Below are 72,089 nucleotides of genomic sequence, written 5' to 3' on the forward strand. Positions count from 1 at the left end.
CCTCAATATCCAACAGAAGTGTAAAAAAACTTTTGAGAAGAGAATGGTGACAAGTAATAAAGCATTTGTCAAAAGAATGAACCACTTCAAAGTATATCGAGAATGGAGAATACCCATCAATTTTGTAGAAAAATAAGGAGTCTTACGTCAATACGCTACCACCGAAAGATTATGCCAGGTAAACTCTATAGGCGATATTTTTTATAGAAAAATCTAAAATAAGAATGCGTAACTTATGTCAAGAGTAGTCAATAATGTCAAATATTCTGAAATATATTCCAAGCTGGTTGTTAGTTCATTTGATAGTTATAGATTACTTCACAAAATAGGTAGAGTGAACCTCTTACCAAGTGTTAAATTATTTTAGATGGCCAATTTCATTTAGAATAACATCGTAATGCTATGATTTTGGACAATGGACGCCACTTTGAAGGAGAATTATTAAAAGTTCTAGACACTCTTTTTTCGTCCTCAAATTTTAGGTTTTTAAATATTCCGAACTTAAAAAATCATTTTAAAAAATCATATACGGGCTCATCGCATCAACCAATCCAGACAAAATACATTCTACCTCACTTGTCTAAAAAACCCGAGGCTGTGACTTTTTTTTCTGAAAATTTAGATTATAGCTTTCAATCACGTCCAAAACCATTTATATAAATGAAAATTAATTCAAATGTGCAGGAAAAGATGGAAGAAGTAAGAAGCAACGAACCAGTTATCTCCGACTTTGACTTGACGGAAAAAGTATTCGGACACCAACTACATGGGACAATGATCGGTATGGGATCTGGTGTCCAGCCCACACACTTTCGAGAGGATCAATGGAGTGGAAAAAATTCTCAACGAGCCACTAATTGGTTGTTGTTGGAGGAGAATGAAAAGCTTAGAGAAGAAATGAGAGAAATGGCGTCGATAGTTGAGGAAATTCAAAGGAGGGATGTGGAAAGGGCACAAATGAAGGTAGAATGGGTGCAAAGAAGACGCAAAGGGAGACAGAAATGGCGTAAAGGGATGCACAATTGGAGTAATATAAACAGTAAATTGCATTCCTAATGAGGCAGTTTCAACCCCTAGCTTGTTAGTACATTATAGTTGTTTTTTGAACATTTATAAACGTTTTGATTTGGCTTATAACAGAGTTTGGTTTAAAATTTTGGAATTATGATGATATTTTATTTATAATTGGTATTGTATATGTTTTGGTTTGGCTGATAACAGGATTTGGTTGCATAAAAAACGGACGGCCTATTTGAGCAATTTTTAGGGAAAATACTGAGAAATACAAGATCATCTCTCGGTTTTTTAGATGAGAGAAATACCGAAAGTTTTTGAATAACTTTCAGTATTTCCCTTATATGAAAACTGAGAGATGATGTTATCTCTCGGTTTTTCACATGAGGGAAATAAACCGAAAGTTATAAGAAAATCTTTCGGTATTGTTCCAACAAAAAATAACGAGAGATTAAATATTATCTCTCAGTTTCTTACTCGATGGAAATACCAAAAGTTTTTTGAAAAACCTTCGGTATTTCCTTCGAGTGAAAAACCGAAAGATTTTTGAAAAACTTTCGGTATTTCCCTCGAGTGAAAAACCGAGAGATTTCATAAATCTCTCGAGAAACACCCAAATAGATTTACCGAAAACCGATATACCGACGAATGTCGAAAGTTTTTCTAAACTTTTGGTATTAGTGTTATACCGACATATATAGGGTCATTACCGAGAGATTGTACTCTCAGTATTGAGCCTTTTTTCACTAGTGAGACATTAATATTAAATCCTCAATATCCAACAGAAGTGTAAAAAAACTTTTGAGAAGAGAATGGTGACAAGTAATAAAGCATTTGTCAAAAGAATGAACCACTTCAAAGTATATCGAGAATGGAGAATACCCATCAATTTTGTAGAAAAATAAGGAGTCTTACGTCAATACGCTACCACCGAAAGATTATGCCAGGTAAACTCTATAGGCGATATTTTTTATAGAAAAATCTAAAATAAGAATGCGTAACTTATGTCAAGAGTAGTCAATAATGTCAAATATTCTGAAATATATTCCAAGCTGGTTGTTAGTTCATTTGATAGTTATAGATTACTTCACAAAATAGGTAGAGTGAACCTCTTACCAAGTGTTAAATTATTTTAGATGGCCAATTTCATTTAGAATAACATCGTAATGCTATGATTTTGGACAATGGACGCCACTTTGAAGGAGAATTATTAAAAGTTCTAGACACTCTTTTTTCGTCCTCAAATTTTAGGTTTTTAAATATTCCGAACTTAAAAAATCATTTTAAAAAATCATATACGGGCTCATCGCATCAACCAATCCAGACAAAATACATTCTACCTCACTTGTCTAAAAAACCCGAGGCTGTGACTTTTTTTTCTGAAAATTTAGATTATAGCTTTCAATCACGTCCAAAACCATTTATATAAATGAAAATTAATTCAAATGTGCAGGAAAAGATGGAAGAAGTAAGAAGCAACGAACCAGTTATCTCCGACTTTGACTTGACGGAAAAAGTATTCGGACACCAACTACATGGGACAATGATCGGTATGGGATCTGGTGTCCAGCCCACACACTTTCGAGAGGATCAATGGAGTGGAAAAAATTCTCAACGAGCCACTAATTGGTTGTTGTTGGAGGAGAATGAAAAGCTTAGAGAAGAAATGAGAGAAATGGCGTCGATAGTTGAGGAAATTCAAAGGAGGGATGTGGAAAGGGCACAAATGAAGGTAGAATGGGTGCAAAGAAGACGCAAAGGGAGACAGAAATGGCGTAAAGGGATGCACAATTGGAGTAATATAAACAGTAAATTGCATTCCTAATGAGGCAGTTTCAACCCCTAGCTTGTTAGTACATTATAGTTGTTTTTTGAACATTTATAAACGTTTTGATTTGGCTTATAACAGAGTTTGGTTTAAAATTTTGGAATTATGATGATATTTTATTTATAATTGGTATTGTATATGTTTTGGTTTGGCTGATAACAGGATTTGGTTGCATAAAAAACGGACGGCCTATTTGAGCAATTTTTAGGGAAAATACTGAGAAATACAAGATCATCTCTCGGTTTTTTAGATGAGAGAAATACCGAAAGTTTTTGAATAACTTTCAGTATTTCCCTTATATGAAAACTGAGAGATGATGTTATCTCTCGGTTTTTCACATGAGGGAAATAAACCGAAAGTTATAAGAAAATCTTTCGGTATTGTTCCAACAAAAAATAACGAGAGATTAAATATTATCTCTCAGTTTCTTACTCGATGGAAATACCAAAAGTTTTTTGAAAAACCTTCGGTATTTCCTTCGAGTGAAAAACCGAAAGATTTTTGAAAAACTTTCGGTATTTCCCTCGAGTGAAAAACCGAGAGATTTCATAAATCTCTCGAGAAACACCCAAATAGATTTACCGAAAACCGATATACCGACGAATGTCGAAAGTTTTTCTAAACTTTTGGTATTAGTGTTATACCGACATATATAGGGTCATTACCGAGAGATTGTACTCTCAGTATTGAGCCTTTTTTCACTAGTGAGACATTAATATTAAATCCTCAATATCCAACAGAAGTGTAAAAAAAACTTTTGAGAAGAGAATGGTGACAAGTAATAAAGCATTTGTCAAAAGAATGAACCACTTCAAAGTATATCGAGAATGGAGAATACCCATCAATTTTGTAGAAAATAAGGAGTCTTACGTCAATACGCTACCACCGAAAGATTATGCCAGGTAAACTCTATAGGCGATATTTTTTATAGAAAAATCTAAAATAAGAATGCGTAACTTATGTCAAGAGTAGTCAATAATGTCAAATATTCTGAAATATATTCCAAGCTGGTTGTTAGTTCATTTGATAGTTATAGATTACTTCACAAAATAGGTAGAGTGAACCTCTTACCAAGTGTTAAATTATTTTAGATGGCCAATTTCATTTAGAATAACATCGTAATGCTATGATTTTGGACAATGGACGCCACTTTGAAGGAGAATTATTAAAAGTTCTAGACACTCTTTTTTCGTCCTCAAATTTTAGGTTTTTAAATATTCCGAACTTAAAAAATCATTTTAAAAAATCATATACGGGCTCATCGCATCAACCAATCCAGACAAAATACATTCTACCTCACTTGTCTAAAAAACCCGAGGCTGTGACTTTTTTTTCTGAAAATTTAGATTATAGCTTTCAATCACGTCCAAAACCATTTATATAAATGAAAATTAATTCAAATGTGCAGGAAAAGATGGAAGAAGTAAGAAGCAACGAACCAGTTATCTCCGACTTTGACTTGACGGAAAAAGTATTCGGACACCAACTACATGGGACAATGATCGGTATGGGATCTGGTGTCCAGCCCACACACTTTCGAGAGGATCAATGGAGTGGAAAAAATTCTCAACGAGCCACTAATTGGTTGTTGTTGGAGGAGAATGAAAAGCTTAGAGAAGAAATGAGAGAAATGGCGTCGATAGTTGAGGAAATTCAAAGGAGGGATGTGGAAAGGGCACAAATGAAGGTAGAATGGGTGCAAAGAAGACGCAAAGGGAGACAGAAATGGCGTAAAGGGATGCACAATTGGAGTAATATAAACAGTAAATTGCATTCCTAATGAGGCAGTTTCAACCCCTAGCTTGTTAGTACATTATAGTTGTTTTTTGAACATTTATAAACGTTTTGATTTGGCTTATAACAGAGTTTGGTTTAAAATTTTGGAATTATGATGATATTTTATTTATAATTGGTATTGTATATGTTTTGGTTTGGCTGATAACAGGATTTGGTTGCATAAAAAACGGACGGCCTATTTGAGCAATTTTTAGGGAAAATACTGAGAAATACAAGATCATCTCTCGGTTTTTTAGATGAGAGAAATACCGAAAGTTTTTGAATAACTTTCAGTATTTCCCTTATATGAAAACTGAGAGATGATGTTATCTCTCGGTTTTTCACATGAGGGAAATAAACCGAAAGTTATAAGAAAATCTTTCGGTATTGTTCCAACAAAAAATAACGAGAGATTAAATATTATCTCTCAGTTTCTTACTCGATGGAAATACCAAAAGTTTTTTGAAAAACCTTCGGTATTTCCTTCGAGTGAAAAACCGAAAGATTTTTGAAAAACTTTCGGTATTTCCCTCGAGTGAAAAACCGAGAGATTTCATAAATCTCTCGAGAAACACCCAAATAGATTTACCGAAAACCGATATACCGACGAATGTCGAAAGTTTTTCTAAACTTTTGGTATTAGTGTTATACCGACATATATAGGGTCATTACCGAGAGATTGTACTCTCAGTATTGAGCCTTTTTTCACTAGTGAGACATTAATATTAAATCCTCAATATCCAACAGAAGTGTAAAAAAACTTTTGAGAAGAGAATGGTGACAAGTAATAAAGCATTTGTCAAAAGAATGAACCACTTCAAAGTATATCGAGAATGGAGAATACCCATCAATTTTGTAGAAAAATAAGGAGTCTTACGTCAATACGCTACCACCGAAAGATTATGCCAGGTAAACTCTATAGGCGATATTTTTTATAGAAAAATCTAAAATAAGAATGCGTAACTTATGTCAAGAGTAGTCAATAATGTCAAATATTCTGAAATATATTCCAAGCTGGTTGTTAGTTCATTTGATAGTTATAGATTACTTCACAAAATAGGTAGAGTGAACCTCTTACCAAGTGTTAAATTATTTTAGATGGCCAATTTCATTTAGAATAACATCGTAATGCTATGATTTTGGACAATGGACGCCACTTTGAAGGAGAATTATTAAAAGTTCTAGACACTCTTTTTTCGTCCTCAAATTTTAGGTTTTTAAATATTCCGAACTTAAAAAATCATTTTAAAAAATCATATACGGGCTCATCGCATCAACCAATCCAGACAAAATACATTCTACCTCACTTGTCTAAAAAACCCGAGGCTGTGACTTTTTTTTCTGAAAATTTAGATTATAGCTTTCAATCACGTCCAAAACCATTTATATAAATGAAAATTAATTCAAATGTGCAGGAAAAGATGGAAGAAGTAAGAAGCAACGAACCAGTTATCTCCGACTTTGACTTGACGGAAAAAGTATTCGGACACCAACTACATGGGACAATGATCGGTATGGGATCTGGTGTCCAGCCCACACACTTTCGAGAGGATCAATGGAGTGGAAAAAATTCTCAACGAGCCACTAATTGGTTGTTGTTGGAGGAGAATGAAAAGCTTAGAGAAGAAATGAGAGAAATGGCGTCGATAGTTGAGGAAATTCAAAGGAGGGATGTGGAAAGGGCACAAATGAAGGTAGAATGGGTGCAAAGAAGACGCAAAGGGAGACAGAAATGGCGTAAAGGGATGCACAATTGGAGTAATATAAACAGTAAATTGCATTCCTAATGAGGCAGTTTCAACCCCTAGCTTGTTAGTACATTATAGTTGTTTTTTGAACATTTATAAACGTTTTGATTTGGCTTATAACAGAGTTTGGTTTAAAATTTTGGAATTATGATGATATTTTATTTATAATTGGTATTGTATATGTTTTGGTTTGGCTGATAACAGGATTTGGTTGCATAAAAAACGGACGGCCTATTTGAGCAATTTTTAGGGAAAATACTGAGAAATACAAGATCATCTCTCGGTTTTTTAGATGAGAGAAATACCGAAAGTTTTTGAATAACTTTCAGTATTTCCCTTATATGAAAACTGAGAGATGATGTTATCTCTCGGTTTTTCACATGAGGGAAATAAACCGAAAGTTATAAGAAAATCTTTCGGTATTGTTCCAACAAAAAATAACGAGAGATTAAATATTATCTCTCAGTTTCTTACTCGATGGAAATACCAAAAGTTTTTTGAAAAACCTTCGGTATTTCCTTCGAGTGAAAAACCGAAAGATTTTTGAAAAACTTTCGGTATTTCCCTCGAGTGAAAAACCGAGAGATTTCATAAATCTCTCGAGAAACACCCAAATAGATTTACCGAAAACCGATATACCGACGAATGTCGAAAGTTTTTCTAAACTTTTGGTATTAGTGTTATACCGACATATATAGGGTCATTACCGAGAGATTGTACTCTCAGTATTGAGCCTTTTTTCACTAGTGAGACATTAATATTAAATCCTCAATATCCAACAGAAGTGTAAAAAAACTTTTGAGAAGAGAATGGTGACAAGTAATAAAGCATTTGTCAAAAGAATGAACCACTTCAAAGTATATCGAGAATGGAGAATACCCATCAATTTTGTAGAAAAATAAGGAGTCTTACGTCAATACGCTACCACCGAAAGATTATGCCAGGTAAACTCTATAGGCGATATTTTTTATAGAAAAATCTAAAATAAGAATGCGTAACTTATGTCAAGAGTAGTCAATAATGTCAAATATTCTGAAATATATTCCAAGCTGGTTGTTAGTTCATTTGATAGTTATAGATTACTTCACAAAATAGGTAGAGTGAACCTCTTACCAAGTGTTAAATTATTTTAGATGGCCAATTTCATTTAGAATAACATCGTAATGCTATGATTTTTGACAATGGACGCCACTTTGAAGGAGAATTATTAAAAGTTCTAGACACTCTTTTTTCGTCCTCAAATTTTAGGTTTTTAAATATTCCGAACTTAAAAAATCATTTTAAAAAATCATATACGGGCTCATCGCATCAACCAATCCAGACAAAATACATTCTACCTCACTTGTCTAAAAAACCCGAGGCTGTGACTTTTTTTTCTGAAAATTTAGATTATAGCTTTCAATCACGTCCAAAACCATTTATCGAAATTACTCCTGACATGTTAAAACACATCTAGCTACGTTATTAGATCAACTTTTACTAGCCTAAGCTCAAGAACGATGATGAATGATCCATGTTTTTTTTAAGATTTTGTTATAGTTTAGGTGTTTCTGTTATAGATTGAATTAAGTGATTTTAATCTGAAACAAAGTTCACAAATCAAATAAGGATCACGATTATATACAATCACATCAAAAATAATCATGCATACACATACACAAAGCTAAGAACTCAAATAATATATATAAATTATGTTTTATTAAGAACTCATTACATAATAAAACAATTGTCACTTACAATTGATTGGAAGCAATTCATGGATCTCTTAGTAAGCTTTTGCAATGCCTATATCAAAGATAAAACAATCTCCTAAGATTTCCTAGAACTCCGAATCTCATTCTTGGAGCTCTAAATCGGATTTCAAAGGCATCTCTCTCTCTCTAAGCTTTTGGCTAGAGTAAGAAAACTCTCCAAAATCTCTCAATTGACCCCTCTCTCCAATTCAACCTCTATCTCCTTAATATTGGTATCTAAGCATATTTCATATTAATACCCATGAAGCCCGTAGGGCTGTGAATAATTCAATTGAATTTTAAATAGAAAATGTGTTAATATATTTTTGAGAGTTTATTTATTAAAGCTGGTTTTTATTTTCAAACTAGCGAATTAGTTTGGTATTAGTCATTTAAACTTAAATTTATGTTTATCTTTCATTATAAAAGGGAGATTTTTGTTTTGAATGCTGAAAAATGTTATGGTTGTTGATTTTACCAAAAAAATCGACTACGTACCACATTTATATTATATGTCATCAATCAAATCAATATCAAATTATTTTTTATTTAAATATTTTTATAATTTTATTATTAAATAATATTTATCAAACATAAAAATATTTATGATATACTTAAAGAAAACCAAAGTATCTCCAAAACATATCTAACTGAGTTAAAAAAACAGTTTTTATCTAAAAGAACACACATCAAAAGAGCTCATGAACAAACAACATATTCCCTTTGCCACTAATAATAATAACTCTGCTATTTGTTATATTACATTAATAATATTAAAGGGATAATTTAAAATTTAATAAACTCTAGGGTTCTGATTTTGAAATTTCACATATTGGGGTCTGATTTAAAAGAGTATGACACTGTACATATTTTTTAAATTTAATCTGAAAGAAGAGTGCATTCGTCCAAATATTATGGCAGCCAGCTAATTAGTTTTTTTTATTTATTTATTTATTAAACGCATTAGTTGGTTTGAATGAAAACGTCCACCGTACATCCTCCCTTATAAATACTACTCATATCATTTTTAAACATAGAAAGAAAATTAAGATTAAATATTTGAAGTTTATTTAATTTATATTGATAACATATTAACATGTCTCTCTATTTTTCAAGGAACAATACTACGACGGTTTTCCTTCTGACTCTTCTGGTGGTCATGGCTGCTGCGCCTGCGTGTGAAGGAAAAACCTTCATGATTCCCATTTCACACTGTAGCCAAGTCTTATGCAGGAATTCTTGCCTGAAAATGATCTCGGGTGCCCAAAATCTGCTGGGGGCGAGCTGCCTGGCTGGTGTTGGCACATGCCAATGTGTCACCAGGGGTTAGAGGGGAAAAGAGAGGAGGCCGGAGAGAGAAGAGCTCACAAAAATGAAGAAAGAAGAAGAGAAGAAGAACTCATAATATCTAATTTAATTTAAACATCTTCTCTAACCTTAGGTTTTAGCTCTCTCTAAATTTAGGTCTTCTCTTTTTTTTACTCTCTCACTCTGCTATTCTCTATCTTCGGTCTGTAATAATTATTAGTCTACTACTACTGCCTACTGAAACTGATGATCTTGAATGTTTGTTGTCCTTATGATCGCTGAACAATATTTATGCTTGCTTTATTGGCTCATCTTCTCTGTAAATATTTGTTTCTTCCCTATATATATTGTGTCATTTTATGTAGGTAAGTAATTAAGAAGCCTGCAGACCACTCATTTGGTGTTGACGAAGTGGAAGTTGAAGACGACTGGACTGGACTGGACTGGACTCCACGAAGTACACAACGCCACATCCAGAAAGAGATAGATTGATAAAGACAATTAGGTTGATGATCTCTTTACAAATTACAGTTTGTAATCTCGTTTGATTATCTGCAGTTTATAGTTCATTTAGAAATTAATAAAACAAAACTTTGGAGTTTTCAAATAATCCGTGAATGTTCATTGCTCATGATTTTGTCATTTCAATTTGATATTTTTCTACTTAGCTTTCAGTTTCTGGATCTTCCATAATGCTTTTCTTCTGGTTACACTTGGAGCTTCATTTGATCTCATCCAGCGCCCAAGAGTAGGCCGCGTCACCGTTGTAGCGGAGGGACGCGCACATACATGAGGCAGAGAATTCACTACCTCGACGTTAACGCTGTCCATCAAAACGCAACAACGTTTGACGAAACACCAACGAAATGTGTTAAAGAGCATGAAACAACATTGTTTCATGCACCACCTTCGTCTCCAACGTGTCGCCGAAGAGATAAGCATCAAAGATCCTTCTTTGATTTCTCATTTCTAGAACTCCGTCGTTAGTAAACCATTTCAGCTTATTTAAAGCCTAAAATGATCACCCAACTTTTGCCAACTTGAGAAAGAACAACCAAAATACCATAAATGAATTTTTGCTGATTCAATCCAATTGAAGTCTCAACCGACCTTTTGCATATATAAATAGCCCCCAAGTCATTTCGAAGGAAAGAACAAATCCTATGATCATTTAGAAACTATCTAGATATGAAAGGACCGATAAATCGATCTTGAAAACAAAAACCCAAATTTGTTTTTTTTAAATCCAAAATTCGGAATTGTTTATCTTGGTTTAATTTTGTTGAATCACAGCTCAGAAAGTTTCTCGACATTATTGTAATCATGTTGGCAATTGTTTGAATCATGTTTGATCCATCCCAAGCATGTTTGATGAAAATCAAAAAATTGAAAATAATTGAAAATTTTGAGTTCTTGAATTGGTTTAAACAAGCAAACATTGTTCTTGTTTTGATACCAATCAAGTATATGTAGTATAAGTAATCTATTGGGTACCTCCTTACACTTCAAAACAACTTTAAAATCAAAAACCCAAAATTTGATCAAAAACTGTTTTGAAAAAATTGATCATCATCAAAGTCGATTGATACCTTGAGATGATGATCAACATGGATCAAAGAATTTGAAGTAAAAAACGAATTACCAAACCTACACTTTGGTGTTCTTGAGGACCGAGGACCAAGAGGTCCGAAAAAACATCCTTGATACGGGCTAAGTCCTAGGACCGAGATTTTTAACAGGACCGAGAGGTCCGACCGATAACTTTTACATCCAAGACCGAGAGGTCTAAACTAGGACCGAGAGTTCTAAGTTCCGGACAAAGACTCCTAAGCACTAGGACATATAGGTTTAACCTCGGGACCGAGACTCTCGATCCTTAGTATCGAGAGGTCTAACCTCGGGATCGAGACTCCCGAGCCCTAGGACTGAAAGATCTAACCTTGGGATCGAGAATCCTTAACTCTAGGACTGAGAGGTTTAAACCCGAAACCAAGAGCTCCTAAATCCTAGACCGAGGGACTTATCCCTGAGCTAGCCCAGGACTGAGGGGTTTATACACCCCAACCAAGGATCTTAGCCAAGGACCGAGTGTTCTTAGCACCTCGACTGATATACTTCGGCACCCAAACTACATATTTTGTTGGATTCGTCGTCAAAACTATTCAAAACATTATGAAATTTCTAATGATCGATATTAACCTCGATGACACCATCGAAAAAAAAGGAAAGAGGGAAAAGAGGTCAAACCTTCCCACCACTCCCAAGTCGTTTCTTAAGAAAAGAAAAAGATATAGGCACATCAAGTAACCACTACTTGACAACCACAGTCGCCTCAAAGGCGAGCCCAAGTAAGCATATACAGGCTCAGGTAAGGACCACAACCCTTACCAAATCCACGCCTTCAAGAGCACCTAGACCCCTTAGAACCTTTAACGACCAATGGATGCCTCATAGTGAGGTCATGAAGATTCTTCAGGAAAATAATCCAATCAAACCACTCACCCTAAGAGATGACAAACATGTCTTGGGGAAATAATAGAACCTTTTATGGGACTATCACCAAGCCAAGGGCAACGCTGCCGACAATTGTAGTTCCCTTAAACACCTCTTTCAAAACGTAATCGCCAAGCCCGAGGTAACCAAGAATCTACTATCGGATCACCAAGTCAACATGCTCACAACTAAAAAAGTTACGATTGACGTCGAGGCCTTGATGACCTCATCCACAACGACGAACCAGACATGAACATGATTGATCATTGAACCAAAAAGAACCTCAAAATCTACTCTGGTAATACTTCTAAATGGGGGAAGTAAGGGTGATTGACCACCTCAATGTCCTAATACACATTGTGGCAACACGTGGTGGAAATGATTTCCAACCCAGTTTCATGAAAACTACATCGGCCCAATTGACATTTACTTCTCAACAATTCTCATTATTGAAGAGGAAGGAAGATGAGCCTTTAACTCTTAACCCAGGAGACAGTCTCCTAAACCAACTGAAAAGGATAAATTCTAGCATTTCTATCTGGAAAATCCTAATGTACTCTATTGAGCCTAAGAAAGCAATCCTCAATGATTTAAGCAAGGCCAACGTCCATGTCAACACTACCCTAGAGGAACTAGTAGGAATCATATTCGCTAGTTCCCAACACAACATGATAGGAGTCAAAGACAAAGATTTTCCAACAGCCGAACCGAATCATGACAAAGGCCTCTACATTATTATGAAAATGGAAGAAAAGACCATCCCAATGGTCTAAATAGACAATGGATCCGCTCTCAATATATTTCCTTGGAGGACTCTTGAGAAGATATGTGTATTTAGATACAAGATCATACCATCTGACCTATGTGTTAAAGACTTTGATAGCTCTCTATTGGGTCAAATTATTTTGACTGTGTGTTGAAATGATTTAACCATTGAGATTTTGATGATGAAATAACTTATGAGTTTTGATGCAGGTGTATTGAAACAATATTTCATAAGATTTGGCTCTAATGAGGATCATTAGACCGATTTTGGCAATTAAATGTAAAGAATTAGACGTGCAGTCTAACTCATCAGAGTTAGACGTGTAGTCTAATGAATGTATAGAATTAGTCGTACAGTCTAACTCATCGGAGTTAGACGTGTAGTCTAATGAATGTATATAATTAGACGTACAGTCTAACTCATCGGAGTTAGACGTACAGTCTAACTCATCGGAGTTAGACGTGTAGTCTAATGAATGCATAGAATTAGACGTACAGTCTAACTCATCGGAGTTAGACGTGTAGTCTAATGAATGTATAGAATTAGACGTACAGTCTAACTCATCGGAGTTAGATGTGTAGTCTAATGTACACGGAATTAGACGTAAGTCTAATGTATTCGAAATTAGACGTACAGTCTAACTCATCGGAGTTAGACGTGTAGTCTAATAGACTTGTAATTAGACATATGGTCTAATAGATATTCGGAATTAGACGTACAGTCTAACTCATCGGAGTTAGACGTGTAGTCTAATATATTTGAAATTAGACAGATAGTCTAATTTTTGCGGAATTAGACGTGCAGTCTAACTCAGTGGAGTTAGACGTGCAGTCTAATAGAAAGTGAAAGTTAGACGTGAGTCTAACTCCTTCAGACAAGTCTGAGGTAGAACCAGAATTAAATGTGCAGTCTAACTCGGTGGAGTTAGACGTGCAGTCTAATGGTTGTTGGATAATTAGACGTGTAGTTTAATTAGTGAAAGTTAGACGTGAGTCTAACTCCTTTAGACAAGTCTGAGGTAGAACCGGAATTAGACGTGCAGTCTAATTCAGTGGAGTTAGACGTGCAATCTAATGGTTGTTGGATAATTAGATGTGTAGTCTAATTAGTGAAAGTTATACGTGAGTCTAACTCCTTCAGACAAGTCTGAGGTAGAACCGGAATTAGACGTGCAGTCTAACTCAGTGGAGTTAGACGTGCAGTCTAACTCAATGGAGTTAGACGTGCAGTCTAATGGTTATTGTAATTAGACGTGTAGTCTAATTCTATTAGACCAGTCGGTCTAATAGACTCGGTATTAAAAGAAGATGTTTTATTTCATTAGATTGATTTTCACAATCCGTCTAACTGAAATACGTCTAATGCTCAGTTTAAGCAGTATGCTTGAAGCTAGCATTTCACCTACTCACGCGCTATAGCTGTACCATACTCTTGCTCCACTTTCTAGTGAAGATTAGTACAATAGCTATATGTAACCAACCAAGGAATGCCACGTAAGAGAATTTTCCTCACATTACTTGTTTTGCAGGTACATTCCTGATGGAATATTCGGCGCACTACCAGTGGTGTACGACCATGATCCTTGTGCTTAGAACCTGCTGTGTACAATGGAGGCTTTCCAATGGAAGAGTTCCACGTATCATTCTTAAAGATTCGACCGTTAGCTCCTGCTCAGTATTTAACAAATCTCAAGGACAACTGACAATCTGCCTTAACAAGAAGTGATTTGAGCCTTACGAATTTATCCGAATACAAGGAACAAGCAATCTGATTTTTGCAGAGAGAGAAACTACTCAATCATCTTGCTTACTGAATTCATACTGTGAAGATGCTTTCTAATTGTACTGTGTGTGAATCAAGAGAGAGCTAGAATCAAAACACCTTTAGCTGAGTGATATTCTTCATCTTGTAATTGAACCTAAAGTGTTTTGTTCAATAGTGAGCTAAGTGTGTGTAAACTGTATTTGATTCGAATCATATTATAGTGAATCCTTCCGGTGGTTGGAAGAAAGGGTGACGTAGGAGAGTTTCTCCGAACATCCATAAACAAACTGTTGTGTTCTTCATTTCTGTCATCTTTTCATATTTCATCTTGTGCTTCAAACCCAAGTAAACAATTCCGTTTTGAATCTGTTTCAAGTGTTTACAAAGGTTTGCATAGAATAGAAAGCGAATTAAATCCATAATAGGATTTCTTTCAAACCGTTTTTCATAAGCCTTCATCCTTAGCCAGACCCCCGTCTCTATCGATAAAGCCGATCCTATCACTCTCGCCAATAGATAATGGGTTGCCTCGAATGCACCATTCAAGTGGTTGGCATCCCCTTTCAAGTTGACTTTTATGTCATCAACATGCAACCTTCCTAAAATCTGATACTAGGAAGACCCTGGCTGGTTGCACCAAACTCGAGCTTTGACCTCGACGCTTTATCAAAAACTCAGGTTCATCGCTGATGACCAGATCATTTTAGTTAATGGTGAATACAACCTTGTAGCCGTCATCGGGACCACCCATATAGATTCCCAGATGTTGAACTAAGTGGGTTCAAGATATGTCCAATCCTCCGAGAAGGTAAAGACTCTTCCAACTACCATGACTTTAGTATTTTTAGCCTCCCCTCCATAAAAATGATGCTCCAAATGGGATATTTCTTTGGCATGGGCTTATGTCCCAATGATAATGGCATACAGTCATTTCCTTAACCCCGTTGCAACATAGACCGCCACGGTCTAGGATTTTTCCCCATAGGACTCGAAGATGTCTGCCCAAAAAGAATTTTGATAACAACACATGGCTATACCACCGACGTTAAATAGATAGTTCATTCGCGAAGGTCAAAACACCATATTCTTTTCATATTGTCTTCATAATCCTAACACCTATGTTAGAATTATTAGGAAAAGAACGGACTACTGGCGTGATGCCTTGGAAAACTTGGCTCAGATTCCTAGGACAGTTGATCAAGCTTAGGAAGCCAACTCTTCCAGTCTTTAAGGAATCGATCCCCTCTCACCTGTCGATACTTTAATCGACAAAAGTATAACTCTTTCTCCTTTCTTGTGTAGAGATATGTCAAATATTGTATATTGTAAGAAACTTAAGAACAATGATCTTGTTAAATCATCTTTTTTTTACATGTAATGTACCCTGATTTAACACAAGAAGTAGACTTTCAAGGCCAGCCCTAAAGATCACTTCTATCTACCACACATCGATATACTAGTCGAACATGTCGTTGACCATGAATTGTTATCATTCATGGATGAATTCTAAGGATACAACCAGATCTTAATGGACCTATAAGACAAGAAAAAAACATTCATAACAGAAGTCAGAACTTTTTGTTATAAAGTCAGCCTTTCAATCTTAAAAATACGGGAGCAATCTATCAAAAGGCAACCACCATGATCCTTCATGACATGATCCGCAAGGAAGTGGAAGTATATGTTGACGACATGATCGTCAAATCAAAAGATTGGCAAGGACACGCCGTAATCCTTGAAATTTTTTTGCAACGAATCAGGAAATACTTTTTAAGGCTCAACCCAAAGAATGTACCTTCAGGGTCATAGTTGGTAAAATGCTCGGCTTTCTAATCACATAGAGGGTCATCGAAGTTGATCCCTCTAAGATAGAAGCAATCACGGCTATGTCGGTCCCTCGGAAAAAAAAAGTCTGGGGATTTTTGGGAAAAACCCAATACATTAGTCGATTCATCAGCAAGTTGACCATGACATGCGATCAACTGTTTAGGCTGCTGAAGAAAAACCAAAAGTTCGTATGGTATGAAGACTATCAACTAGCTTTTGATAGAATCAATGATTATTTAAAATCAACTCCCATACTTATGCCTCCTAGAGCCGACATTCCTCTCATCCCATATCTTACTATAACAAACACAACCATGGGTAGCCAGTTGGCTCAAGAAAACGAGGACAAACTCGATACGACTATACACTACATCAATAAAAGGATGACTGAGTGTGAACTTAATAACACTCCAAATAAGAAAATATGTTAGACACTTGTGTGAGTTATCAAAATATTGTGACACTACATGCAAGCACACCCCATCAAGTTGGTATCAAGATTGGACCCGATCTACTTCTTATTTCAACGAACCCTTTTATCACCAAGGCTAGCTAAATGGATGACGATGTTATCTGAATACGACATAGACTATATGGTACATAAGTCTATCAAAAGTAGTGTTGTTGCAGATTTCCTTACTGACCAACTCATCATTGTTAAGTCAGAAGATGAACTTGAGTTCACTTACGAGGGAATTATGAGCGTTACATTAGACAGATGGAAATTGATGTTTGACGTAGTTTCCGGAAAGCATGGTTACAAAATTGGAATCTTGTTAGTTTACCCAAAATGTACATACAATCCAATTTCCATGGAACTCGAATACCCTATCACCAACAACAAGTCCAAATACGAGGAATGCCTAACGGGTCTCAAGTTGGCATACAAGAAAGGAGTAACCAAACTAGAAGTAGTTGGTGAGTCTAACTTGGTTATATCCTAAGCCTAGCATGTGGCAAGTGAAAGGGGAAAACTTGAAACCCTGCCACGCTCACTTGACCAAACTCATGGACATATTCGATCAGGTATCATTTATTCATGCTCCAAGAAGCCAAAACTATTTTGTGGATGCTTTGACTACTTTAGAATCCATAACCCAAACTCCTGACAGAATTAAGGTCAAATCCCTCTGAATTCAACAAAGCAACGACCTACTTTTCAAAAGGGAGTAATAACTTCCTGTGAAAATTCTACTAAACTTTTGTATAATACTCTCTAGAAGTACATTGAGTACAGAGAATATCCACACCACTTCCGAGCCAAGGAACGACGCGCACTGCGCCAATATTCCACCAATTATACTTGGATTTCCAATACGCTGTATCGTCGATCTTTCGACATTTAAAAAATACTCTACATCGATACTCCTAAATCTAATAGAATCATGGAAGAAGTACATACAGACACATGTGGACCACACATGAATGGAATGACTTTAGCCAAGAAAATACTCTATCTATGATATTATTGGAAAAATGTCTGTGAGTTATGTAAGGAGCTGTCATCTGTGTCAAATATATAAGCTAACCTTAAGCATACACCAGCCTCTCTCCTCTATAACATGACATCCCCTTGGCCCTTTTCTACATGGTCATTAATGTCATTGAGAAAACTATCCTCATGCGTCAAATGGACACGAGTTCATACTCATATCTATATACTACTTCACCAAATGGATTCAAGCAACCTCCTACAAAGTTTTGAAATTATCTCAAGTGGTAAAATTTATTTGAACTAGCATCATTACTAGATATGGAGTACCTCACGCTCTAATTTAAAACAACGGTCGACACTTCCAAGGAAAAGTGTTATAATTGCTCGATGAGTTCAAAATCGAGCACCACAAATCATCGCTCTTCCGACCCCAAACCAATGGTGTGGTCAAAACGACAAACAAAAAAGTGATTATGATCATCAAGAAATTGATCAACACGTATAAGGACTAGAATGAAAAGTTGCCATATGTCTTATGGGGATATCGCACAACCTCTCAAACTTCAGCGGACAAAACTCCATTCTCTCTGGTTTACGACATGAACGTCGTACAACCCATAAAAATAGAAATTTCAAACCTAAGACTACTCTTAGAGAACCTTGTTGTTGAAGAAGACTAGCTCAAACCTCGATATGACTAACTAACGTTAATGGAGGACAAAATGTTAAATGCTCTATGCAAGACCCAAGCATACCTAAAATACATGTCAAACATCTTCAATAGAAAGGTTAAACCTAGAAACCTAACAGAATATGATATGGTTTTCAAAAGAACCCGGGAGCTCCTAAACCTAGGGTCAAGTTTCGACCCCAATGGGAATGACCATTAATAATCAAGAAAATCCTCTGTAGAGGAGCTGTCTGCCTATCAACAATAGATGGCAAAGAGTTTATTGCACCAACAAATCTCAACATGCTTAAATGATATTTTGTATAATTTTAATTTACGCACAGTACGGTCTAAGACTCGACCTAAAAAGAAGCTTAACTCAACATAACCCAATCCCATGTTTTGAATAACATGCAACATGGACAAAGGACTCTAGTCCGAACTACAGAGACCTGATTCTTCTCTTACAGAAAAAAAAACCGGAAAGATACATAGACAACCTACATATTTGCGATCCCAGTCTCACCCACTCGTATAAATAAGACCCCCTAGTCCCTTCCTCAAAAGAAAGAGAAAATCTTTTGAGAAAAGAAGAAAACCATTATCCAACTAAAACCGATATCTCGGATTTTAGGGAACAAGTATTGGCAAAGAAACGTGCATCGCTTCCTTCCAAGTGATATCCTTCGAAATAAAACAGAAAATTTCACAATATCCCTCGATTTTAAAAATATCGGTTATAAACTTTTTTTCAATTGTAGAGGATTATCCGAAGAGTAGCCCTCCATAGAAGGTTTTTTAGAAAAAGAACCTAAATAAACCCTATAAAAGCGAGGCCTAGAGCATCAAAGCCCCAAATTTTGAAAGGACACTCCATCCCTACTTTTATCAAAGAAATAGAGATTTGAAACTCCATGCTTTGAAAACAAATAACCAAAAAATGAAAACGTCAAAAAGAAAACCATAATAAACCTCAAAAATCTCTCAAATAATTTTTTTAAATGTTCATGTGTTGGTTGAAGTATTGAAATCACTATTCGTGCTTACTTAGACACTAGTCATGATTGCTATAGCAAGAGAGGAATATATTGATTTACTAGATATACCCCGAGAACAAAAAAGATAAATGGATCAAGTGGTTGAGCTATTGAAATACCACCCATTTCTCACTCAGACTCTAGTCAAGATTGTTACGACAAGGACAAGAGTATATTGATTCTACAAGATATACTCGCGATCAAAAATAAGAAAAAAGAAAATGGCAAACCAAAACCCAAAGAAGAAAGTTGATGACCTCTCCAAAATGTTTTAGGAGGATTGGACTTCCAAGAAATGTGGTTCAAGGACGAGCAACCAAAAATAAGTTGCACTCTTTTGTTAAGACATTAGTGTTTGACCATCTTCTTCAATGGTTATAATTCTGGATAATCGTTCGCACACGAGATCGAAATTATAGCCGATATCTCGAGATTTGGGGAAAAGGAAATGGTATTCCCTTAGGAAATACAAATTATCACAAAGGACAAGAATGATATTCAAAGTCTAGCCCCGAATACGTTTTGAATCCATAAACGTCATGATTCATTAGAAAAAAACAACGTCCATTCTAATCTCGAAGAAAAGAGATAAATAAGGATAGGAATTGGGGAAACCAAAAAAATGTGCATTCCTTTATCCAAAAAATATGAGTCATTTGTCCATGAATAAGGCCATTAGACTACCAACTGATTTTAATCAGTTGCGAAGGCTACTTTGGAAAAAGTAAGGGAAAATAATTTTGTTGAAATATTCCCTTGAAAGGCAAAGAGCCAAGACCGATATCACAAAAGCAAATAAGAAAAATCGAGTCTTCTAAACCATATATGTCGATAGGTACATGATATTGTTTGTACACAATCCCATCTCAAAACATAACAAAAGCCCTATCCATCGATAGGTCGAGACGTCGTTTGTATATGACTCCGCCACAAAACCCTATATATTGATAGGTCGAGACATCGTTCGTTCACGACTCTGTTAAAAAACCTTATATGTTGATAGATCGAGACGTGATTCGAACACGAATCCGTAAAAGAAACCCTATCTATCAATAGGTCGAGACGTCATTTGTATACGACTTTAGGATTAAATCCTATTTGTTGATAGGTTGAGACATCGTTTGTATACGACTCCACATCTAAAACCATATATGTTGATAGGTCGAGACGTCGTTTGTATACGACTCCACGTCTAAACGTGGTATATTAATAGGTCAAGACATTGTTTGTATACGACTTCGCATATAAAACCCTATTTATCGATAGGTCGAGACGTCGTTTGTATACGACTCCAGGACTAAAAACCTATTTGTTGATAGGTCGAGATGTTGTTTATATACAACTTCGTAGATAAAAGCTTATTTTCTGATATGTCAAGACGTAGTTTGTATATGACTCTGCATCTAAAATCCTATTGGTCGATAGGTCAAGACGTCTTTTGTATACGACTCCACATCTAAAACCCTATTTGTCGATATAGATCGAGACGTCGTTTCTATACGACTCCGCATCTTAAACCCTATAAGTCAATAAGCCGAGACGTCGTTCGTACATGACTCCACCACTCAAACACTATATGTAAATATTTCTAGACATTGTTTGTACATGACTCCACCAGTCAAACCCTATATGTTGATAGGTCGAAACGTTATTCGTACACGACTCCTCCACTCAAACCCTATTTTTTGATAGGTTAAGACATCGTTCGTACACGACTCCGTATCTCAAACTCTCTAAACTCTAAACCTTATCGCTCGATAGGTACCAAAACCTTGTCATCCAAACCATATCACTCGATAGATACTCCAAACTCTATCCCTTGAAAGGAATCTCCTCCCATGGCATCACTCGCAACCTGATACTCCAAAATAAAACTATGTTAGTTGAAAAAACACACAAAGATCATTCATACATGATCCTAACTAAACCCTATCACTCGATATGTCCTCAAACAAAACCATATCACTCGATAGGTAAAACATGAAAGCCCTTATCTCTTGATAGGTACTTAAGCAAACCATATCTCTCAATAGATATCTCATCAAAAATCATATTTGTCAATAAGTACTCTCATTCTAAGTCACGGAAGCCTATTTTTTGATAGCACCACAATTATTTGTATGTGATCAATTCTCAAACTTACTTGTTGGTAACCCCAAGAAAAATTTGTTAACTCTCGCGATAAACACATGCATTAGAAACACTCCGATCATTTATACATGATAACCTTTAGCATTACTTGTTAGTAAGACATGTAGGCAAGCTTAATAGGTTATACCAAGACTCATCTATTGATAGTCTCGCGATCATATATTTATGATCACCCTAAGAAGTTACTTGTTAATAACCCAGATGAAATATTACTAAAACTTTCAATAATCTGTTGATATTCATGCCCAATAGAAATTGATGGTTCAATACCTATGATTATCATTATCCCATAGATTTTACTAGTACTTTGTTAAGATCTGTAAAATAGGACTCTCAAAGAGTTACTCTTGTAAGTATAACCACCCAAGGAAGATACCTAAAGCAATGCTTGAAAGCACATCGACGAATGCTATGTATAACATCAGCAAGTTACTTCAACCTCGACACGCTACAGGTTCCATCTTTTCTAACTCCCTCATTATAAATTGGACAAGATAACTTAGTGTTAGATGTCATACTCGAATCAATGTTTTCAAAACCAGTTTGTTGTATGCAAACTCGATTTTAGAGGGCACTCTGTGAGTACTAAAAATTAACACTCCAATATATAATATTAAAATAATTATTTTTAAATAAATAAAGTCCAACTAATTAACCCCATGCCAAAAACCCAATTAAAAAAAATTAATTTTGATTAATTATTGTGATAATTAATCTAATTAATTAAGGGTTAAGGCCAAAACAAAAAATATAATTATTTGGAATAAATGGTATTCTCATTTTATCTTAAAACAATATAAGAAAAAAATCAAGGGACTAAAATAAATTATTTAGAATAAATTGTTGTATCCATTTCATCTAAAACAATTACTTATTTAACTAATATACAAAAAAAATGGTAAAATATTTGTCATATTTATTTTAATAATTTGTGTATTTAAAAGATCAAAAGTAAATCCAAAAAGTGAAAGAAAAATAAATTTATAACAAACCCTTAAGGTTTTAAAATAAAAATAAATCTACGATCTTGTGTGACCGCAATTGGAAAAATTGGTTACAGTAGGAACCGCGTCCATTGGATGGTAGGTTGTGTAGCCGTTGTAGCGAAGGGATGCGCACATACGTGAGGCAGGGGATCCACTAACGGGACGTTAATGCCGCCCATCAAAATACAACGATGCTTGATGGAACGCCAACCAAACGCGTTAAAAACCATGAAACGACATCATTCATGTGCCACTTTCATCTTCAACGCATTGCTGGAGGATTAAGCATCAAAGATTTGTCTTTGATTTATCCTTTTTGGAACTCCCTTGTTACTCAACCATTTCGTATAATTTAAAGCTTGAAATGATCACCCTACGATGGTGATCATTTTTCCTACAAGAATATGGATGATTCATCCCTATTCTGACCAACTTGAGGAAGAACAACAAAATACGATAAATAGATTTATATTGATTCAATCCAATTGAAGCCTCAACCGACCTTGGGCAGCAATATATAGCCCCCCCAAGTCATTTCAAAGGTAAGAGATCCATTCTTCACTTTCTAATCGTCGATTTTCAGAAATCCTCCATTAAAGCTTCATGCTTTCGGATTTTTTTTTAAAACTTTGGATAAGGCCTTAAAGCTCGGATCCTGTCATCACAACAACTTTCATAAGGTCTAAAGAGTTGATCTTTAATCCTTGGTAAGGTTTCAATCACCCTCTAATTCATATTCATAATTTGAATTTAAATTTTTATATTCCAAATTGCATAAGCTTGTATGTTTACTGTTTATGGTGTTTTATGGATGGAAACCGAGCATATTGTTAGGATAGGGATCGCTGAAAGAGTCTGGGGTCTCGCTAGGGTGAACGCTTACACAACACGTCGGGTGATATTAACCCTGTTAGAGGTTAATATCGGTCTCTGTACCTCGCAAGTTGTCACAAACTCTTGAACCGATTTCAAGCACGGAAGTGTCTGTTTCAACTTGAAGCAACGAAAGCACAGTTTAGTCATAAATAAGAGGACACAAAGTGAAAGAGAAACACAACACAAGATTTATGGATGTTCGGAGATAAAGCTCCAACGTCACCCCTTCTTCTCGAACTTTGAGAAAGATATTCACTCAGAATATTCAAACAGTTTACACAACGTATTTCGAACACTCGAGGCTTATTTATTGATCGTTTTCGACTTGTTACTATGCTCACTCTATTGAACAGAAACAGATTCTGTCAACTTACAACACTCACTACTCACACAGAATAAATGAACTTGTAATACACGTGAAGTTTTAACACACAATGATTTGATCGCTTAAGCAATATGTGAGCAAAGATGGTTGAAGGTTCTTGCAGAGTTCTTAGTTCAAAAGGTTTCAAAGTTGTAAAGTACTTAAGATTGTAGCGTTAGGCGCTTGATCCGGTTGAGCTAAGTTCTCTTAAATAGAAATATGACAACGGTCATATTCTTATTCAACAACGAATATATTTCCTTGATAGTACATCGTTTCTTAGATCTGATTGGTTGAGGATCGTTGTAGTACATTCTTGGGATATCTTCTGATCTTGTTTGATAAGAAGTCAACATAGCCATTAATTGGGTTATTGATTTCCGAGGAGCAAATCATCATGCAGATTTGTCTTCTAATGATTTGGCTATCTAGGGTAGTGTGACAAATATCTGCTGCAAATAGATTATATTGGACTTATACTAAAATGGTAGTCTGATCTTCCTTTAGCAGACTTCTGCTTCCCAAAAGGGTTTCATCAGACTTATATTAAAATGACAATGGAATAGTCTTATCGTGTGAAGGCTCCCTTCTATAATTACCGAAAATGTTCTGTCTTGAACTAAAAGTTAAACTTCCGACTGCTCTTAGTATAAATCTTTCTTAGCATAAAACCGGTTTCGCCTCTTGGATCTGACCATTTAAATTACTGATCATATTACCGATTTACCCTTTTTGTAAATTACCGATCAAATAACTGATGCATGGATATTACCGATTCCGCTTCCCTAGGATAGAAACTAGTCAAATAATCGATTTCATGTCTTGTATAAAACCGAAGATTTTACCGAATAATTTACCAGACAAATTACCGGTTGTGCCGTCTTTATAAAACCAAAGATATTACCGGTCATACTACTAGTCGGTTTACCGGTTCCGGTTCATAGCATATAACCGATATTTTTACTAGTTAGTTGATTGAGCGGTAAAACCGATTTCCATTACCGAATCAATTTGCTTCTTGATATATAGCTGATGAATTTACCGATCATGATGCTAAGCGGTAAAGCCGTTTTTTACTACCAAAACGATCCACTACTTGTTCTATTTCTTTTATATATATCCGAATATAAAGCTGATTAGATAAAACCAATTTGCGTTGTCTTTATAACATTAGTCAACCAGGCTGGTGGTAAAGTCGATTTCCATTACCGAACTGATCATATAACTGATTTCTCCTCTATGGTAGATAATTGAACGTAATGCCGATTTGTAATACCGAAGGAGTAAGTTACCGGTTTTGGTTTTACCGATTTCTTCATTTTTGGTTTCGATAAAAATTGAACTTCTTAGCTTTCTGGTTTCTTTTTATCCTACACAGATGATGAATTTGGTTAAGTTCTTTAGATAGTTTATTACTTACTAATTGATTATCTAATTTATCTAACACATATGATCATTTAGAAACTATCTTGATAGGATAGAACCGATCAATCGATCTTGAAAACAAAAATCCAAATTTGAATTTTTATAACTTAAAAAATCGAGTTTGATGTTCTTGGTTAATTATGTTGAATCACGGTCCAGAAAGCTTCCCAACATGATTGTAATATATTATGCAACTATTTGGATTATGTTTGATCTATTCCGATCAAGTTTTATCAAAATCCAAATTTTCAAAATAATTGAAAATTTTGAGTTCTTGAATTGGTTCAAACAAGTAGCTAATGTTCTTGTTTTGGTACCAGTCAAATATAAGTAGTATAAGGAAGCTATTGAATAACTCATTAAACTTCAAAACAAATTTAAAAACAAAAACCCATAATTTGATCATAAACTATTTTGAACAAATTGATCATCATCTAGGTCGATTGATACCTTGAGATGATGATTAACATGTTCTTAGGAGCTTTGTGAATCTACCTAAACTCTTGGATTAAAGAATCGGAGCTAAATAAACGAATTATCAAACCTACACTTTGGTGTTCTTGAGGACCGAGAGGTCCGACCGAGAACTGAGGTGTCCGACCAAACATCCTCGGTCCGGGCTAAGACCTAGGTCTAAAAAAACTCGAACCTAGGACCAAGACCTGTCACCGAGATTTTAAACAATATCGAGAGATACGAATAATATTTTTGAGCTAGGACTGAGAGGTGCAATCGAAGTTATTGAGCTAGGACCGAGAGGTCCAACCAAGGATTTTTACATCCAAGACCGAAAGGTCTAATCTAGGACCGAGAGGTTTGATTCCGAGACCGAGAGGCCTAACATTGGGACTGAGAATCCATAACTTTAAGACCGAGAGGTCTAAACCCGGGATCAAGATCTCCCCAACCCAAGACCGATGGACTTAGCCTCGAACTAGCCTAGGAATGAGGGGTTTATACACCTCGACCGAGTTTTTTAGCCAATGAATGAGAATCATTGACACCTCGACCAAGGGACTTTGGAATTTAGACCAAAATCACGAGCCTCGACCGAGAGTCTCTTCGACCTAGATAGAGGGTCTCTAGATACCGACCGATAAAATCAGACCCAATGCCTAGGACTCTAGTCTTAAGGCCTGTTTGGTTCAATTTTTTAAAATCCAATATTATTTTTGTAATTTTGGGACCTCAATCTATTTTCTAAAAATCTCGAGGGACCGGAAAATGATTTCAAAATATGATAAGATAAAAAATTTTCATCAAAAGACAAAATTTTTCTCAAATTTTTCCAAAACCGGCCAAACAAACTTTTAAAACAACCGGCCTAAGTCTTACTTCTTACGATTTTGAATATTTTAAATAAAATAATCAAAAAGGGAGAAATTGTTAGATAAATTAGACCGGTTAAAAATAAGAACTTAACAAAACAAATTTCCTGTGTAGGAACGGTCAAGAACTAGGAACGGTCAAGAACCAAGAACGGTCAAGAATCTGACCGGTCAAGAATCCAACCGACCAAAGAATCTAACCGGTTAGAAGAAGAAGCAAAGGATGCATCCAAAACCGAAAAGTCATCCGGTTAACCCGAAGCTATGAACAAACCGGTAGACATCCTAAACCGAAATGCAGTATCCAACCGGAAAACCGATGAAGAGACTACTTAGAGAAAGAAGTCAGGATTATCAAACTAAGTACAATCTACAAATTGGTGTAAACAGACACTTTGGGTAAATGCAGAAGATGATACCAAATGAACAGACTGTAACAATGTCATATACATACAAGTCCGACGATACTCTGCCGGCTGCAGAAGATTGTCTGGATAGATCTTTCCACTCTGAGATAAGTCAAAGGAGCAACCTTCCAGGTTCAAGCAACTGTCCAACCGACAGTTTCTATAATAAGTAAAAGACAAACCTAACCGGTTTGACCTATGCCTTGGAAGCTTAAACCGCAATTAATGCCTCAGTTGAAGAAATGTGACCGTTGACACACTTTTCACCTATAAAAAGAGCTGAAGAGGAGTAAATGCTACTCACCAATCGCACCAACCAACTTAACAAGTTCTACCAGCAACAAGTTCAAAGAGTTATTAATTACAAGTTTATCTCTCTACAAGATACAAAGTTTAAGTGTGCATTTGAAGTGAGATTACAAATTCGGTGAGAATTGTACGAGTGTTTATCGAGCAGCAAATAAGTCTCAATCGGGTATTGTGTGTGTATTCCTTAGTGAATATCCTTCTCGCGGTTTGAGAAGAAGGGTGACGTAAGAGTTTTATCTCCGAACATCCATAAAAACATGTGTCTTGTTCTTTACTTTCTGTTGGCTCTACGTTTTAACCGACTCAATATCCTAACCGACTCACACTAACCGACTTACATCGTTCTAACCGAGTCACTAAACCGTAAACCGACCTCCTAATTTCCAAACCGATATTATCCAGATTCTATCTTTATTCATCTTGTGTGTGTGTTGCTTCAACCTAAAACAAACCACTTCTGCACTTGAACTCGGTTCAAGGGTTTGTGACAGTTTGTGTAGCATTGAAACCCGGTGTTAATCTCTAACCGGATTAAACACCAAATTTTGAGTGAAAGTACTAACCGGCCGGACCCCGGTTCCCCATCCGCGATCTAGATCCCAACAAAATATTTTCGGGATATTTCCCCAACAAATATTTTGCCTAAGGCTCGTTTGTCATTTATTTCTAAACCTTAAAACCCTTAAAATTTATTGATATTCTTAATATATACTACTCATCAGCAATACCATCATACAAATATTATTGTTTCAATATTTCAAACAATGCTAAAACTTAAAAACATGACTAGGACTTGAAGAATAATCGGTATAAACCCAAATGTTATACAACCGATTTTTAAAAGAAAATTTTATAAAGTATATACACTTTTTAAAACGAACATGGACGACAAAGCATAAAAGTCATTTTTTGAGTATCACCAAACTTCGAACCAAAACGAAACTCTAGTGTAAAATACTTTTGTACACATACGCCCTTTTTATTGATTTATCTAAAATCATTAGTGACTCTATCTTCAAAAAAATAATCATTCTTAAATTAATTATGTTTCATTAATTTAAACTGGATTTCATAAAAATCAAATTGTCATTTGATTACTACAAATCCCTAGATTATTAAAATTTGAATAAAATTAATTATTTTTATATTATTAATTTTAAAAGTTGTCAGGTGTTATCAAAATCTTTTAAAATAATGTTTTATTTTAAAACTATGTCTGACACACAAACCAAGGTTGAAACTATCGAATCTCGAGCAACTATTGGCCCGCTACACACGTCGCGACGTGCTGCTACTGGTTTCCCGGGAGTTACACCTACGATTAATGTCTAGATTTGAAGAAAGGGGTAATTGAAAAATATCAATTAAAGAAACTATATTTAAAAATATATCATGTAAATCCCGGAAAACCCTTGTCTCAAAAAAACTCAATGTTCGAGACATTTTAATCTTGGTTTGCGTGTCAAGAATCTTTTTAAATAAAACATTATTAAAAGATTTATAAAAATGAAATTAATTATAACAATAATTATTTTTTGATCAACTTTAAAATAATATTTTAGATTAGAATAATTAAATTAAAATTTGATTAATAAAAATCTGTATTTTAGATTAATTAAATATAATTTATTTAAATGATTATACATTTTATAAAGAGTATTCAATTGATTTTTATGTTAAAATTAATAAAAAAAAATTATATGAATACAAACCTCACTAGTAAAATAGTTGTCAATAGAATAGCGACGAAATTAACGACGATTGTGATGTTACTGTCGTTGTTGATCATATAATACTTAATAATACCATATATATATATATATATATATATATATATGTTAAAAAATCTTGTAATAACCGGGTTTTATTTAAAAAGTAAAACCGTCTTTGACGGGCGTGAAGGGACATAGCGTGAAATCCCTTTCTCAAGCATAACCCAAAAACGAACCCTTTTGTACGGGTATAAAGTACGTTTTAACACATACCTTTTACTGATTTTCTAAAATCATTTGGCGAATCTTTTTTCAAATAAATAATTTTAAATTAGTTATGTTTAATTAATTTAAACATGGTTTTAATCAAAATATTATTGATCCCCAAATTATTAAAATTTAAATAAAAATTAATTTTTACATGATTAATTTTCAAAACTCCCAGGTATTTTCAAAATCTTCTTTTAAAAAAGTTGTGTGGAACGCAAACCAAGGTTGCACCGCAAACCGAACCTCCAACCACATCAGGTCTCCCCTGTATTTCAGCGTGTCGTCAAAAAACGTCTAAGCTATGGAAGGGGACCATTCCCGAGATTACAGAGGGTGTTTCGTTTTTATTTTCACTACTCAAATTCAAGTTGTATTGTGTTTTATTAATCGAATCGTTTAGACTAATCAAAATATTTATCCTGAAATTTTATAACATGAATAATATTTTTAGTGTTGGATATCGTAATTGACTCATACCTTCTAATTATCTTGATAATTATTTTTGAGTCGTGTTATCCCTTTCTCATAACAAAGAAATTAAGTTACCGAATTTGGAGTTAATTTTATTTTCCAATAAAGAGTCACTGAAATAAATCTCTTAGTTGAAAGTCCTATTGATAGGTCGAGATGTCTTTCGTACACGACTCCACATCCAAACCCTATCTTTTGATAGGTATCAAACCCTTGTTTTTTGACAGAACCGAGATCGTTCGTACACGATCCAATCAAAACCCTATCTCTCGATATGTCCTCAAAACAAAACATTATCGCTCGATAGGTAAACAAAACCATGTCATCCAAACAAGTACCTCAAAACCCTATCTCGATAGGTAACCAAATCCTATCGCTCGATAGTAACCAAAACCTATTCTTGATAGTAATCCAAACCATCACTCGATAGGTATTCAAGCTTTGTTATCAACAAGAACATATATCATGTACATATCCATTAAAATCTTGTATGTTGAATAAACACATCGGTCATTCATACATGATCCCTATCACTCAATAGGTAACCAAACCTTATCGCTCAATAGGTAACCAAAACCTATCTCTCGATAGGTAATCCAAACTTATCGCTCGATAGGTATTCAAACTTATTTATCACAAGCACAAATATCATTCATACATAATCCTACACAATATTTTCTATTGACAAAACACAACGATTATTTCGTACTCGATCCCGATCAAACCGTATCGCTCGATAGGTAATCAAAACTCTGTCCTCGAAATATGTACAAGAAAACCCTATCTATTGATAGGTATTCAAGCAAACCCTATCTCTTGATAAGTATCCAATTAAAATCCTATTTCTCAATAGGTATTCTCCTTCTAGTTCAAATATCTATCTGTTGATAGACCCTGATCATTTGTACATGTCACTTTGAACCTTACATATTGTTAAACCCTGTAGAAAATTTGTTAACCCCCCGATAAGAATATACATTGACGGTACCACAATTATTTTAACATGATCACCCTAGACTTACTTGTTAGTAAGCCCATATTCAATCTTGTTAGCTTTTACCAAGACTATTTATTGATAGTCTCACGATCATATTTATGATCATCCTACATATGTGTTACTTGTTAACCCACATGAAATGTTAAAAACTTTCATGTACCCTAAATTTATGTTAATAACAATCTAACCATTTTTAAATAGCTAAACATGAATATTGATGTTCATGATAAATAGCAATTATTACTTCAATACCTATGATTATCATTATCCCATGGATTATAAAAATACTTTTTTAAGATCTAAAAACAAGATTCCCCAAGAGTTATCCTTATTAGGATAACCACCCAGGAAAGATCCCTAAATTAATGCATGAAAACACCTTAACGAATGCTACACATAGGATCATCAGGTCACTCCAACTTCAGCACACTACAGGTTTCATCTTTCAAAACACTCATTATAAATTGGACAAGATAACTTAATATTAGATGTGAACCTGAATTAGCCTTTTCAAAATCAGTTTGTTGTATTCAAACACGATTAGAGAGGGGCACTCTATAAAAAATAAAAATCTACACCCTAATTTATAATATTAAAATAGTTATTTAGATTTTTTTCAAACAAAAAAATTTAAATAATTAACCCATGGCCAAAAAACTCGATTAAACAATTAATTAAAATTAATTATTGTGATAATTAAATATAATTAATTAAGGGCAAAGGCTAAATAAAAAAATAAAACTATTTGGGATAAATGTTGTACATATTTTATCTTAAAATAATTGTAAAAAATCAATGGATATAAAATAAATAATTTAGGATGTAATGGTACCCATTTCATCCTAAAAATTATTTATTTAACCTTAAAATATGCAAATGGCAGAACATTTGTCATATTTAGTTTGATATTTGTGTATTTAAAAATATCTAAATTAAAGCCAAAAAGGTGAAAGAAAAATCACAAAGCCTTAAGGTTTTAAAATAAAAATTAAATCATTAATCGGGTGTAGCCAAAACTCGGAGAGGAAGCTACAGCAAAAATACAGCCGCTGGAGCGCGCTATATTGTAATCCAATTCTCTAGACACACTGCGTAGCCTTTGTAACCAAATGAGCATGCGCCCACACCTCACTAGATTGGCTAATTCCCTTTAGTTGAAACGCAAATAGAGAGCCCAATCGCCAACGTCGCTTGATGGACCTTGCCGGAACACATTACAATCGTTGAATAGCCTCGAAACAACGTCGTTTTGAACCTTTATCGTCTTCTCCAACGCGATCGTCGGAAGGACAAGAACATATCCATCTTTGATTTTTAAAGATAGAACTTTCTCCACAATAAATCAAATCAGATAATTCGAAAGTTAAAATAATTACCCTATCACGATGATCATTTTCCCTACATCAATAGGGATAAATCATCCCTATTCCGGAAAGTAGGATGAATAACAACCAAAATACCATAATTGGAGTTTGGTTGATTCAATTCACTTGAGTCATTCAACCGACTTCGAGAGGGCTATAAATAGTCTCCTTGGACAAATACAAAGCTAAGAGATCAACTCTCAAGCTTCTAATCGAAAATTACAAAAAATCCGCCATTATAGCTTCAAATTTATGGATTTTTCGAATTTTCGTGTAAGGCCTTAAAGATTGAATCCGAGCTAACTCAAAGCTTCCCTAAAGTTTAAGGTATTTTAAATGCTTAATAAGATTTCAATCACCCTCTAATTCAAATTTCCAGTTTAAATTTAAAATTTTTATATTTCAAATTTCATATGCTTATATGTTCTTTGGTTATTGAATTTTATGATTGGAATCAATCCTACAATTATTTCCAAGCTTTCTGTTTATCTTAAAAAAAAATCAATCAACTTTAAACTACAAACTCAAATTTGAATTTCTAAAATTCAAAAATCGGGTTTGTTGTTCATGGGTTAATACTTTAGGATCACAACCCAGAAAGCTTACCAACATGATTGTAATGATGTTGGACAACTATTTGGGTCATATCTGATCCATCCCAATTATGTTTGAGCAAAATCAAAATTTTAAATTAATTGAAATTTTGAGTTCTTGAATTGGTTCAAATGAAAAGACAATGTTATTGATTGGTACCAATCAAGTATATGATGTATAAAGAAGCTATTGAATAACTTATTTCACTTCAAAACAACCTTAAAACAAAAACCCGATTTTTGGCTACAAATTATTTTGAACAAATTTATCATCATCCAAGTCGATTGATATCTTTAAATGATGTTCTAAATGTTCCTGAGATCTTTGTGAAGCTACTAATTCCCTTGGATCGGAGAATCCAAGCCTTCATCAAAATTGCAAAACCAGCAATTTTGAAGTTATTGAAGACCGACCGGTGTTCTTCATATAGTACAGATAAGTTTGATAGAGCATTTTTACATCTAGGACCGAGGAATCTCGACCCGAGCATAGGATCGACAAAGTTAGCCCAAGGCGAACCAGAAACCGGTAATTTTGACACTCCGACCGATAAACTCTGTCAAGGATCGAGAGTCTTTAGCACCTCGACTGAGGCTTCTTAGCCGTACCGAAGTCCGACTGAGGGTCCCGAACACCAATCAAAAAACAAACCCAAGGCATAGGACAACGATCCAAGGCTTGTTTGGTTCCCCTTTTCAAAACCCAATATTATTTTGTAATTTTGGAACCTCAAACCATTTTCTAAAAATCTCAAGTGATTAGAAAATGATTTCAAAATATTTTTGGAATTTTTATAAAAAATATTTTGAAAAAAGCTTGTTTATGTTTTATGTTTAAACCTTAATAATTTTAAATGACTGATATTCTTTAGATAATTTCCTCATTAGTTGTCATCAACAACAAGTAATAGCTTTTAAATATGTTGTTACAATATTTTAAATAATGCAAAAACCTTGAAGCATGACTAGGACTAGAAGAATAATTGGTTAAAACTCAAATGTTATATAACCGATTTTCAAAAGTCAGTTTATAATAGAGATCATTTTAAAATTGGTACGGAGGATGAAGCACAAAAGCCCTTTCCCAAGTATCACCAAATTTCGAACTAAAATGAAACTTTAGTGAAAAACACGTTTGTACACGTACACCTTTTTTTTATTTATTTTTCGAAAATCAATTGGAGACTCTTTATTCAAATAAATTATATTTCATAAATTAATTATGTTTAATTAATTTAAACTAGGATTTTTTAAAAATTAAATTGTTATTTGATTATCGCAAATCCCCATATTATTCAAATTTAAAAAAACTATTTATTTATATAATTAATTTCAAAAGCTGACAAGAATTATCAATATCTTTTAAAATAATATTTTATTTTAAATCGATTCCTAGCACACAAATCACAGTTGAATTATCGGACATCTGGCCACCCTAGGCCACGCCACGCACGCGACCATGCACATGCGGGTTTCCTGGGGTTACATGCTTGTTTGAGATTTATTTTTAAATCCTAATGCTTTTAAAACTAATGTTTTTAGATATTCCTCCCTAGTCCCCGTCATGAATTACATGTACCAACATTTGAATATTATTGTTATTTTAAATACTCGAAAACCAGTGCATGTATTGGACCGGAATAATAATTGGTTAAATTAAAACGTTATACAACCAATTTTCCAAAATCAAGATTTTTTAAAGTAGAGACAATTTTTTAACAGGTACAGGGATATAACACAAAACTATTTCTTAAGTATCACCTAAGTTCGAATAAAAAAGAAACTCTTGTTTAAATAGGAAATAATTGTGAAAAGATGTCGATAGCGATAGGAAATACTGTAGATATTGCTCACTTTACTGTCGCTAAAGTCAACAGCCACAGTAAACATCTCTGTCAAACCGACGCTATTGCTTATGTAGCTAAAATATGGCTACGGGAATAAGTACTGTCGCTAAAAAGTGGCTACAAGAGTAAAATACCGTCGCTAAAGGGATGGCTACTGGAACAATTTATTGTCGCTAAAATTGAAAATGCAAAAATTTAAAACTGTCATCAACTACCATATCTATTATTAACAAAACAAAAAAAACAAAAAAAAATATTAAAATAATCTTGAAATACAATTTTTTAATACTAAATTTAAAATTTATATTACCCAAACAAACATAATATTTCTATAGTACAAATTTTGTTTAAAATCTATATTTGAATTCTTATAACATGTTACATTCAATCCGGTTCTCAACAATCTTCTTTTTTTATTGTAATCCATAGTCATCAAGTAATCCCTGCAAAAAATCAATAAAATTGATACAATCATCATCCGATAAAAGTTAAGTCAAAATCTAAAATAATAAAGTCTTTTTAATCCAATTATCAAATAATTTAATTTGTCCCAATATACCTACTAAGAATTTAACATTCTCCTATAATATTTCTTAAGTCTAAATTAAAGTATAATAATGTAATTAACAGAAGTAAATTGATCTTAATAGACCTTGTAGAATCATGTAATTAAAGTATAATCAAATCAAAAGATATTTCATAAACATTGTGATCAATATTAGAAATATAAACAATTCACTTGATATTGTCTTCTCTTTATTTTATCAGATTCAATTACGGTTTAAGACAAAAAAAAACAGAATATATATTTTCAACAAATGAATAAAGAATGTAACTTAAATTTACAAAGATTACCAAAGTAAATCCACAAACATTGTAAATGCAATTTTCAAAAGAACGTTGTTCTTAAATCTATATAAATTGTATTTAGTTGATAACTATGATAACAAATTCAATTAAGAAGAAACAAACAATTAATTCATACCTTATATTGGGGACAAACTTTGTTACCTTCGCGCCTCTCGTATTTATATAAGGATCTAAAACCAGGGGATACCATTTTATTCTTATTTGTTTGCTTGACTAGAGAATATGGATGAACTAAACCTAGTTCAGACCAATTAAGATCTTAGAACCTGTAAAAAAAAAAAATTCATTAAGGTTGAACACATAAGATATACATGCATAAACTATGTCATAACTCATATCCTCCATTTAGTTCAAGATTGTTAGTTTCAAGCAAATTATAAATTTAATTATATTGTATAGCAATGATAGTTTCACTTGGTTTCGATAACGTAAAAAAACTTTAAATTTGAAAGAGCATGTAAATAATGCCTAGATGCTCATCATGATTAATAAGATATTAAAATAACTTGTAGATTAATAAAAAATATTACCCTTAAAAATATACATTACCTCACAAAGTGAATTGTTTACCTATATTGACATCAGCTTGAGTACGGAAATAAGGGATATGCCCGTCTTCTTAATCCTCATAAAATTTGAACATGATTATTTTCAGCAGCCGTAATACCGCAATCTGACATAATGATAATAATTTCTTTGTAATTTAGATTGTAGCTTGAAGATAATTTTCTCCTTCACATTCACACTTTGTCAAATTAGACATTTTGCAAATATGATAAAGTTGTAAAGCCATACCTGCAAAATCATTTTTATTTGCTCTAACTAATCTCACTAACTTGATTTCAACACATTTCACTAGATCTTCTAGCTCAATCTATATTCTAAAACAAAAGATAAGATAATAAAAATTCAAACTCACCTCTAAGTACTATTGACACAATTAAAGAATAATTTATAGTTACAATGATATTGTTAATTCTTAATCATCAAATTCAACTAGTTTGCAGGTTTAGTTAGATTTATAAGAAAATATTATCAACATTGTTTCACTAATACTCAAAACAACATGTTAGTTTCTCATATTCAAAAACGTAAATATATTTTGGACAGTCAATTATTTGTATGAAAGAAAATAAACGCACATATTTCACAATCTCATAATATATATATTATCTAGTGGCTTTTCTTTGAGGTATCAAGGATGAATCTTGATCATTGGAAGTCAAATGCTACATCCAATATACTTCTAGTTTTAAAAATATTCTAATTAGCAAGGATCAATTTATTGGTCTAAAATATCCATGCAATCAGTTACTGTTTTTTAGATTTATGGGATTCACAAAAATATAAAAATAATCATCAATTAAGAGAGATTAGGTGAACTTAAAGTTTCCATTTTTCTCATAAATTGGTCCACAAACCGAACAATATTGGCAAAGTAAGTTAATTCAAACTAGTTAGTTAAACATCAATTCTTACTGAACTTCATAAAATTTATACTTTTTCATGTCCATAAGATTTCATTAGGACAAGGTGAATTTACCTATATAAGGTGGTAGCAAGGACATGCATGAATTCAAGTAAGATGGGTTCTTGATAGTTTTAATTTCTTTAGAAAAATAGATGAAGGAAAGAATGTTAGATCTTATTTGCATAAATAATTAGGGAGTTCAAGGTATGAAACCAGAGTAATATGAGATAAATACCTAGGACAAAATGAATATTTTTTATCTAGATAAACTTATATAATTTATACAAATAAAAGAGAATATCAAAAAGAAAATGAACAAATCAATAGAAAACTAAAACAGAGGTAATATAAGAAGAAAAAAAAACGTATAGAGAGTAGTAGAGATTCTCACAAAATTGAAAGTTGCATATCCATCTGAAGACAAAGATATTTTTGTGAGCATTTCGTCGAACACCTTGTAGACTAACATTTGAAGAGGTGAAGAATCATCAATAGAAACAAAAAAATAAGATAATGAATATGACCTCAAAAAAATTAATATAGAATCGGTCTTACTTTATTAAGAGAAAGAGCACCAAACATAAACATAGACATACGAAAGTACACAATAAAAATGCTTAGAGTTTGTCAGATTTCATACATGGCTTATTTCAGTAACATTGATAAGAAAATTTGATTTATCATCTCCAGATTCAGAAGCTTTACAGATCTGATTCAGCGTCACAGGAATAAGTCCATAAGTTTCACGGTTTATAATTGAACTAGAAATAAAACCTCGTTCAACGAAAACTGCTATTAACTCTCTACTTTTCTCACTATGAAATATCACTACTAGCTTCAAGCTTCATATGAACAAAAGTACTTAGGTTTCCTCAAAATTACGTTAATACGACGGATGCACAAAATAAAACTCACAACCGTTGTCATATATAAGGTTTGATAGCTCGGATCACAGACAAATGTAAATTAATAATTTGACCTAATAGAGATGGATTTGAGAAAAAACTAAAATCGAAGATATTATTTACCTTGACCGAAGAAAATAATAGTCAGCGAGCTGAGACGATTGTGAATGGAATCAAAATGACTAGAGAAGATGATCTTGAAGGAGAGAGATAAACAGAAGAAATCGATGAGAACTGTGAAATGGAAGATGGAGAGGTTAAGAGAGTGGATGGCTACCTGTTGGAGTACTCTCTCTAGCTATCACATTTGTTAGCTAGATAATGAATTTAAGAAACATATATATATATATATATTTATTAATAGTCAAGGCCATTACATCCCTTGACATAATTTTTTTTTATCTAAATCCTAAATATTAAAACTTAAATTAAATAACATAAAATGTTTCTTAAATTCATTATCTAGCTAACAAATGTGATAGCTAGAGAGAGTACTCCAACAGGTAGCCATCCACTCTCTTAACCTCTCCATCTTCCATTTCACAGTTCTCATCGATTTCTTCTGTTTATCTCTCTCCTTCAAGATCATCTTCTCTAGTCCATTTGATTCCATTCACAATCGTCTCAGCTCGCTGACTATATTTTCTCGGTCAAGGTAAATAATTATCTCGATTTTAGTTTTTTCTCAAATCCATCTCTATTAGGTCAAATTATTAATTTACATTTGTCTGTGATCCGAGCTATCAAACCTTATATATGACAACGGTTGTGAGTTTTATTTTGTGCATCCGTCGTATTAACGTAATTTTGAGGAAACCTAAGTACTTTTGTTCATATGAAGCTTGAAGCTAGTAGTGATATTTCATAGTGAGAAAAGTAGAGAGTTAATAGCAGTTTTCGTTGACGAGGTTTTATTTCTAGTTCAATTATAAACCGTGAAACTTATGGACTTATTCCTGTGACGCTGAATCAGATCTGTAAAGCTTCTGAATCTGGAGATGATAAATCAAATTTTCTTATCAATGTTACTGAAATAAGCCATGTATGAAATCTGACAAACTCTAAGCATTTTTATTGTGTACTTTCGTATGTCTATGTTTATGTTTGGTGCTCTCTTTCTCTTAATAAAGTAAGACCGATTCTATATATTAATTTTTTTGAGGTCATATTCATTATCTTATTTTTTTGTTTCTATTGATGATTCTTCACCTCTTCAAATGTTAGTCTACAAGGTGTTCGACGAAATGCTCACAAAAATATCTTTGTCTTCAGATGGATATGCAACTTTCAATTTTGTGAGAATCTCTACTACTCTCTATACGTTTTTTTTTCTTCTTATTATTACCTCTGTTTTAGTTTTCTATTGATTTGTTCATTTTCTTTTTGATATTCTCTTTTATTTGTATAAATTATATAAGTTTATCTAGATAAAAAAATATTCATTTTGTCCTAGGTATTTATCTCATATTACTCTGGTTTCATACCTTGAACTCCCTAATTATTTATGCAAATAAGATCTAACATTCTTTCCTTCATCTATTTTTCTAAAGAAATTAAAACTATCAAGAACCCATCTTACTTGAATTCATGCATGTCCTTGCTACCACCTTATATAGGTAAATTCACCTTGTCCTAATGAAATCTTATGGACATGAAAAAGTATAAATTTTATGAAGTTCAGTAAGAATTGATGTTTAACTAACTAGTTTGAATTAACTTACTTTGCCAATATTGTTCGGTTTGTGGACCAATTTTATGAGAAAAATGGAAACTTTAAGTTCACCTAATCTCTCTTAATTGATGATTATTTTTATATATTTTTGTGAATCCCATAAATCTAAAAAACAGTAACTGATTGCATGGATATTTATTAGACCAATAAATTGATCCTTGCTAATTAGAATATTTTTAAAACTAGAAGTATATTGGATGTAGCATTTGACTTCCAATGATCAAGATTCATCCTTGATACCTCAAAGAAAAGCCACTAGATAATATATATATTATGAGATTGTGAAATATATGTGCGTTTATTTTCTTTCATACAAATAATTGACTGTCCAAAATATATTTACGTTTTTGAATATGAGAAACTAACATGTTGTTTTGAGTATTAAGTGAAACAATGTTGATAATATTTTCTTATAAATCTAACTAAACCTGCAAACTAGTTGAATTTGATGATTAAGAATTAACAATATCATTGTAACTAACATAAATTATTCTTTAATTGTGTCAATAGTACTTAGAGGTGAGTTGAATTTTTATTATTATCTTATCTTTTGTTTTAGAATATAAGATTGAGCTAGAAGATCTAGTGAAATGTGTTGAAATCAAGTTAGTGAGATTAGTTAGAGCAAATAAAAATGATTTTGCAGGTATGGCTTTACAACTTTACTCATATTTGCAAAATGTCTAATTTGACAAAGTGTGAATGTGAAGGAGAAAATTATCTTCAAGCTACAATCTAAATTACAAAGAAAGTTATTATCATTATGTCAGATTGCGGTATTACGGCTGCTGAAAATAATCATGTTCAAATTTTATGAGGATTAAGAAGACGGGCATATCCCTTATTTCCGTACTCAAGCTGATGTCAATATAGGTAAACAATTCACTTTGTGAGGTAATGTATATTTTTAAGGGTAATATTTTTTATTAATCTACAAGTTATTTTAATATCTTATTAATCATGATGAGCATCTAGGCATTATTTACATGCTCTTTCAAATTTAAAGTTTTTTTTACGTTATCGAAACCAAGTGAAACTATCATTGCTATACAATATAATTAAATTTATAATTTGCTTGAAACTAACAATCTTGAACTAAATGGAGGATATGAGTTATGACATAGTTTATGCATGTATATGTTAGATATGTGTTCAACCTTAATGAATTTTTTTTTTTACAGGTTCTAAGATCTTAATTGGTCTGAACTAGGTTTAGTTCATCCATATTCTCTAGTCAAGCAAACAAATAAGAATAAAATGGTATCCCCTGGTTTTAGATCCTTATATAAATACGAGAGGCGCGAAGGTAACAAAGTTTGTCCCCAATATAAGGTATGAATTAATTGTTTGTTTCTTCTTAATTGAATTTGTTATCATAGTTATCAACTAAATACAATTTATATAGATTTAAGAACAACGTTCTTTTGATTGAAATTGCATTTACAATGTTTGTGGATTTACTTTGGTAATCTTTGTAAATTTAAGTTACATTCTTTATTCATTTGTTGAAAATATATATTCTGTTTTTCTTTGTCTTAAACCGTAATTGAATCTGATAAAATAAAGAGAAGACAATATCAAGTGAATTGTTTATATTTCTAATATTGATCACAATGTTTATGAAATATCTTTTTGATTTGATTATACTTTAATTACATGATTCTACAAGGTCTATTAAGATCAATTTACTTCTGTTAATTACATTATTATACTTTAATTTAGACTTAAGAAATATATTATAGGAGAATGTTAAATTCTTAGTAGGTATATTGGGACAAATTAAATTATTTGATAATTGGATTAAAAAGACTTTATTATTTTAGATTTTGACTTAACTTTTATAGGATGATGATTGTATCAATTTTATTGATTTTTTGCAGGGATTACTTTGATGACTATGGATTACAATAAGAAAAGAAGATTGTTGAGAACCGGATTGAATGTAACATGTTATAAGAGATCAAATATAGATTTTAAACAAAATTTGTACTATAGAAATATTATGTTTGTTTGGGTAATATAAATATTTAATTTTAGTATTAAAAAATTGTATTTCAAGATTATTTTAATATTTTTTTTTGTTTTTTTTGTTTTGTTAATAATAGATATGGTAGTTGATGACAGTTTTAAATTTTTGCATTTTCAATTTTAGCGACAATAAATTGTTCCAGTAGCCATCCCTTTAGCGACGGTATTTTACTCTTGTAGCCACTTTTTAGCGACAGTACTTATTCCCGTAGCCATATTTTAGCTACATAAGCAATAGCGTCGGTTGGTAACAGAGATGTTTACTGTGGCTGTTGACCTTTAGCGACAGTAAAGTGAGCAATATCTACAGTATTTCCTATCGCTATCGACATCTTTTTCACAATTATTTCCTATTTAAACAAGAGTTTCTTTTTTATTCGAACTTAGGTGATACTTAAGAAATAGTTTTGTGTTATATCCCTGTACCTGTTAAAAAATTGTCTCTACTTTAAAAAATCTTGATTTTGGAAAATTGGTTGTATAACGTTTTAATTTAACCAACTATTATTCCGGTCCAATACATGCACTGGTTTTCGAGTATTTAAAATAACAATAATATTCAAATGTTGGTACATGTAGTTCATGACGGGGACTAGGGAGGAATATATCTAAAAACATTAGTTTTAAAAGCATTAGGATTTAAAAATAAATCTCAAACAAGCATGTACACCAGGAAACCCGCATGTGCATGGTCGCGTGCGTGGCGTGGGCCTAGGGTGGCCAGATGTCCGATAATTGCAACTGTGATTTGTGTGCTAGGAATCGATTTAAAATAAAATATTATTTTAAAAGATATTGATAATTCTTGTCAGCTTTTGAAATTAATTATATAAATAAATAGTTTTATTTAAATTTGAATAATATGGGGATTTGCGATAATCAAATAACAATTTAATTTTTAAAAAATCCTAGTTTAAATTAATTAAACATAATTAATTTATGAAATATAATTTATTTGAATAAAGAGTCTCCAATTGATTTTCGAAAAATAAATAAAAAAAAAGGTGTACGTGTACAAACGTGTTTTTCACTAAAGTTTCATTTTAGTTCGAAATTTGGTGATACTTGGGAAAGGGCTTTTGTGCTTCATCCTCCGTACCAATTTTAAAAATGATCTCTATTATAAACTTGACTTTTGAAAATCGGTTATATAACATTTGAGTTTTAACCAATTATTCTTCTAGTCCTAGTCATGCTTCAAGGTTTTTGCATTATTTAAAATATTATAACAACAATATTTAAAAGCTATTACTTGTTGTTGATGACAACTAGTGAGGAAATTATCTAAAGAATATCAGTCATTTAAAATTATTAAGGTTTAAACATAAAACATAAACAAGCTTTTTTCAAAATATATTTTTATAAAAAATTCCAAAAATATTTTGAAATCATTTTCTAATCACTTGAGATTTTTAGAAAATGGTTTGAGGTTCCAAAATTACAAAAATAATATTGGGTTTTGAAAAGGGGAACCAAACAAGCCTTGGATCGTTGTCCTATGCCTTGGGTTTGTTTTTCTTGATTGGTGTTCGGGACCCTCAGTCGGACTTCGGTACGGGCTAAGAAGCCTCAGTCGAGGTGCTAAAGACTCTCGATCCTTGACAGAGTTTATCGGTCGGAGTGTCAAAATTACCGGTTCTGGTTCGCCTTGGGCTAACTTTGTCGATCCTATGCTCGGGGTCGAGATTCCTCGGTCCTAGATGTAAAAATTCTCTATCAAACTTATCTGTACTATATGAAGAACACCGGTCGGTCTTCAATAACTTCAAAATTGCTGGTTTTGCAATTTTGATGAAGGCTTGGATTCTCCGATCCAAGGGAATTAGTAGCTTCACAAAGATCTCAGGAACATTTAGAACATCATTTAAAGATATCAATCGACTTGGATGATGATAAATTTGTTCAAAATAATTTGTAGCCAAAAATCGGGTTTTTGTTTTAAGGTTGTTTTGAAGTGAAATAAGTTATTCAATAGCTTCTTTATACATCATATACTTGATTGGTACCAAATCAATAACATTGTCTTTTCATTTGAACCAATTCAAGAACTCAAAATTTTCAATTAATTTGAAAATTTTGATTTTGCTCAAACATAATTGGGATGGATCAGATATGACCCAAATAATTGTCCAACATCATTACAATCATGTTGGTAAGCTTTCTGGGTTATGATCCTAAAGTATTAACCCATGAACAACAAACCCGATTTTTGAATTTTAGAAATTCAAATTTGAGTTTGTAGTTTAAAGTTGATTGATTTTTTTTTTAAGATAAACAGAAAGCTTGGAAATAATTGTAGGATTGATTCCAATCATAAAATTCAATAACCAAAGAACATATAAGCATATGAAATTTGAAATATAAAAATTTTAAATTTAAACTGGAAATTTGAATTAGAGTGTGATTGAAATCTTATTAAGCATTTAAAATACTCCTTAAGCTTTAGGGAAGCTTTGAGTTAGCTCGGATTCAATCTTTAAGGCCTTACACGAAAATTCGAAAAATCCATAAATTTGAAGCTATAATGGCGGATTTTTTGTAATTTTCGATTAGAAGCTTGAGAGTTGATCTCTTAGCTTTGTATTTGTCCAAGGAGACTATTTATAGCCCTCTCGAAGTCGGTTGAATGACTCAAGTGAATTGAATCAACCAAACTCCAATTATGGTATTTTGGTTGTTATTCATCCTACTTTCCGGAATAGGGATGATTTATCCCTATTGATGTAGGGAAAATGATCATCGTGATAGGGTAATTATTTTAACTTTCGAATTATCTGATTTGATTTATTGTGGAGAAAGTTCTATCTTTAAAAATCAAAGATGGATATGTTCTTGTCCTTCCGACGATCGCGTTGGAGAAGACGATAAAGGTTCAAAACGACGTTGTTTCGAGGCTATTCAACGATTGTAATGTGTTCCGGCAGAGGTCCATCAAGCGACGTTGGCGATTGGGCTCTCTATTTGCGTTTCAACTAAAGGGAATTAGCCAATCTAGTGAGGTGTGGGCGCGTGCTCATTTGGTTACAGAAGGCTACGCAGTGTGTCTAGAGAATTGGATTACAATATAGCGCGCTCCAGCGGCTGTATTTTTGGCTGTAGCTTCCTCTCCGAGTTTTGGCTACACCCGATTAATGATTTAATTTTTATTTTAAAACCTTAAGGCTTTGTGATTTTTCTTTCACCTTTTTGGCTTTAATTTAGATATTTTTAAATACACAAAATATCAAACTAAATATGACAAATGTTCTGCCATTTGCATATTTTAAGGTTAAATAAATAATTTTTAGGGATGAAATGGGTACCACATTACATCCTAAATTATTTATTTTATATCCATTGATTTTTTTACAATTATTTTAAGATAAAATATGTACAACATTTATCCCAAATAGTTTTATTTTTTTATTTTAGCCTTTGCCCTTAATTAATTATATTTAATTATCACAATAATTAATTTTAATTAATTGTTTAATCGAGTTTTTGGCCATGGGGTTAATTATTTAAATTTTATTTGTTTGAAAATAAATCTAAATAACTATTTTAATATTATAAATTAGGGTGTAGATTTTTATTTTTTATAGAGTGCCCCTCTCTAATCGTGTTTGAATACAACAAACTGATTTTGAAAAGGCTAATTCAGGGTTCACATCTAATATTAAGTTATCTTGTCCAATTTATAATGAGTGTTTTGAAAGATGAAACCTGTAGTGTGCTGAAGTTGGAGTGACCTGATGATCCTATGTGTAGCATTCGTTAAGGTGTTTTCATGCATTAATTTAGGGATCTTTCCTGGGTGGTTATCCTAATAAGGATAACTCTTGGGGAATCTTGTTTTATAGATCTTAAAAAAGTATTTTTATAATCCATGGGATAATGATAATCATAGGTATTGAAGTAATAATTGCTATTTATCATGAACATCAATATTCATGTTTAGCTATTTAAAAATGGTTAAGATTGTTATTAACATAAATTTAGGGTACATGAAAGTTTTATTAACATTTCATGTGGGTTATAACAAGTAACAACATATGTAGGATGATCATAAATATATGATCGTGAGACTATCAATAAAATAGTCTTGGTAAAAGCTAACAAGATTGAATATGGGCTTACTAACAAGTAAAGTCTAGGGTGATCATGTATAAATAATTGTGGTACCGTCAATGTATATTCTTATCGGGGGAGTTAACAAATTTTCTACAGGGTTTAACAATATGTAAGGTTCAAAGTGATCATGTACAAATGATCAGGGTCTATCAACAGATAGATATTTATGAACTAGAAGGAGAATACCTATTGAGAAATAGGATTTTAATTGGATACTTATCAAGAGATAGGGTTTGCTTGAATACCTATCAATAGATAGGGTTTTCTTGTACATATTTCGAGGACAGAGTTTTGATTACCTATCGAGCGATACGGTTTGATCGGGATCGAGTACGAATAATCGTTGTGTTTTGTCAATAGAAAATATTGTTAATGGATTATGTATGAATGATATTTGTGCTTGTTGATAAATAAGGTTTGAATACCTATCGAGCGATAAAGTTTGGATTACCTATCGAGAGATAGGTTTTGGTTACCTATTGAGCGATAAGGTTTGGTTACCTATTGAGTGATAGGGATCATGTATGAATGACCGATGTGTTTATTCAACATACAAGATTTTTAATGGATCATGTACGGATGATATATGTTCTTGTTGATAAACAAAGCTTGAATACCTATCGAGTGATATGGTTTGGATTACTTATCAAGAAATAGGTTTTGGTTACCTATCGAGCGATAGGATTTGGTTACCTATCGAGTGATAGGGTTTTGAGGTACTTGTTTGGATGACATGGTTTTGTTTACCTATCGAGCGATAATGTTTTGTTTGAGGACATATCGAGAGATAGGGTTTTTGATTGGATCGTGTACGAACGATCTCGGTTCTTGTCAAAAAAACAAGGGTTTGATACCTATCAAAAGATAGGGTTTGGATGTGGAGTCGTGTACGAAAGACATCTCGACCTATCAATAGGACTTTCAACTAAGAGATTTATTTCAGTGACTCTTTATTGGAAAATAAAAATTAACTCCAAATTCGGTAACTTAATTTTCTTTGTTGATGAGAAAGGGATAAACACGGACTCAAAAATAATTATCAAGATAATTAGAAGGTATGAGTCAATTACGATATACCAAACACTAAAAATATTATTCATGTTATAAAATTTCAGGATAAATATTTTGATTAGTCTAAACAAGATGTCGAATTAATAAAACACAATAACAACTTGAATTTGAGTAGTGAAAATAAAAACGAAACACCCTCTGTAATCTCGGGAATGGTCCCCTTCCATAGCTTAGACGTTTTTTGACGACACGCTGAAATACAGGGGGAGACCTGATGTGGTTGGAGGTTCGGTGCGTTTCAACCTTGGTTTGCGTTCCACACAACTTTTTTAAAAGAAATAGATTTTGAAAATACCTGGGAGTTTTGAAAATTAATCATGTAAAAATAATTAATTTTATTTAAATTTTAATAATTTGGGGATCAAATAATATTTTGATTAAAACCATGTTTAAATTAATTAAACATAACTAATTTAAAATATTATTTATTTGAAAAAAGATTCGCCAAATGATTTTAGAAAAATCAGTAAAAGGTATGTGTTAAAACGTACTTTATACCCGTAAAAAAGGGTTCGTTTTTGGGTTATGCTTGAGAAAGGGATTTCACGCTATGTCCTTCACGCCCGTCAAAGGACGGTTTTACTTTTTAAATAAAACCCTGGTTATTACAAGATTTATTTATAACATTTATTTCCTTTAATAATGAATTTAGGGTCATAAACAAGGATTTTAGCATACGTAAATAATTGTACAAAATTATTTAAATGGCGTACATGCGATTGCGTTGATATAAGTATAACACATGAAACATATAAAAAAAATGTGTTCGAATTTAAAAATAAATTCCAAACAGTGCCTTAGCCAAAATATTTGTTTGGGAAATATCTGAATATATTTAAATATCCTTTTCTAACCTTTCAGGATTATTTGAAAATTTATTGGGTTCTAAAATTACAAAAATATTTTGGATTTTGAAAAGTGGAACCAAAGAAGCCTTAGGATCAGGGTTCTAGAGTTTGGGTCCGGTCATACCAATTTGGGCTCGGACGAGCTCGTTCTAGATCAGGGCTTGGTCTTGGGTTTGGGAGGCTAGGTTTCAAACTCGTATTGCTCGGTCTTGAGTCTGGGATGCTAAGTCCTAGGAAAAGTTTATCAGTCTAATTCTTCGGTGCTAGGTTAAGGGGTCCTCGGTCATAGGCTAAAAGGAAACTCAGTCCTAGGCTAAAGGATGTGCTCAATCCTAGGTTAGAAAACTCGGTTGGATTTTTTGGTCCCGGCTAAAACATCGATCCTCGAGTTAGGTCCTAACTCAAGAACATCATTCATTGGTCTCGGACCCAAGTTAGTTTTCACGGTCGGTTTTCTCGGTCCCGGTTAAGATCATCGGTCCTTTGCCTTGGTCCAATAGGACCGAGTGTTCTTGAATTGGTTTAGAATTGTATGTGCCATATCTTTTGATACGATCATGAAAACATGTTCTGTAAGTTGCAAATGACTCATATAATTGTGGGGATTAAAACCCCTAACCCATATTCCGATCAATTGACCTCTACAAGAATCAATTTCTTAAAACTATTTTTAGGTCAAAATTTGGGATCTTTTGAATTAGGTCGTCTCATGGCCTAGTTCTTATTCCAATAGCTTTGAATGATGATTATAGTCAAACAAAACCAAAACAAGAACATTATAGCAGCTCTGTAACGACTTTTTAAATTTCAGTTGGATCAAACATAATCGGAATGTTGATATTATGATTTGGAAACCATCCTAACATGTTTACAAATATGTTAGAAAACTTTTTGAATCCAAATTGAAGCCAAAAAGCTCAAGCACAACAAATTCAAAAAATTCAGATTTTCAATACAAAATTTTTTTCGTTTTAGGTTGTTTTGATCAAATCTCTTTCAAAAGAAAGTTTGTAAATCATATAAGAAGTGATTCTAAATAAAGAAAACACAAAATTGAGCCATGGAAATGATCAACCTGATCAAACTTGAAAAAATTCAACTTTCAATCACAATCTTAATTACAATTGATCTGGAAGCTTACCAACAATTAGAGAACACTCCAATAATGTGTAGGAAGCTTTCCAGAAGCCTGAACTTTGGATCACTGGAGTGAATTTCAAAAAATTCCAGTTCGATAGAGTTCTTTTATTCTTCGATTTAGAATGTAATATGTGATTATGTTTGATGGTTTTGAAGTATTACACATAGGAAGTATTTATACTCATCTAGGTCGGTCAATCAAAGTCGAATTCAACTTCGATTTGTCTATCAGAATTGTTCTTCTCCGTTTCTATTTCAACTTCGACAGCCTATCTAGGATGTAGATTTTAAATTCAAAGTATAGGATAATTAAAGGCGAGGAGAAGACGTGCATGAGGGTGAAAAAAAATAGAAGTATAAGATTGACTATAAAGAGAAATAAAGCTTCAAGAAGAAATGTCTACATCGATCGCGTTTCTGGCGATCTCTTACATCAGCGAAGAAGACGGATTAAATGATGTTGTTTCGTTTAACCAAAATGTGGCATTTTATCATTCTGTCACATTTTGTCCATGTTTGGGTATTTTTGGCTAACGGGGTTGACGTCTCGTTAGTTGATCCTGTGTGGACCGGGCGTGCGCATGCTTCCATTACAATGGAGTGCGTTGAGTCATTTTGGGCGCTGGATGAAAATTCAGCGCTGATCCATTGGCCTAAAATCCTGTTGCAACAATTAAACATAATTTATCATGATTATCAGTTTATATTTTTAATAAAATTTTATTTAAAATCGATTTTTTAACCCTTTCTTGCATTTTTTCTTCACCAAAAATTCTAAAAATATATTTTTGGAAACATAATAAAATTAATGTTCATTATTTTTATTTTTGGGTATTTTGGGGTATTTATTAATTGTTTTGAACCATAAATTATACATAATTTATATTTAAAATTATAATTAAATAATTTCAACCTCTTTTGGGTTTAATTTGGGTAAAATAAATATTTTAACCTCAAATTATTTTTGGATTTTTTATTTAATTTTCCTAATTAGGGTTTAATTATCACAATAGTTAACCCTAGTTTAATTTTTAATCTATTTTTGGGTTATTTTGAATTTAAAAATTCAAAATTTTAATTTAAAATTATATATATATTAGAGTATGTCAAATTTTCATGTTTACAGAACGCCCTCTCAAACCGAGTTAGAGTAAAACAGACTTTCTTTTTTGGAAAATGTGGGTTCAAGGTTTGAACATCTCGAAATTTGTACCATAGCTTATAATAAGGTAGAAGGATAGAACCTAGATGATAACAGATGCTAGGATGAATCATGACAACGATTCATAAGTTAGATTGCCACGCGATCATTCATCGGATGAATCTTGCAATAGTCTTACGCATGCTGGGAGTAAATAGGACTCTAGTTGGGGAATATTTCCTAGGTAATGGTGATAATAATCACGCTATATCTTTCAAGAGGTGGAATTCGTCGCTAGAGATTGGTCATAATAATTACCTCTATGGATGCATATCATGAGATATGACTTATTGTGGGAATGGTGATAATAATCACTTTGAGGGGATATGTTATGACAATGACCTATGTCGATGCCTATTATAATAGGGTTTTTACAAATCATAACAATGACCTATTGTGTCTATCAACAAATAGGGCTTTGGAAAGGTCCATACAAAGTGACTTTCACAGCTGGTTGAAAATTCATACTCAGTTGTAAATTGTTTACGAGAGGAACTGGTTTGATTAATAGCTTATCTCTTTTGGTTTTGACAAAATCATGTCCTTCGCAACTGGGTGAAACATCAATCGATTGCGTTGAGGGGTGCTTGAGTCTTTGTGACAAAATGTCCTTCACATATGGACTAAAACTGTAACACCCCTCACTCCTAAATTACTTAGACCGAGTGAGGGATGTTTTGAAACGTGAACAAAAATAACGGAAAATAGAAACATGTGCGGAAGCATTTGTTATTTATAAAAAGTGGTGCTACAAAATTTCGGTTTATAAAAATAAGACACGGTCCTTTACTTATAAAATATAGATTTATAATAAAAGACCCAATAAAGGACTCGGTCTTCTGCCTTGGTCCATCCTTTCACACAAAGACATGCACCTTGCCCAACTCCAAGCCTCCCTTCACTTGTCAAATAAAGACTATAGTTGTATACCTACACCACACAAGCATAGTGAGTCTAAAGACCTAGCAAGTTATAAAAAGATTTATAGAAAACACTTTAAAAAGCTTCTTTGGATCCATATGATGGTTTTATAAAATGGTTGAACATAGTAATTATACTGTTACATTCTTGAGCACATATTTGGCCCTTTACAATTCAGAGTTGATCCTGAAAGTTAGAAATCCGGTTTGAGCACATATTTGGATAGGCACTCTTCGGAGTCTATCCCTAAAGCCCACAACCTGGTTCGACACTTGTCTGTGTGGGTAGGATCTTCTAGAGCTCGTCCTAGAAGTCCAGTCCCAATAGAAACTTCAGCACATATTTTGGAATCAGACTACCAGAGCTCATCTTGAGTAGCCCTCCTCCCATTCCGTCAATACTCATACATCATTGTTCACAATGATTCCATAAAACGTTTCATACTTTGGAAAACAGATCCTTATTTTGAAAACAGATCCTTGTTTAGAAAACAGATCAACCTTTGGAAAACAAATGGTACCTTGGAAAATAGATTATCTTTTTGAAACAGATCATACTTGGTTCATCATTAAAGATATGAATATGTAAGGAAATCATGCTATAAAAACAGTGTACATAATTTATAGAATATACATGAATTATATAAGCATGTGTGGGTTTCTAAGGAGTGATATAGAAAAGATTTATTGTTTTATACTTTGAAGATGCTAAGGATTGATCTTATGAAGAGTGGTTGTTCTTCAAGGCTTCTATAGGCTGTCTAGTGTTACTTAGTTAAGAGGGAAAATGGATTGATATTAATTAATCCATCCATGGTGAAGTATATATATATATAAAGAGCTAAGGTCGGTTATTGAAACATGAGGTGGTATCTTGCTAATTAAGATTGAAAAGCATGGGAGTATCTAGCATGAGGTGGATACTTAATCATTAAGGGTGGTGGTCATAGACTTGTAAAAGCATGGGGATGATACTTACTAATGTAGATGGCTTGTCACCTGCTGGTCATAAGCATGGGATTAATAAAAAGGGTTGGTCACCTACTTGTCATAGCATGTGATTAATAAAAGGTGATGAAGATGGTTGGTCACCTACTTGTCATAGCATGGGTGGGTGAAGCATGAGGTGGATTATACTTAACACTTAAGATAATAAAGCATGGGCATATCCTAGCATGTGGTGGCTAAGAATGAGGTGGCTAAGCATGAGGTGGCTAAGCATGAGGTGGCTAAGCATGAGGTGTATTTAAGCATGAGGTGTATTAAGCATGAGGTTTACTAAGCATGAGGTGTATTTAAGTATGAGGTGTATTTAAGCATGAGGTGTACTAAGCATGAGGTTACAAAGCATGAGGTGTATTTCAGAATGAGGTGGCAAAGCATGAGGTGGTTAAGCATGATGTGGCTAAGCATGAGGTGTATTTAAGCATGAGGTGTATTTAAGCATGAGGTGTACTAAGCATGAGGTGTACAAAGCATGAGGTATATTAAGCATGAGGTGTACTAAGCATGAGGTGTACCTAAGCATGAGGTGTACTAAGCATGATGTGGAAAAGCATGAGGTGGCTAAAGCAAAGCAAGGGTATAAGTCTCGGTCAGACCCTATCAGTCGGACCCTATCGGTCGTGACATAGATTTCTTTCGGTCTTCTCGGTCCTAACAACTATATTCACAGTCATTACTCATATTTATCGGTCCTAACACATATATGCTCGGTCCTAACACATATATACTCGGTCTTAACACATATTACTCGGCCCTGACCCATATTTCTCGGCCCAAACACATATTTAATTGGCCCAAACTCATAAATCATCGGTCTTAACACATAAATCATCTGTCCTAAGTCTCAGATTTGCTTCGGTCCTCATTTCCAATCACAAGAGTGCTTGGTCTTGGCCAGGACCGAAGACATTCGGTCAAATATTCATTTTAGGGTGTGACAAAAATTGTCGACTCTTAGAGGTCTTTTATCATTTAGGGAGTATTTCAACCAAACCTTTTTTCCCTTTTGTTTTACGAAGTAACCTTCACAACTAGGTGAACATCGACCGTTATTTTGTCATTTCTAGGGAATTGAATTTTCCCAATTCTGTTTCAAATAATGTTTGAAAATAGAAGAAACTTTGATCCCATCCACGAATCATGGAAACTTGGATTCAAAATATGTTTGGGACTAATATACTAGCATTTCTACAATTAAGAGAGATTATCTCGCTTAAAGAGCCGAGTTCCTTTTTCTCATATGTTAAGAGATATATGATAAATACAATCTCGTATAGACGATTATCCAATCTCTTAAATCGCAAGGAAGGTGACCGAGACATGGGGTCTCGTTCAGCTATATCTTAGGTTGCTTTTGTAGTTAGTGGCAATCCTTTCAAAGTTTGATTATTCTTGGTATAGTTGTAGAGAGAAATTCAACTTTCTGGCTTCGGGAATTTTTTTGGGGGGCTTCCGGTGTGTATCTAGAGGAATCAATATGTTTTTCTCTTGCGATAGCCATCGGGACAACCTCTTCAGTGAGAATAAACGGTGATTTCAACACCTCAACCTACACGGGAGCGTTTATATATATATATATTGGTTCCCGTGGTATATCTAGAGGAATCGATACGTTTTTCTCTTTGTGATAGTCATCGGGACAACCGCCTGAATGAGCATAAACGGTGATTTCTCCTCAACCTATACAGGAGAATATATATATTTTGAAGCCTTTAGTTTAGTTCTTTATGTTCTCTTGTACAAATGGGAATGATACGTCATTTCTCAAATTACGGCTTTGACTTAACTTTTGGGGGTTATTCCAATTCTTTTTTCAAAAGTCTTCCATAGAGAATTAATTTTCTAGATAATTGTGTAGCACGAAAATGAGTTTATTAAAGATATCCATTGATTAGTGTTTTCTGTAAACTCGGAGTCATATTTGGGATATTAATCACTATTAGATTAACAAACAACTCTTAGCTTTTGCCCCTACTTATTTTCAAAAATCATTGTCACTAGTGGATGGAAGAACTAAAGTTTCTAATGTCTTTAGACTTTATGTTTTTGACAGAATTAAGAATAACTATTCTTTGATTTATTTATTTTATTGAGTTTGAGACCGGACTTACCTATAATTATATTAAAAACAGAAAAAACACAAGGGAAGAAGAAAAAATCAATTATTTATAAAGAAAAATTTGTACAGAGCAAAAACTGATCCACAATTCAAAACAATAATTTAGATAAACCGTACGGCTGCCTAAATATTATTATTATATATTGAATTGTTTGTAAACATCTATATTAAAAACACATCTATATTACAGATAATTAATTGTTGAACAAGTTTGTTTGCCAATTCTTATCCATTTTTATTATATAATAATGAATCATTAATATTTATATTTTTATGATTGACAAAAATTATAATATCTATAAGATGATGACTTTTATAATACAAATTAATTGAGTAAGAAAATCATCCTATATGGACTATATATCAACAATATTAATACATTTATTGCATATTTTTATTTGTAAGAATAGATATATAACAATAACTAGCAAGATTTCTAAATAATAACGGACTTATATGAATAAACTTTAATAGGCAGTAATTTTTGAAAATATTATGGTATTATTTAAAACCGTTAAAAGTAGATTTATTTACATGTTCATATTTTAAAAATCTAAACAAATAAAAGCACATCTTCCATATATAACTATTTTAAATTATTTAAATAGATGAACAATGAACCTATTATTTTTATTCTAATACGTACAGATACATAGTTCTACCATGGCAAAATTTACAAATTTGCATTTGTGGTATCCTCTCTTGATCATTTTAATTGTCTCATTCACTTGTTTCTCTTATGAAGAAACTGCCGAAGAAAGAAAAGTAACCATCTTCCTCAATTTTTCAATCATATATAACATACAATACAAATTTTGTTTAACAATAACTTTTTTACCCATTATTTTAGAAACTATGAATTAAGATTATTGGCATGTCTAGTCTCATCTTATTCTAAAACCTAAAAGATTAATGTAAGTATTTTTCATTAATTACATGTTTACTATTGAAAAGTTTATGATTTCTTTAGGTGTACATCATTTATATGGGAAGCCTTCCCGAAGGAGATTATTTAGCTCGTTCCCACCATACTAGTCTACTCAAAGCCCTTGGACACAATAAAATGTATGTAGTAATATTTTCACATTCATTATTTTTATGTATAATTCATATCTTTTATTGATTTTGAATAATGGTGTTGTGATAATGTTTGTCCAAGTGTATTTGGTTACATGTTTTATTATAATTTGAAATCATGGTTTTGTAATATAATGAATTAATAATGTTGTTTAGGATGTTTTAATTAAAATAGATTTTACATTTCTTGTACATATTTGTATTCATATATTATATAGTGTTATTATTAATAAAAACGCATAATTATGTCCAATTTATATGTTCCAGTATGACAGAAAAGACATTGATGAGAAGTTATACAAGAAGTTTCAATGGCTTTAGTGCTTATCTCACATCGTATGAAGCAATGAAGTTGGAAAGTAATTTTTTTATAATTCTTTTTACTGTAAAATTAAAATATCTTAATCTCATATATATATTAACAATTTCCAAATATTGCTAAAATTTAATTTTATAATTATCCATTAAAAAATCTACATTTACTAGCTAGTTTCCAAAACATCCACGGATTTTCCAGATACAAATTATATGTGGGTGTTTTTGATAAATCAAAATAAAGTTTTATATATTTATAGTTTAATTATTCTAATTTGTTAATATTCATTTATTCTAAATTTAGGTATAGAAGGGATTGTCTCAATTTTTGAAAGTAAACAACTTCAAGTTCAAACTACAAGATCTTGGGATTACATGGGTTTATCCTTAGAGATTCCTCGAAGTCCATCAATCGAGAGTGACATAATAATTGGTCATATTGACAGTGGTATACTACCTGAGATAAAAAGTTTAGCTGACCACAATTTAGGCAATGTTCCGAACAAATGGAAAGGTGTTTGTGAGGGAGGAAAAAACTTCACTTGCAACAAGTATTTAAACTCTTCTCTTTATTTAGTATTTTGAAATCCAGTATTTTAGGTATCACTTCTTTTTACATTTTTACTAAATTTGTGTATTTTGGACATTTTGATAAAGAAAGTTAATTGGAGCGAGATACTATGAAGGAGACTCGGCGAGGGACATAGAGGGTCATGGGACACACACTGCCTCAACGGCAGTCGGAAGGGTTGTGAATAATGCAAATTATTATGGCATAGCAAATGGAACTGCTAGAGGAGGTGCCCCATCAGCAAGGATAGCTACCTACAAAGTGTGTGGCATGCATTGTAATGATGAAGCTATAATGGCCGCATTTGATGATGCCATTGCTGATGGTGTTGACATTATCACGCTCTCTATTGCTTATTCTAAGCCTGTTAAGATTAGTCAAGATGTTGTTGCCATCGGTTCTTTTCATGCAATGCATAAAGGTATTTTAAGCGTACAAGGTGCAGGAAACACGGGTATTAACATCTTAAAATCTGTTACGAGCACTGCACCATGGTTGTTCACTGTGGCTGCGAGTAGTGTGGACAGAAAAATCATCAATAAGCTTGTTCTTGGAAATGGGCGTACACTCATTGTAAGTATAAGTCTTTATACAATTTTACTTTAACTATTTTTATATTTTAAATTATTTTTGGGTAGTTCTAGACAATTTACATAACTTAATTTATTTTATACGTCACATTGTTTTCACAAACGAGATAGAAGTTAAGGGAATTGGAAAATATTGTTGTGTTGATAGTTTAATTCTAGAAAATGATCCAGTGGTTTCCTTGAGAGGTTTCAACAATCTTTGAACATAAAAAGATTAAATGTGTAATGCGGTATATTGTTAAACCAATATTTTGTAACGTTTAAGGTTATGAATAGATCTAGTATTTAACTTCTTTGTTTCTTAATTAGTTACAAAGAAGGTTGCAGCTAAAAAAGAATAATTAGTTATTGTTTTAATTATATATATGGAAATTCAATCACAACTAATATGTTGTGGGTGTTTTTGAGTAGAGCATTGCATTGAGTCCTTTGGCCACAGGAAGACACGAGAAGAGGTTGGTATATGGAAGAGGAATCACTCAGCACTGTAATGAATCAAGTGCAATGTAATGTCATATTTATTTTATCATCTTCAAAATGATTTTTTAAACGATACACGATTTTATTTTTTTTCATTGATGTTCTCTTATTCTCTTTTTTTTCTATCAAATTTAAATCTCAGGAAATGTATAATTGGATGCGTTGACCCTAATTTAGTGAAGGGAAAGATTGTAGTATGTGATGCTGATGTTGATAACTCAGATGCAATATATACAGTTATGACTACCAATGCAAGTGGGATTATTCTTCGAAAACTAAATGCAGATGATTCTTCATTGGCACCTTTACCCACTGCAGCTCTGAATGACCCTGATTTTCGTTATATCGAGTCTTATCTCAAGTCTACAAAACTTCCATCTGCGCGCATTCTAAAGAGTAAGAGGATCCACAGTACTTATGCTCCCATAGTAGGTTCATTCTCCAGTAAAGGACCCAACATTAATTTACCAGAACTTTTAAAGGTATGTTCGTGTACATATTTATATTCATACTTGTGAAGCATTTTCATACCTTATTGAAATTTTGTTGTTCAAGGTTATTTTGTTTTATTGTGGATCTAATAATATATATAATGTTGTTCTTATTAGTATATTTTACATACATGATAGCCTGATATAACTGCGCCGGGGATAGATATATTGGCCGAATGTCCTATACAAGGAGGTTTTGACACACTTGTTTCTAATTACTATATTCAAAGCGGTACATCCATGTCGTGTCCCCATGTTACTGGTGCAGCTACTTATGTGAAATCTAAACATCCTTATTGGTCAACTTCGGCTATCAAATCTTCTCTTATGACTACTGGTAAATGAGTAAAATTTCAATTCATTTCTTGAGATAATATAGAGTTTATCCATTCATCCTTTCTTTATGATTGGATGGCTTGCATGCAGCTTGGACTATGAATACAAAATACAATACCGATGCAGAATTTGGATATGGAGCAGGACACATTGATCCGGTAAAGGCCATACATCCTGGACTCGTGTACGAGACATTTATAGACGAATATTTCAATATGTTTTGCAGTCTAGGTTCAGAAGGAGATAAATTAAGGAAGATGTTAGGAACAAAACATAAATGTTCAAAGAGGAAAAAAACGCTTGTAAAGGATCTCAACTACCCAACAATGACTGCATCAGTGCACATTAAATCATCTTTCAATATTCAATTCAGAAGAATTGTGACAAATGTTGGATATGCTAACTCCACTTATCATGCACAAGTTAGTACTGGGGATAATACAATCTATGTCAACGTAGAACCAAGTGTTCTCTCTTTTGTTAGACTGAATGAGAGAAAAAAATTTATTGTGACAGTTAATGGACAATGGCTCAACCAAGATCATATTTCATGTTCCTTAGTTTGGTTTGACGGCACTCATAAGGTCAGAAGTCCCATTTTATTATATCGGTCATCTATCCTTTAATTAAAAGAGAAGACATTATACTTATCTATCCTTTAATGAAAGAGAATGCTAGTTTTTGTGATTCATGACTAGGATGATATTGCTTGATAATAAAATATTTCAATATGGGACATTTTTTTTATAATACATATTCATCTTAAAGGAGTTAATTTTGGGTTATAGCTAGTTTTTTCTTCAATTTCTTAAATGAAATATGTGTGATAGACGAAGTGTAGGAATGTCAAACTCAAATCCACACAAACAAGAAAATTGATCGGACACAATAATGGATTATAATTGTTATTCTTAGTTGAGTCATGAGTGTTACAAAATAATTAGGTCTTGTTTTATGAAGAATTTTTGTTATATTAATCAACTATTAATTAAATTATTAAACTTATCAACTAAATTGTATTTGTTTTGTTTTTACAATATTTGATCTGATTTTTTAAAAAATAAATAGGTATTTAACATAAATAAGTCCACATAATCTAAATAATATAGGTGTGCTACCTTAATCGTAAATGCAGAAGGTCAACCATGTGAAATCTTTGCAGGTATGAAGAACCTGTCACAAATTTGGCTTTCCGGCCGTCTGAAATCACTATTGAACTATGACCCAACTTGTTCATCTTGCTTTCATGCAGGAAGACGCTGTTGAGAAAGATACATAAATGGAAATTGTGGCTTTCGAAAATTTCAAAACAAAATAGGAGAGCACGACATTGCCCAAACTAGTGAAAAGGTTGAACATCATAAATAACATTTTATTCATCTTACAAAACAACAAAATTGATTTTTATCGGCACATAAATCAGGATTTTGCGCATATATGTACCACTAAGAACAGATTAGTGTCAGTAAAAGTGGAGTCGGCAAAAATCTATACCGACACATAATCATCTGCTGGTAAATGGGTCATGTGCGCCACTAACACATTTAGCGACACATAAATTTGTGCCAGTAAGAGGTTATTATACGCCGCTAATAAATCTTACTGATACATGAACTTTGCCAATAAAAGATCAATATGTGCCAGTAAATCGATGTTATTATTATTTTTAATATATTAAAAATACAAAATTCAATAATTAGAATCAAATTTATAAATTTTAATATCAAAATATTATATTAATTCATACGCTTATTTTTAAAAAATCAATAAATTGTATATTTACTAATAGTAAAAATATATATAATTAAATTTACTTGCAAATATAAAAAAAAAAAAATGAGATTTTTAATTCTTAGAAATAAGTTTAGGAAATAATTGGTAACCAAAGAATTATTCAACCCACTATTTTTCTATTATTTTACCAATACAAGGATTTTAAAACAAATTCAGAAGTATATAATTGTGAATTTGAGTAATAAAGTGATAAGGTAAGCTGAATAGATCAATCATGTGTACTCTAAATCCAAATGTGTCCCAGGACCATGAACACAATTCCGTTTTACAATTTGGGTCAAAAAGATGGAACGGATAAATACAGAAAAATAACTCATATAGTAAGAAAATAATACTAAAATGCAATCTAAAACCGACTTGTTCTATAATCAAATTAAAATAATACTAAATAGAAACTAAGGAGTCAAATTTGCAAAGTGTCTAATGAATTAAGTTCAACATATATAGTTAGTCATTTGTGATCAATTTTGCTAGTGAAATAAATAAAAAATTACCTTCACCAATTAAGGTGACCTCCTGCGATGATACCAAACACTTTGGTTGGAATTCTCACTGATCCTTTGACCCTTAATATCTTATTTTTGATACCTTTCACCAAATCTCACACAGTAGAAAATAAAAAGTTGAAGAAACTTCCTTGATGGTTTTTATTATTTTCTTTTTTTTGCCATCAATATGATTTTTATGCTTAAAGTAAAAACATTGAAACGACATGCTTGTTTAGTACCGTAGTTTGAGATTGATAGTGCTTCTATTGACAATCACATTAGCACTAAAATTGTCAAGGACAGTAGGCACGTAACCTTTTTCCATTTAAGACAACATAACCAAATTTATTAGAGATCCTAAAAGGAAAATAACACTACTCTATCATGTTCATATACATCAATTACAATATAGAAGATGGTTACTAGAACAAATTAAAGAAAACAGAATTGATCAATGTTCTCCGTGCGACAGAATATGCACATCCAAAGAAAAAGGTAATGTACAAAGTGTAGAGGTACAAAATGATTACTGTAGAAGAAGTCTTGTTGGTGTAAGAAATGAGGAAAATGTTAAATGGGATTGGGAATACAGTTTCCACATCAACGGGGTCCATTGTCATTAGCTTCTGTAGATGATTAGACATCCGGATCGAACAGATCACTACTAATAAAATTATTTACTTTAGGAAAGTCGGGTAGAACTGTAACAATAATTAAATGCATTACTTCTCAAAAGAAAATCTTATTTTCAATTTATTTTAACTTCGTGCAGATCATTAATAGGTCATTTTTAAAATTCTTACCTCTCACCGAAGAGCAATTACTAGATGTCTTTGTTATGTGATTCAATTGTAGGTTTAAATCGTGGAGTGCTCTCTCTACTACTGCAATAATTAATTGTCAATAATTTTTCTGTCATCGAACATCAAATAACCTTCTATTGGTCCAAAATAGTTTAAGCATAGCACACAAGCAAAAGAAAGAGAAAATGGGATGGGAATGTGTACGGTGTACCTTATCTTCTGAAACTTCAAACACCAAGAATAGTGGAAAGAAACAAGTAAAATCTCTTCACCAATGTTGAAGGAACACCACAAAGTAAAACCTAAAATATTTGAAACTAATCACATTAAATATCATTACCAGCACTTGGATGTTTTAGAACAACGATTAAGAAGCGTGAATGCAGCAGTACTCTTTTATGTTCATAGACAACAAATCCAATAGAGACAATTGAAAGAATGTATAAAATGAAAAGTCAAGTTAAGTCAACATGCAACACTTTTCTATTTTACTAATTCAATATAATACAAGAGCACATTTTCACGGCCCATTAGTGTCACGACACATTCCAGAGGATGTCGAGACTCATTAAAGTTTAGGCCTCACAGGACGCTAATCTTCCTAGCTCAAGGGAGACCCATTCGCCTAAGTAGGACTAATGAATATTCTAATTAAGGAAAAGATTAGAAGATATATTCTAATTAAAAAAGAGATTAGAAGAGATATTCTAATTATGAAAGAGATTAGAAGAGATATTTTAATTAAGAAAGAGATTAGAAGATATAATCTAATTAAGGAAGAGATATCCTAAATTAGTGTAATTAAATTGTAATTAAAAGACAAATCCTAATTTAGTATGTCATAAGTCCTATAAATACCTTAAGGTATTCTATTGTAATTACCAAGTATTCAATATACAATTCTTATTCTCAATGTTTTTCTCTTTCTAAGTTCTTCTTGCATTGTATAAAAAGGCTTACTAGCTAGAATCTGCGTCGATCTAACCTAGTGTCACACGGGTCGAATTTCATCCAGTGACAAGTGGTATTAGAGTAAAGTTGGGTTTCCGCATTTAAGCTGAAAGAGATGAATTCAGGTACTACTGTCACTAAGGTTTCGACCGGCCAACATAAGGGCAAGGGATTCAAGAGGGATAAGTCCGTTGAGAGAGGTGATTTCATAGAAGTGCGGGTGACTCGACTTGAAAAAGGCATGAGCGAGCACCAAGAAGCTCTCGAAGTGTTTAGCGCGATGGCCGATAGAGTAACGGTGTTGGATGAGAAATGTGAAAAGTTGGAGAATGAGGTCATGGGGATCATTAACAATTTGAATCGTAGCATTAGTGACGAAGTATTGGGATCAGTTCGAGGGGAGATTAATGATATCCAACAGGAAGTACTTGAGACAATCCGAGGAGAAACCCATACGATGATCGACGCTCTTCAAAGGGAAATGTTGGGAGGCTCGATGAGATGGAAGTTGGGATTGGGTGAAATGGAGGGGAACTTTGAGATGCAGCACATCATCAAATGGATGTTCCTAAACAAACTTTGTTCAAAGGCTCGAGGAGTGCAAGGGAAGTTAAGGACTTCCTTTCGAGCATGGAACGGTATTTTTGGGCATCAAGCATACTTGATGATTGCACCAAGTTACAGACGGCCCCTTCCTTCTTATAGAGATAGTGTTATTGTGGTGGAGAAGGCGTGAAGTAGACATTGAACGAGGTACATTGAGGATGGAAACATGGGAAGACTTCAAGACCGAGTCAAACGTCAATTCTTTCCAAAGAATGCTAATTTTGAGGCACGGAAGCGGCTAAGTCAACTTGCGCACAACAGGACCATCTAGGAGTATATGAAGGAGTTCCAAGAATTGATGCTCGAATTACCTAGTCAAACGGAACAGGAGGCTCTATTCGTATTTATTAATGGCCTAAAGACTTGGGCACAGTTGGAGTTGCAAAGGGCCAAGGTGCAGAACGTCTCCGAGACAATTACAGTTGCAAAAAGACTGATAGAGATCAAAGTATCTATGGACAGGCCAAAGATCCTTAGGCTTGATGAGGAAGAAGGTGGGGGAGACCGCCCATATGATAAGGAGAAAGGTGGGGGAGACCGCCCAACCAAGAAGTGGCAGCCGAACAATAATTCGGGAAGAGAAACCGACGAATCGGGTAAGCCAAGAACTTGTCACGTTTGTGGTTCTACCAACCATATAAAGTTCATGTGCCCATTCAAAGATAAAAAAAAAAGTTGCAGCAGTTCAAGGAACTAAGTCCTCTGATGAGGAAAAAGGGACTCAAATAGGATCTTTAAGACTGCTCAATGCTGTGAAGGCTAGTATTGCGGAGCCGATCAAGGGAACAAAGAGAGGCTCGATGTTCGTGGATGCCTTGATCGGGGGAAGGTGCATCAAAGCACTAGTGGATACTAGAGCTGCTCACTACTTCATTCGTGAAGGAGTGGCTAAGGCGTTGAGTTTTTGCATCCACCTAACGTGGGGGGCGGTAAAGTCTGTGAGTACAACAACCAAGCGGGTAACTAAGGAGGCTAAGAAAGTTCACACCAGGATCGGGGACTGAAATGGGACAGTCTTATTTACAATAGTCCCTATGGATGACTACGATGTAATGTTGGGACTACAATGGTTCGATCAGGTACATTCTTGCATAGTTCCTCATTCTGATTCCTTAATTATTTTGGATCACGGAAAGACTAGAGTGATACCAACAATAAGAGAATCAGAGGGTATGTGCATGTTTTCGGCAATGCAATTCAGCCGAGGTTGTAAATGTGGTAAAGAGAAATTTGTCACTTTTTCTGGGATGGATGACGGGGACAATTCCAAAGGAAAAGGAGAAGTACCCAAAAGGAAGTCCATAGAGCGGGTGTGAAGGCCTTCGCGGGAATCAAGTCCAAAGATATCAAATAACCATCAAATCCACAAGGTTTGTCCACAGGTTACGTTGGTCAAAGTCATCCACCTTTACTCTCGCCAAATCCTGAGGAGAAGAAACAGATCTTGCTCGGGAATCCTTGGATAGAGACACCAAGAAGATGAAGAGAGGGGCAGATCCAAAGAGGCGTGTAGTCAGGTTTAAAGAGGAGGACCAAGGAATGGGGAAATTACTCCCGCAACAGTGTAAGTCTCTACAATTTGAGCTTAAGGGGCTTGTGCACAGATACGATGGACCATATAAAAATGAGCGGCGTGTGGGGAAGGTCTATTCGATGTCGAGTATAACCGAGAAAGAAATGATCACTTATGGCAATTCAGACAGAAGATTGAAGAGTATCGATCCATGGTCGACCCGAGGCTCATTAAAGTCTAGGCTTCACAGTACACTAATCTTCCTAGCCCATGGGGATGCCCAATCGCCTAAGTATGCTCAATGAATATTCTAATTAAGGAAGAGATTAGAATAAATATTATAATTAAGGAAGAGATTAGAATAAATATTCTAATTAAGGAATAGAATAAAAGAGATATTTTAATTAAGGAAGAGATAATCTAATTAAGGAAGAGATATCATAAATTAGTATAATTAAATTATAATTAGAAGAGAATTTCTAATTTAGTACGTCATAAGTCTTATAAATACCTCAAGTTATTCTATTGTAATTACCAAATATTCAATATATAACTCTTATTCACAAGTTCTTTCTCTCTCTAAGTTCTTCTTTATTGAGTAAAAGGGCTTATTAACTAGAATTTGCGTCAATCTAGCCTAGTGCTGCACGGGTCGAATTTCATCTCGTGACAACATTAACTAATGTCTTTAGCGTCATTAGTTCGAATCTCACCTTGGACTATTTAAAAACATATATAATACAGACAAACACCTTAGGCTTGTAAATCCATCAATGCAAGCGAATTGAATTAGAGTGGGACAAATTAAATGCACAATCATCTAGTAATTGCAACTCAATTAATAGGAAAACTCACAGGAAATAATAGAGAAAAAGAGATTATGTTTTTAGTAGCATATATTCTTCTTGAATCTCATCATCTGCATGTCTACTCTTATAAAAGCACTTATAATTCGTGGAAAGAAATTCTTTTGTAAATTAAAAACTAAATAAAATAGGAAATTTTGTATGCAATATAATTTTATCATTTTCCTATTACAGAAGATTAATACAACCGTAAACATGAATTATATTAGTATCTCAAGGAGTTGTCTGTAGTTGTAAATTTTAAAATAAAAACTCAAACATCACGTTAATCATTTGTAAAATACTTGTTTTGAAGGCAAATTTAAATTTATAATCTATCAATTCTTTCGCAATTCGTGGCCTGATTCATTCCCCCATCTTAGAACATGATGGAATATAATATCACTTTGTTGGGAGTGAATGTGATTGGAATTTGGCTCAATCACTCTTGTTTATCGATTCTGAATCAATACAACCTCAACCCAAGAAAGCAACCCTTTCGCTAGCATCCAACATCACTGGAAACTTGACATAACCCCCTCTCACAAAGAGAGTAGTATCCTTTTTCTTATTGGGTCAAGTTAAAAAAATGGGTTACTAGTTATTAGGCTACAATGTTGGGCCAATAAATACCCAACAATCTCCACCTTTAGACAAAACAGTGTAAAACACAATCACGAAATTGCAAGATACATCATCTCCAATTTATTACCACTGAGGGAATAAAGAGAATACCCAAGATAAACTTGTGTCACAAAGATCAGAGACAAGAGCACCAAGAATGCCAAAAAATCAAAAAAAATCAAATGCAATAGCACAAAGAATGCGAAAATCGCAAAGATTAAACGCAAGAGCACAAAGCATGAGAAAATTACAAAGATTAAACGCAAGAGCACAAAGCATGAGAAAATTACAAAGATTAAACGCAAGAGTACAAAGCACGCGAAAATCCCAAAGATTGAACGCAAGAGCACACTGCTCATGCAAAAATCACAAAGATTAAACGTAAAAACACAAAGCATGAGAAAATCACAAAGATTAAACGCAAGAGCACAAAGCACACGAAAATCACAAAGATTGAAGGCAAGATCACAAAGAATTCCATGCCCACAAAGGATAAAACTCAAAGAATTCCATGCCCACAAAGGATAAAACTCAAAGAACTTACCCTAAGTCAAATTTTAAAATCCTTTGATATGAAATAAATTTTTCAACAGGTAAACACTTAGTACCCAAAACATCTTTGTAAGAGCTAGGCTCATTACAGTCTAGGGATTCAAACATGTTAAAAACAAATTCAAACATATTTCAAATCATTCAAATTATCATCCCTAAATCTAGAGCCGTCTCGTTCATTTTTGGGGCCCTGGGCGATCTAAGATTTGGGGCCTAAATTTTGAATTCAAAAACAATATTTAATAAGAAAAAAAATATGATTCTTATAATATAAAAAAGAATCTAATTTAGAGAGAGAGCCGAGTAGAAAAAATATAAAACCTAATTTATTTATTTTTATAGTACTGCATAAAAAAAATTGGGCCTTCTTAATTTTGGGGCTTGGGCGGTGGCCCATCTTGCCCACCCTAATAGCCAGCCCTGCCTAAATCTAGCATGCATTCTAACAGTTCTTCTACTTCTATCCCTAGCAAGTTGATCATCAAGCAAATCATGCACATTATCATGCTCCACCTCTCATTGGGAGCATCATTAACAGGAGTGAGGAACAATTTATCACTATCAAAATAACCACCTTTATGCAAAATCTCTAAACATTTGTTACTCATTTGACATAATCTATTATGCCAAAGAACAAATTTATCACCAATCACAGAGTTCACAGAGTCATAAGAAGTCTCAGTTTGACACACATACAGATTGTTCATCCTTTTAGCAATAAAGATAACAAGAGTCCCACACAAAATTTTCATAAAAACTTTCCTCCACTTTCCCTCCAAACCATCATTCTTAATAAATACACAAGACAACAAATTATAACGCAAATCAGGAACATGCCTCACATTGAGGTACATCACATATTCCTAACACATTATAATTTTTCAAATTTTCCATAGACACAAAAACATGCTCAATCTCTTTATAGCTAGAAAACAAATCTCTAAATGGAGTCATATGGAAAATACAACCATAGTCAACTAGCCAATCAAATTTGCACAAAGAATTAGATAACACAGAGTTCAAGCTAGCATAATCACATAGATTATTAATTATAAAAATATCACTCATATTGTCCTCACACAAAAAGTCACATTAGTATTTTCAACATGCTGATTTCTCCTAGGTTTAGAACAATCATTGATAAAATGACCAGACTCATGACTATTATAACACTTTTTAGCACTAGACCTAGACTTAGATCTATCTTTATTAGTAGGATAGAATTTCTTACCAGAATTACTATTACTAACATTCTTTTGGGCACTCGACCTACCCTGAAGTCTACCCCTGATCACATCCATGACTTCCCCACCAGACTATTTACCCTACCTAGAGTGTCTAAAATCTAAGTTCATACTCTAAGACCATTGACAATAATATCAAGAGTGACATTGTCTCGACCATACTTAATGGTAGACTTCACATCATTAAAAGATTTAGGAATAACAATAAACAAGACAATGAGGGCATACTCATCAATATTCTTATCACCACACAAATTAATATCATAAATAAGTTTAGTGAAAACATTCAGATTATCTTCAATATCCTTGGATATATAGATCCAATCTAAATTTGAAAAAAAAATTGAAGTAAGAACATTTTATTAGGCAGAGAAGTTTCAGTATAAAGTCAGAAAATTTATCCCACCAAATTTTTCAACACTTTAAATTAACAATTTTTCTCATAAAAAAATCGGATAAGTTCAAATATATAAAGGCATATTCATTTTCATTCATTTCACTCTTTTTTTTCAATAGTATCAGAGCTAGAGTTAGGGGTTAGAATTTGTAATTGGAGTTTGAGGTTAAGTTGGAGGATATGAGTTGTCTTCACCAATAATTATTTGATCAATTACTTCATTCTTCACTTTAAGATCAAACCAGGAACCGAAGGCAGGGAGAGAAACTGGGTTCAGAACCGTTTTAGAGAGATAGTGGGTTTCCCTCAAGGTTTGGTGGGTAGAGAGAGTGTATTTTCTGCTTCTCCTACTGCTACTGGAGGAAAAATAAAGTCATGGCCGCCGCCTTTGGAAGAAGAAGCCCTTGCTGCTACTAGAGACAGTTTCTAGAGGAAGAAGAAAGTCGGAGTTGTCACTGTCCTGTTCAATCGATGTCGGTGTTGCGTTTGTCGCAATCACGGAGAATCGAAGCCGTGACCGTGCCGCTACTGAGAAGACGAAGTAGTCCCGCCGCTCGCGTTTGTCGCTGGAGAAGGAGCTGGCACTGTCGTACCGCTGCTGAGAAGACAAAGCGGGCCCGCCGCTCGCGTTTGTAGCTGGAGAAGGAGTTGTCGCCGCCCTGCCGCTTCTGAGAAGACGAAGCAAACTCTCCGCTCGCGTTTGTCGCTGGAAAAGGAGCAGCCACCGCAGCGTCGCTGGAGGAGAAGAAGAGGAGTTGCCGCCAATCTGTTTGTTGCAACCCTAATCCACCAACGTCCGAATTTATAAAATGATTAGACTGGGAGACAATTAATAGACTAATATTTATAGAAGGAGGTTTTATTTAGAATCGTGAAGTGAAGGGTGGTGGTTAACTTTCAAACGGACAAAAAGTGATATTTCAAATGGAATAAAGACTTTGATGCTGCAGTATCTGTAGACTATAGTTTCTATACAGATATGATGGATCATTCAAATAAAGTTTAATAATTTTTACCTTTTAAAAAAAGGTCAATCATTTCGTACTAGAGACCATTCATTTAGATGTGCATGTGAACGATAGTGCTGAGACGCTTTCTCACATGTAAACAAACACCGAATTTTCAAAATTGATTTTTTAAAAAATAATTCTGTTTTTAGTTTCACACCTAGAAACTAGGTAGCGATTCTCAAAGTAACTACAAGTCTTGATTTTAACGATCTTGGAGACGTGCTCATTGAGCTCGTATTTCAACTTAATTGATTCATTCAACACTCTTAGAAAGATACTCAATAGTATCCTTGTTTCTCATCTGACTCGAGATTCGAGAGGAGGTAACTGCAGGGCCGGCCTTGAGAATTTAGGACCCTATACAAATTTAAATTTTGGGCCCCTTAAAATAGTAAAAAAAAATAAAAAATTAATTTTAATTAATAAAATAAAATATAAATAATTAATATATTATAATACGAGACTAAAAAGAGATAAAAAAAGTTATTTTTATAATATATATTTAATATTAAAGGAGAGAAAAAATAGGAAAAAATAATATTATTAATATAATATTATTAAATATAAAAAAATGGGGGCCCTATAAAAGTGGGGGCCCTATGCAACTGCATTGGTTGCCTTACCAGGACCGCCCTGGAGGTAAGGAGAATATTTCTTGGCGTTGACCGTTTTAGATGTGTAGAGTAATGAAGAATCAATTTTTTAAAATAGTTTTAGAAAAAGTATTAACACATACTATATTTTGATTAGGGATGCAAATGAGCCGAGCTCGGCTCGATTCCGTTTCTATTAGCTCGTCTCGAACTTGACTCGATTATTTATCTACAAGCTCGAATTCGACTCAAAAAATTTGAATTAAATTTAAGTTTTCAAAATTAATTATCTACTTTTTGTTTCCTTCATTTTAGTAATATAAACTAGCGATGTATGACTGGCTATTAAATGAGAAAAAAGGTACTGTAATCATCTGGTGATGATACACTTATCTAAATATATTTACTAAGAAGGAACTTTTAGTGTTGATTGAGCCGAACAATTGATGAAATAGCTTGTTAGGAGCATTGGTTCAAGCAACAATCTCAACAATTTTATAAGAAGCTTTATGAAGGATCAATACCTCAACAATTTGATAAACATGGCCTCTAGATATACTATCGTTTTAAGAGTATCATCGGGTTCTATAACTATATTCTCAATTGGTGGGTCGTTCTTCAATCTATATTCTCAATTGGTGGGTCGTTCTTCAATCCACCAGTTCTTGTAACGGTGTAATTGATTCCAGATTTTCTTTATATACTTCTCAGCTTGAAGCTTAGCCACTAATATTAATCCGAATACATTCATAAATATGTAAGTTGGATTGAACACTTGACCCATTGCAGCCCATTTACTAATATAGAACTTGTAAGAATCAATATCTTTATACTATGTTTACTACATGCATCTACCAAGTTTACTGTCCAAAAATTGCAACTAAGATTTTCTTCTTTGTAGATCCACTCGCCTGAGTTTGGTTGTTTTCTTTAATGCTAATTTGACTCTATAAACACATATTTTGTTAATTAAGAAACTAAGGGAGCGTAGATGAGGATTGAAAAAAAGAAAATATCATTGTAGTGGTTTTGATAATGAAAAACGATTATCGTGAGGAGAGAAAGAAGCAAAGTGACCATGGTTATGACATGCTTCCCAATCAATCCTGTTGAATAACTTCTTTCACTGATAAAGAAATATCTTTTGTAATTATAATTTACCCGTAGGCGATATGAACCATAAAGGAGAATACTCCAATTCCAGCACACAAAAAATGGTTGTGTAACTTGAGTTTACTGATTCTCTTGAGAAATAATAAGAAGAAATAAAGAAAGAAATTAAACCAGTGCTTGTGAACATGTGAGAAATGATGAATAGAAAGAGTACAGGGAATTAGGATTTTGACTTTTTGACTTTTGACATTCCCTAATGAAAGATGCGTTAAAAGAAATATAAACCGCCATAAAGATTTTAAAAAGAGAGTGAAGAAAAAATATTTATTTTAGATTTTAGGTTTTAATAGTAAAATAAATTATATTATATATTATCACACTTGAAAAATTTTAACAACACATCGAGTAAGTATTATATGAGTTCGAATTCAGCTTAAATATTAAACGAGTTGGCTCAAGCTTAGCTCGAACTTGATCAAAGTCAAGTTTAAATCAAGTTTTGATCAAGCCACTCACGAACGAATTTACTTTTACCGCCATAATTTTGATTGAGTATAGTTATGCCCATTGTTGATCGGTTGAACTATGATTTAAAGTTTATGCTGTTTGATAACCAATTATTTGTCTTTTAAGATTCAAATTAAAAACAATATTGCTATATAGTGTAGTCTTAATATCTATTAGCTCAACATGTATCCTTTAAGCTCATTTTACATTGAGTGTTTAGTATATTAGCTGTGAAGCAAATTATTTCATTATTTAATTATATTATCAATCCTAATATCCTGCAATAAGTACTTTCAATATATAAAATAATAAAGAGTAATTTTTATTACCCATAAATCATCCACAAACCAAAATAAATATTGAGAATGCGCTTGCCATATTGATTAGGTAGTAAATAAATAATGGATTAGGAAATAAATTCATTATAATTATATCTTTATAAATTTTTAAAAGTATAGATAATTAAAATATAATGACTTTAGAGCGTAAGGTGTTGCTTACAATAAAATGTACGTCTCAATTATTCATCTTATTCTACTTGGAACAATAATACACCATAAGAATGTATCCTTGTTATTACTTAAAATAAATTTTAATTGAGAGATTATCATAGTTAACAGATACCACATGTGCCATAAAACGGAGGAGATGAGTAGACACATTCTTTTTCATCATTGTCCTTATATATGTTAAACATGTTCTTCTTTTTTTGAACATTTTTTTAGCATTGATTGAGTCCTTCCGAAAATAAATATGGAATTCGGAGGATTTGGTTCGATATAGGAAGTCCATGGGGTTGATAAGAGGTGGTATTACGACAAGCTCATTATTTGGTTGATAATATGATTGGGGAGAAACATAATAATATTTGATAATAAGAGTAGGTATTAATGTTTTTTAGTTGATTAAAATAAGTGAAACTTGATCAAAAACATTGAATTGCTTGATGAGATTAAGGTTAAACAACTATCGTCTATGTTTATGTTTATATTATCTTCAAGACGATTTGTTTTGAATTTATGATTCTTGTTACTTATATTTTCAACTGATTTATTTATGTTTCTCGTCACATTTAATTTAATCGTGAAGTTGGCACATTGTCCATTGATTTCATTCAATATTTTCTCTTTTTTTTTTCATTTGGTTTGGTTTGTTGATGAATTGGTGGATCAAAGCAAGTCCATAAGACTAGGTAGAATGTGGAGTTCTAGCTATTCTGCTCATTAACCTCTATTGATGCAATTATTGTATGATGGGTGATATTTGGGTT

General features: G+C 33.2%; 1 protein-coding gene across 1 annotated transcript; it reads left to right on the plus strand.

The window, feature by feature from the left end:
- Positions 1–16,817: 16,817 nt before the first annotated feature.
- On the plus strand, positions 16,818–58,405 carry LOC124923872 (subtilisin-like protease SBT4.3). The gene is made up of 7 exons (XM_047463858.1): positions 16,818–17,175; positions 55,616–55,862; positions 55,969–56,467; positions 56,884–56,978; positions 57,095–57,434; positions 57,582–57,780; positions 57,870–58,405. Exons 1-7 carry the CDS (start codon positions 16,818–16,820, stop codon positions 58,403–58,405), a joined length of 2,274 nt encoding a protein of 757 aa, XP_047319814.1.
- Positions 58,406–72,089: the final 13,684 nt, after the last annotated feature.

Source organism: Impatiens glandulifera, chromosome 1 (assembly GCF_907164915.1).
Source record: "Impatiens glandulifera chromosome 1, dImpGla2.1, whole genome shotgun sequence".
NCBI classification, from domain to species: Eukaryota; Viridiplantae; Streptophyta; class Magnoliopsida; order Ericales; family Balsaminaceae; genus Impatiens; species Impatiens glandulifera.

Bases quoted from the DNA above. Each gene is read 5' to 3' on its own strand.
- LOC124923872 (XM_047463858.1), top strand. From the start codon at position 16,818: ATGACGATGTTATCTGAATACGACATAGACTATATGGTACATAAGTCT. The intron at 17,176-55,615 runs GTGAGTCTAACT...TTCTAAATTTAG, and splicing joins AACCAAACTAGAAGTAGTTG to GTATAGAAGGGATTGTCTCA. The intron at 57,781-57,869 runs GTAAATGAGTAA...GCTTGCATGCAG, and splicing joins ATCTTCTCTTATGACTACTG to CTTGGACTATGAATACAAAA.